The sequence below is a fragment of the Rutidosis leptorrhynchoides genome, chromosome 6, assembly GCF_046630445.1.
Source record: "Rutidosis leptorrhynchoides isolate AG116_Rl617_1_P2 chromosome 6, CSIRO_AGI_Rlap_v1, whole genome shotgun sequence".
Taxonomy (NCBI): Eukaryota; Viridiplantae; Streptophyta; class Magnoliopsida; order Asterales; family Asteraceae; genus Rutidosis; species Rutidosis leptorrhynchoides.
Genome location: NC_092338.1, coordinates 282,187,729 through 282,259,817, shown reverse-complemented (window position 1 = coordinate 282,259,817; position 72,089 = coordinate 282,187,729). Strand labels below are relative to the sequence as shown.

At 34.3% G+C, this 72,089-nt stretch overlaps 1 long non-coding RNA gene and 1 other non-coding gene across 3 annotated transcripts; one reads left to right on the top strand and one right to left on the bottom strand.

Moving 5' to 3' along the window:
* Positions 1-4,874: 4,874 nt before the first annotated feature.
* Positions 4,875-4,981, bottom strand: LOC139856247 (small nucleolar RNA R71). Its single transcript, XR_011761742.1, has one exon. It is a non-coding gene; the product is annotated as a small nucleolar RNA R71 (small nucleolar RNA).
* Positions 4,982-19,749: 14,768 nt separating this feature from the next.
* On the top strand, positions 19,750-22,577 carry LOC139853185 (uncharacterized). Of its 2 annotated transcripts, none has more exons than XR_011761299.1 (5): positions 19,750-20,023; positions 21,108-21,419; positions 21,903-22,010; positions 22,090-22,175; positions 22,379-22,577. It is a non-coding gene; the product is annotated as an uncharacterized lncRNA (long non-coding RNA). The 2 variants fall into 2 exon arrangements; XR_011761298.1 differs by having other exon boundaries at positions 21,729-22,010.
* The last annotated feature ends 49,512 nt before the right edge of the window (positions 22,578-72,089 follow it).

Sequence of the window (72,089 nt, the reverse complement as noted above, 5' to 3'; positions counted from 1 at the left end):
CAACATTCGCTAACATACCCTTATTATTAGAATTATAATTAAAATTAAAATTAAAATATAAATAAATATAAATATTACGATATAGATAGAGAGATGGATGGATTTTTGGTGATTTTTTCGATCAGAATTCGTTTGCTTTTATAGGGATTTTCAGAAATTGGGGCTCCGCGACTCGCGGCATTTTTGCCTTCATACTCCGCGAGTCGCGGAGATTGAAAATACAGCTCACATCCTTTTGGAGTCTTTCTTGCCGACGATTTATTTATAAATATAATATATATATAATTAATATAATTAATTATATATTATATTATATTTATATACATAGTTAACTTGTAATTTTTAGTCCGTTGCGTCGAGCGTTGAGAGTTGACTCATGTCCCGGTTCCGGATTTTCGAATGTCCTTGCGTACAATTTTATATTTTGTACGTTGCGTTTTGAATCTTGTACTCTTGTAATTTCGAGACGTTTCTTTATCAATAATTGGAACCTCTTTGATTGTCTTTTGTACTTTTGAGCTTTTTGGTCGTTTGCGTCTTCAATTTGTCGAATCTGTCTTTTGTCTTCACCTTTTATTATTTAAACGAATATCACTTGTAAATAGAACAATTGCAACTAAAAGCTTGTCTTTCTTGAGGAATAATGCTATGAAATATATGTTCGTTTTTAGCATTATCAATCTCTCTCCATAAATAGTCAGTGGCTCACCATCTCCTTGCGGTATACGAAGAGCTTTATCTCCACAAATAATGTCGGCCCTTATCTTGGTCAACCAATCCATACCGATGATCACGTCAAAACTTCCCAATTTGATAGGTATTAAGTCAATTTCGAATTCCGCACCAGCTATGTTGATAATAGCTCCTCGACTAATATGGTCAACTTTTTCAAGTTTTCCATTGGCGACCTCGACAAGCATACTCTCTTTTAAAGGAACTAACAACCAATTAATCTTATCGCAAAAGTGTCTACATACATAACTCCTATCGGCACCCGTATCAAAAAGGACAGAAGCTAAAAGATTGTTGATAGTGAATATACCTGTCACCAAGTCAGGATTCTCGCATGCATCCCTTGCATTAACGTTGAAAGCTCTACCACGGGGTAGTCCACCGTCTTTTCTTTTGTTAGGGCACACATTTCTGAAATGGTCCGTTTGTCCGCATTCGTAGCACTTTTTAGGTCCATTGGTGTTCGGCTTCCCATTCAAAGTGGTGACCTTGCAGTCTTTACCGATATGTCCAGTCCGTTGGCACTTTTCACAAACAACGTTACAATACCTAGTATGGTGCTTGTAGCACCGCTTGCATTGTGGTAAGGTTCCCTTGTAGTTGGGATTGGAGTTGGTGTTCGGATTGGGGTTTCCACCGTTGTTGCTTCCTCTGAAACCCTCATGTCATTTTGCCGGGTTTTGATCATAGGTCCTTCCCCTGTTATTATCCCATTTGCGCTTCTCACTACTGCCCGCTTCAGACTTAGCCTTCTCCGATTCATCAATGGTAATTTGGTTCATTAAAGTATGCGCCATGCGCATCGCTTCCGGGACATTGGGTGGCTTGAACGAGGTGATGTTTTCCTTAATGCTCTTAGGAAGCCACCAAAAGTATCTTTCCATACGCTTGAATTCCGGGGTGACCATGGTAGGACACTGATAAGGCTAAAAAGGAACATATATTTCATAGCATTATCCCTCAAGAAAGACAAGATTTTAGTTGCAATTGTTCTATTTTCAAGTAATATTTGTTTATATTAAATAAGTGCGAAGACAAAAGGCAGATTCGACGAATTGAAGACACAAAGGTCCGAAAAGCTAAAAAGTACAAGATACAATTAAAGTGGTTCAATTTATTGATGAGAAACGTCTAAAAATGACAAGAGTACAAGTTACAAAATGCAAAGTACAAGATATTAAATTATACGAAAGGACGTTCGAAAATCCGGAACCGGTACCCGAGCCAACTCTCAACGCTCGACGCAACGGTGTAAAAAGTACAAGTCAACTATGCACAAGAATATAATATAATATTTAAATAATTCATAATAAGAATAATATTAAATAATAAAAAGTTGTTAATTGAGCATAGTTCAGGGGTCATAAGTGAAAATTTCAATTTATCATTTGCCTATAAAAGGCCATCTAAATCGATGATTTAGATACACCTTTTTCCAATCTTATTTCTTTCTTATGTAATTTATATTTATATTTATAATATTAAGTTTAATTTAAGATTAATAATAATTGGGTTATTGTAAGAAATGTTTTACGGGTTTTAAAGTAGGAACTCTGTCCGTGTAACGCTACGCGATTAATCACCACTGTAAGCTATGTTCTTCCTTTTTAAATTAATGTCTAGTAGCTAAGTCATTATTATGCTTATTTAAGCCGGAGTAATCGTGATGTTTGACTAAATATTAAGACGGGGTTATTGGATTTTGTACCATAATTAAGGTTTGGGCAAAAGACCGACACTTGTGGAAATTGGACTATTGACTATTAATAGATGGGGGTATTGTCTAATTGAGTGACAACTCATTGGAGTCTGTCGAACCTATCTTCAAATTAATTATCCTAATAATTAATAATGATTATGGTTGTCCTATTTAGTGACGTTCATATGGAATCTATTATAATCATTTAATTAATTATTCGGGTTGGGTAATTGATTATTCAAACTGATCAAGTGGGTAAATTAATATTCATATCTAATCAAAACAGGGGTAGATTACATACAGTGATAACTGGTGTAATTGTTGACAGAAGTGATAACTGCGTCACAGTTTAAATCCTTAATTAGTTGGAATATTTGACTTCGGGTATAAGGGTAATTTGACGAGGACACTCGCACTTTATATTTATGACCGATGGACTATTATGGATAAAAACCAGATAGGTATCAAATAAACCATGACAAAGGACAATTAACCCGAGTAACAATTAATTAAAATCAAAACGTTAAACATCATGATTACGGAAGTTTAAATAAGCATAATTATTTTATTGTATTTTTCATCGCACTTTTATTTTCTGTCATTTTATTTTCTGTCATTTTATTTATCGTAATTTATTTTACGCACTTTAATTTTTGTCATTTATTTTTACGCTTAAAATCGACAAACCGGTCATTAAACGGTAAAACCCCCATTTTATAATAATACTACTACTTATTTATATATATATATTTTTACAAATAAACTTAATAATATAGCGTTAACTTCACCAGCTCCCTGTGGAACGAACCGGACTTACTAAAAACTACACTACTCTACGATTAGGTACACTGCCTATAAGTGTTGTAGCAAGGTTTAGGTATATCCACTCGATAAATAAATAAATAAAACTTGTGTAATATTTTGTCGCATTTTGTAGTAAAAATTAATACTATTTAGTACACCCCGCTGCACACATCAAGTTTTTGGCGCCGCTGCCGGGGAGCACTAAAACGCTATATTTTTAATTTATATTTGCAAAAATATAAAAAAAAAAAAAAAAAAAACAAAAACGTAAAAAAAAAAAAAACGTAAAAAAAAAAAAAACGTAAAAAAAAAAAACGTAAAAAAAAAAAAACGAAAAAAAAAAAAAAACGTAAAAAAAAAAATTTTAAAAATTTTTTTTTTAAAAAAATAATAAATAATAATTTTTTTTTTTAAGTTTTATTACCTTTAGATTTTTAGACTATAGTTACAATTTTTAGTATTAAGTTTAGTTTTGCATAGTTATTTTTATTTCTAGAATTTTTAGGTTTGCCGTAAAATCCCTTAAGTGCTTATTCCTTAGACTAAGATTTAGGTGCTTTAGAATTTTGCGACGCCGTTTTTCGCGCTACTTTCTTATTTTTATTTTTCGACGCCTATTTTTCGACTTTTTATTTTTCGACATTTTTCGACGCGCAATCTATTTCTTTCTTATTTCTCGCCATTCTAGTTTTTAGGACTTAGAATTTTTTCTACTTCTTCTCTAAATTTCTTAAAATTACGAAAATTTATTTTAAGTGGTTAAATTGATAGACATCAAAATTTTCTGGTTCGTAATAATAGTTGGATTTGTACGTGGACCGGGTTATTGGAGCCAAACAGTACTCAATTATATTGAGACCAAACGAATCCTGCCCCTCTGCTGCATCTTTTGGCTATTCGAAACGTGGGCAAAATCAGAAAAGTCTATTGATTGGATAACTTATTATAATTTTTCTTTCCTTTTAAAAACTAATAGGATATTCAGTGAATGCACCGAGCAAGACGTTCACCACCTTTCATACGTTCACCACCTGTAACTCGATCAAGACATTTAGCAAATATTGTCGCCGTTGATTTTTCTTTAGAATCATCATCCAGTCGAACAAATACTCCAATTCAAATTTCCGACAATCCATCTTTTGAACCCGATTTCACAACTAAGAAACTGGAGGATATTCAAGGACAATTCCAAGATCCTGAACCACAAACCGTTAAATCAGAGTCCTCTAGTGATTCGTATTCAACGAATTCAATTATGGAAGTAACGGAACCTCTAAGTATGGAAGATCGAATGAGAGCTAAACGCACGGGCCAAGGTCACGCCATTATTAAGCCAGAAGTTAATGCTCCAGATTATGAAATCAAAGGACAAATTCTACATATGGTAACTAATCAGTGCCAATATAGTGGTACGCCAAAAGAAGATCCCAACGAACATCTTCGTACGTTTAAAAGAATTTGTACACTATTCAAAATCCGAGAAGTGGAAGATGAGCAGATCTATCTCATGTTATTTCCCTGGACTTTAAAGGGAGAAGCCAAAGATTGGTTAGAATCGTTACCTGAAGGGGCGATTGACACATGGGATGTCTTAGTTGAAAAATTTCTTCAAAGATTCTTTCCGGCATCTAAAGCCGTGAGACTTGAAGGAGAAATTGTTACGTTCGCGCAAAAGCCAAATGAAACATTATATGAGGCATGGACAAGATTCGGAAGGATGTTGAGAGGATGTCCTCAACATGGTTTAGACACTTATCAAATAGTACAAATATTTTACCAAGGTGTCAATGTTGCTACAAGAAAAGACATCGACATAACAGCTGGTGGTTCCATTATGAAAAAAACCGCAACTGAAGCTTACAAAATTATTGATAACACAGCCTCCCACTCTCATGAGTGGCACCAAGAGAAAGATATATATCGTTCATCTAAAGCGGCTAGAGCCGATTCTAGCCATAACTTTGATTTCGTTTCCGCAAAAATAGATGCTTTCGAGAGACGAATGGAAAAGATGAATAAAGATATTCACGCAATACGAATCAGTTGTGAGCAATGCGGTGGACCACACTTAATGAAAGACTGTCACATTGAACAAACGATGGAACAACGTGAGAATGTTGTCTACATGAACCAAAGGCTGGAAAATAGTTATCAGAATAATTATCAACCGCCAAGGCTAAACTTCAATCGAAATCAAAACATTCTTTACAATCCAAATGGAACCAACAATAACTCGTACAACCAACAAGGTACGAATAACCAACCAACTCAAAACAACACTTTCAATCAACAAAGACCTGGCTTGTATAAACCACCACAACAAACCGAAGAGAAAAAGTCAAATCTGGGAGAAGTGGTATTTAAGCTAGTTGAATCTCAAACACAATTTATTGAAACTCAAACTCAAATGAATGAGAGGTTTGATCAGTCATTTAGAACTCAACAAGCTTCTATTTTGAATCTAGAAAAACAAGTAGGTACTCTTGTTAGATTTATGAGTGAAAGGAAACAAGGAAAGCTACCGAGTAATACTGAAGTAAATCCTCGGAATGAAAATGTTAATATGGTTTCAACAAATTCTGAAAAACCAGCATCAGAAGATGGGAAGGTTTTAGATGAGAGTAACAATGAAGAAGTTACACCACCACCACCCGAGTATGTAAATCCAGTGGTGGCACCATACAAACCACCCATCCCGTTTCCAAGAAAAGGAGTTGAGTATGAGCAAGTAATAAGTAATAAAGTTTGTGATACCTCTGGAAAGAAGACGAAGAAGAATAAAAAAGTGCAAGAAACAAAAACAGTAGAAGTAAACCCGGTGAAGACAGTTCCACCAAATCCTCCACCTAGGGTAGGTGATCCGGGTGAATTTATTGTTCCTTGTCTACTTAGTGACTGTGTCATGTATGATGCACTAGCAGATTTAGGTTCAAGTGTGAGTGTTATGCCTCTTTTATTATATAAGAGATTAGGTATAGGTGAGTTAACTCCAACGGATATGAGTGTTCGACTCTTTGATCAAACCATTAAGCACCCAGTTGGAATTGCTGACAACCTACCCATTCAAGTAGGCAATTTAACCTTTCTAGTCGAATTCATTGTCATTGACATAGAAGAGGACCCAAACATTCCTCTAATTTTAGGTCGACCATTCTTAGCGTCCACCGGGGCGTTATTTGATGTAAGAAAGGGTAGAATGACACTTAGTAATGATGAGAAATCGATCACCTTTATGATTCGAAAGTCTAAATATCCACAAACCAAAACCGTTGAACCAATAAAAACGATTGGTAAGAACCATGTTGTTTTACCAACTCCAACGGTAGTGCTTAACAATAATAAAACGCCTAAGTGTGGGGAAGATGAAGTAACACCTAATGATGACATGATAACAAAGAACCCCGTTGTTGATACGAAATTAGATAATCCCGTTATTAATAGTTCAATGAAGAAACTTATTAAACGGATTCGCGATGCTAGAACCAAGGGGAACTTTAAGTTATGTAACTGATTAGTATCCAATCTGTCGCCTAAAGAAAAGGCGAAGCTAGTTGAAATTGTGGATATAACACATGAATCCGACCAATGGCTTAAAGAAAAAGTCACGGATATGCAAGTTGATTATGGACCAAGAGAAATTGACGATGAAGCTAATCACAATTTCGACACCACAGCTACCTAAGTGTGGGGAGATTCAAATGTTCTAAAAAGAAAATGCTGTCTAGAATTAGTTGTTCTGTTCTCGTGTAGTTCCGAGAATGGAATCCGATTGGTCTTTTCCGCTAGCAGACACTAAAGAACTAGTTTTCTTCCCCCATTCTGAATTTTTTTTTTGTTTTGTAGGTTTTATATTAAATTAATATGCTTTTTAAAATTTATGTTTTGTGTGTTTTTTTTAAAAAACAAAAATGTACTTTATTTCATTAAGTTAAAAAAATGATTTCTAAAATTCGTCGTGAGTTGAAGATTAGGTCGTTGAACCAAAATTGCTTTACCCGAGGGCGGGACGAAAAATTTTGTTATCATTATTTTTAATTTTATTGATTTAAAGTATGCCAAAAAATACTATGTTTTATAAATTTTTGAACGTGGGGTTATATACCAAACTTCAAAAATATGTATATATGTTTGTATTTTATGTTATGTGCAAAACAGGGTAAAACAGCGCACTTTCAAAGACTAGCATTAAGTTCAGCAAAAGCTAATAATTTTGACGACAATATCAAATGTGAAATAACAACAATATGTTTGCAAACTCGGTATTTTTAATCACTTTTCTACGCTAATCACCCTCATGAATTTATAATTGTAGTCTGATTTCATGCAAATGAGGGCATTGCATGATCTCAAGTGTGGGGAAGGGTTATAAATTCTCTCGGGTTTACGCTTGGTTTATTTGCCAAATTTTGTAAAAATTTAAAAAATTTTCAACTAAACGAATTCAAAATCATATTTATACATATTTATGAACGATGAAAACTAGGTGTTAATATCGAAATTATCGTTACCTCGAAAAGGACATAAATTGAGAAACAACCCAAAACGCTTAAATTCATTTAAAATGGAATTGAAGAGAATAAAAAGGCAAAGAAAGAAACTAAGTGTGGGGAGAATGTACCAAGTTATTTAATTAAAAAACTATATATCACATGTTTCTGTAAAGTTATTGCAGGTGCTTTTGTTTTGGACGATACTAATCAGTTTTACCCGATTTATTATAATACTTTTGAAAGAAAAGATGGATCTACACGATGAATCAATTCCATCATTAAAAGGAAGTAAAGTCTTCCGAAAAAGACACACGCTTCTTAATTTAGGTCAAGAAGTTGTCGTCCAGACCAGCTGTAGGTTGACGAAAAATCTAGAAAAGTCATCTCTAAAATCAGCAGGAAATCCACGGACCTCAGCATCAAACAGGGTCGCCAAGTGGTCAGATTTATCCTAACCATGAGAAGGATTTATCTCGTACAATGGGGAGGCACCGTGCAAATTAGCTTGATAAGACTAATGAATCAGATCCCCAGAAAGGATAATCTCCTTAAAGATCAAAAATCAGCTTTTAAGCCTGATATTACTCAATCCTTGAGATTGACCTTAAAGATTGAGAATTCAAACTCATGGAATTCAATGATATCTAAACTCGAGCTTGAACGAGAAAATATTTTGATCAAAATTACAAACCGATTTGTTTTCTGAAAACCCATTTTCAATGCGTTCATTACCATTGAACGTAAAATCCTGGGAATTCACCTAGAATTCATTAGGTCACCTGAACCAAATCGGGTGTCAACCGTAAGAACGGTGGTTGCATAGCATGGTCGGAGACAAGACCTTGTGCCAGACCAAAAAAATTATAGGATGATCTTTACTATTGCTCCTACCAAGGATAGTTCTAGCATCCGACACGTTAATAAGACCATAATCATTTGCATGTCACGGGACATTGCCTTAACAGTTTCTTGTTCATCGCTTTCCTTTACAACCGGACGGTATTTTACCGAAAGGTAATATACGGAACAAGTAAACTGGATGTGTGCTTTCCAATACCGGGATAGTAGTGGATAACACGAACCTAAAAGTTTTTAGCCAAAATATTGATCCACAAATAAATTTTGCAACACCGATGGTGGATCAAATCAGAAAACTTATCTAGGGTAAAATCTAGATTGAATTTTCAAAAGATCAAATGTTTTCATAAAGATCCAATTTCCTTAAGGATCTACATTTTTATAGTCATGTGGGACTGTAAACCGCCTTTCAAATGTGCACTTTGCTTTGGAAACCGAAAGTAAATCGGCTATTTGATTGCAAGTGTCGTTGACCTGAACCCGAGGCAACTGTGGATGGCACAACCACCTTCAACCATGGTTCTATCGTTACTATCATTGTTTATACCGCTCTATCAAAATCACTGATGTACAAAGTGTGAAGAATAAAGAAGTGATTCGTGTGATTTGTATTATCTTATTTCAAGACTGTATTGCTTGAGGACAAGCAACGCTCAAGTGTGGGGATATTGATAAGGCTAAAAAGGAACATATATTTCATAGCATTATCCCTCAAGAAAGACAAGATTTTAGTTGCAATTGTTCTATTTTCAAGTAATATTTATTTATATTAAATAAGTGCGAAGACAAAAGGCAGATTCGACGAATTGAAGACACAAAGGTCCGAAAAGCTAAAAAGTACAAGATACAATTAAAGTGGTTCAATTTATTGATGAGAAACGTCTAAAAATGACAAGAGTACAAGTTACAAAACGCAAAGTACAAGATATTAAATTATACGAAAGGACGTTCGAAAATCCGGAACCGGTACCCGAGCCAACTCTCAACGCTCGACGCAACGGTGTAAAAAGTACAAGTCAACTATGCACAAGAATATAATATAATATTTAAATAATTCATAATAAGAATAATATTAAATAATAAAAAGTTGTTAATTGAGCATAGTTCAGGAGTCATAAGTGAAAATTTCAATTTATCATTTGCCTATAAAAGGCCATCTAAATCGATGATTTAGATACACCTTTTTCCAATCTTATTTCTTTCTTATGTAATTTATATTTATATTTATAATATTAAGTTTAATTTAAGATTAATAATAATTGGGTTATTGTAAGAAATGTTTTACGGGTTTTAAAGTAGGAACTCTGTCCGTGTAACGCTACGCGATTAATCACCACTGTAAGCTATGTTCTTCCTTTTTAAATTAATGTCTAGTAGCTAAGTCATTATTATGCTTATTTAAGCCGAAGTAATCGTGATGTTTGACTAAATATTAAGACGGGGTTATTGGATTTTGTACCATAATTAAGGTTTGGGCAAAAGACCGACACTTGTGGAAATTGGACTATTGACTATTAATAGATGGGGGGTATTGTCTAATTGAGTGACAACTCATTGGAGTCTGTCGAACCTATCTTCAAATTAATTATCCTAATAATTAATAATGATTATGGTTGTCCTATTTAGTGACGTTCATATGGAATCTATTATAATCATTTAATTAATTATTCGGGTTGGGTAATTGATTATTCAAACTGATCAAGTGGGTAAATTAATATTCATATCTAATCAAAATAGGGGTAGATTACATACAGTGATAACTGGTGTAATTGTTGACATAAGTGATAACTGCGTCACAGTTTAAATCCTTAATTAGTTGGAATATTTGACTTCGGGTATAAGGGTAATTTGACGAGGACACTCGCACTTTATATTTATGACCGATGGACTATTATGGATAAAAACCAGATAGGTATCAAATAAACCATGACAAAGGACAATTAACCCGAGTAACAATTAATTAAAATCAAAACGTTAAACATCATGATTACGGAAGTTTAAATAAGCATAATTATTTTATTGTATTTTTCATCGCACTTTTATTTTCTGTCATTTTATTTTCTGTCATTTTATTTATCGCAATTTATTTTACGCACTTTAATTTTTGTCATTTATTTTTACGCTTAAAATCGACAAACCGGTCATTAAACGGTAAAACCCCCATTTTATAATAATACTACTACTTATTTATATATATATTTTTACAAATAAACTTAATAATATAGCGTTAACTTCACCAGCTCCCTGTGGAATGAACCGGACTTACTAAAAACTACACTACTCTACGATTAGGTACACTGCCTATAAGTGTTGTAGCAAGGTTTAGGTATATCCACTCGATAAATAAATAAATAAAACTTGTGTAATATTTCGTCGCATTTTGTAGTAAAAATTAATACTATTTAGTACACCCCGCTGCACACATCAGACACATCAGGGCTAGTTCCAAAAACCTCCGGTTGTAACTATCAAGGTTGTTCCCAACAGCGTTTAACTACATAAATTCAATCTCCATCTTCTGGATCTCGGTCATAGGGTAATATTCCTCAATCAGGGCCTCTTTGAACTCCTCCCATGGGGTAGCAAATGCCTCATTGATACCCTTTGCTTGAGCCAACGTGTTCCACCACGTTAGTGCGCCGTCAGACAGCGTGCATGAAGCAAACTTGGTTTTATTCTCATCTGAACAGTTACTAACTCGAAACACAGATTCTAATTTCTCGAACCATCTAGTGAGACCAACTGGCCCCTCCGTTCCACTAAAGTTGTGGGGTTTGCAGCTTTGGAACTCTTTGTACGTGCACCCGTTACGAATGGGCTGAATAACCGATGGCGGTGGCGGTGGAGCTTGGGGTTGCATTTCCGCAATGGCTGCGGCTACCCTTTCGGAAATCATCTCCTCGATTTGGGCTGCGGTAGGGGTTGATGTTGATCGTCCGTTGGCCATGGCGTTCTAAACAAAATTTTTGACTCAAGTCAAAATCCAGTATGCAAAAAGTAATAATACAGTATATGTAACCAACAGGGAATCAACACATCACATGTTTATTAAGTAACGCATCTAGGTACAAATACCACAGAATCATATAGTAACGTAAATAGAACATCGTGCAAGAATTAAATAACACAAAATTCCATTCATTAATAATAATAAGTTGCATACATCTGTATAAGTTCGTACAATACATAAATGAAACATAAAACTACAGCTAGATTACATAATGAAATATACTACAAAAGTCCTATGGTGAAGGTGGGTGTAGGATGTCCAATACGTGGGACATCTGGTCCTCGAGCTCAGTTACCCGAGCACGGAGGATCTCCACCTCCCTCATCAGTTCCTCGACAGAGAGAGTGGGTGGGGCAGGCGGTGCAGTCTGTACGGGCGGTGCTGGTGGAGCTGATGGTACTGACGGTCTGGCTCCAGAAGTAGAGGCTGCGAGGCGGTAAGGCTTACGGATGAAGGGATCAGCAGGATATGGTACAAGCCGCTTACGGGCAGTAACCCTACGACGCCGACCAAATGCGTCAGTGAATGCTCGACCTCCGTTGATCCCCGGAATAATGGTGCTGTCGAAACGGTACCTTTTCTTCGGCGGGGTGGAGGGTGGCTCAACAGGTGCATCATCGGGGTCCTCCTCGTCGGAGTCATCGTCACTCGAGTCTTCTGTGGATGTGGCGTCGGATGACGGGTCAACTGAATCATGTGGAGGTGGCTGCACGGGTGGCTTTACTGGCTCTCCTCGAGCGGCCATCATCTGTTGGTATCTAAAAGGCGGGATCGGCATGAGTCGTCCATCAGGAGCGCGTCGGCACCAATGCCGATACTGATTACGGAATGGACCTTCCCCAAATTCTGCGGGAATCAAAACACCACCAGGATGGTGCTGTGGCTCCTGAGGTACCGGGGCTAGTGGAGCTGGAATCTCCGGGAGGTCCAGGGCTCCGTCTGCAGTACCCACTGGGGCAGGCGAATGACTGCTAGCTCTGAAGGATGAAGCGCCGGGGTCACTGGTGGGTAACGGGATCGGTGTGTCGGCAGCAGCAGTAGGTGAGGTGGCTGAAGTGTCTGAACTGCCCAAAACGATAGCAGGTGGAATATCCGACATCTGAACAAGGAAAAATAAATTTTTCATGTCAGTAAGTCATAAAGCAAGCAAGTATTAGGCCAACAGTCTAAATCATGTATAACGGTAAATAGCATGGCAATAACAGTAAATCGTACAGAAGTAGCATGCAATCGAAAGCAAGTAATATCATGCAGTAGTGAAATCATGTAGTAGCATACGGCATATAGCAGTAAAAATAAGCAGCAGCATGCAGTAAGTTCAGCGAAAACAAGTAAACTAGCAAGTTGTAGATTAGTCCTATTAGTGAATCCTACTCGGGTCGGTCCAAACTCACTAATGCAACCTAATTCCCTACAACCAATGCTCTGATACCAAATGGGATGCCCCGTACAAAACCATCGTGTACGAATCATCAACAACAGGATCATTACAAGGTCAAACACTATATGCATTTTCAAAACAAGTTGCATTCATGATAAAAGCTGACGTCATAACCAACGTCATTGTTTAACAACCAAGGTATGCTTCAATGAATAGAAGCAAGAATAATAGTATGTGACCCATAGGTCGTTACAAATCATAGTTTCAAAAGTATTAAAGTTATGAATGCAAGATAAACAGTTCATGCGATGATAACTCTAGAGCAGCGGGTGTCTACAGCAAGACTAGTACACAGCGGAAGCAACCTTAAGCACTTGAGAAAAACATGCTTAAAAACGTCAACACAAAGGTTGGTGAGCTATAGTTTAAGTATAACAGTATGTAAGGTAGGCCACGAGATATCAGTGCTACAAAGAGCGTTTCAAAACAGTATGATAAAGTATATGTTTAACCGTGGGCACTTGGTAACTAACTTAACGTTTATACCCCCTAAAAGTACACTTGGCAAGTGCGTATGTATTACGAAGTATTAAACACTCATTAAATGCTAGCACGACTAGCCCGAGTGGGGATGTCAAACCCTATGGATCCATATCTAAGATTCGCGTTCACTGGTTCAAAAACCAATGACTAAACGTTACCGAGCTAAAGGGAATGTTTATGCCGTTGTATAACCCACACGTATATAAGTTTAAGTACTCATGCCTAGTACGTAAAACATAAAATGCGCATGTAGTCTCAGTTCCCAAAATATTTAAAGTAAAAAAGGATGCTATAACTCACAGTGGTAAAGTAGTGGTAAAGTCGAGTCGGGAAATAAGCAAGTACGTAGGTCCGGAAAGTCCTCAACCTAAGTCAAATAGTACTAAGTCAGTAAGTCGTCTCAATAGGTTTAAATGTATGTATTTAAATTAGGTCTTAAGGGCCATCATCATTCATCATCAAACATAAAGTATAAAGTAAGTTTCGTTCATGAAAAGAGTTAAAAAAAAAGGCTGACTTCGGTCAGTCACCACGGCCTCTATACCTACTGAAATACGGTGAGACCAGTGGCCATGGCTCCATATATGAGTCCTCTAGTTGTGGTAAAAATTCCAGAAGTAAACTCGTCTCTATTTGACCGTGGCGACGGTCTAAGTGCGAGTAGGTCAGAATTTTCAGCACAACGTTAAAAGGACATAGTGACGATCGGAGGGCCATATATCCTAAACCGTAACTCGGATTAAGAAGAGTCCTAAATGAAAAGTTATCTAATATAACAGAGCTAACTGAAAATCATCTTTACAGTAGCCTAGGTCTTACTGATCAGACCCAGAAATAGTAAAACAGTAGGTTCCGGTGGGTTCTTGGTGCTCGATGCTTATCTCGGTTCTCATCCTTGATGCGTATAGCTTCAAGTGTACAACTCGTTGATGTGCTTGCATCATCTTTACCAAGTTTTGACCATCATAACCCAAGTGTAAGTCTAAGACATGTAGCACAACTCACTTAAGTGTTGTATGTAGTTTGATGAACCAAAGTTACATCAAAGTCTTAGATTTAACACATACATGAACTATAAAAGTAATATTTGAACAACAAACTTGATAGTAAACTAACTAATCAAGATCTTAAGATGTAGAACATAGTTCTTAGTTAGATCTTGAAGATCCAAGACCCAAAGGTCTAGATCTAAAGTTATTAAGTTAAATCTAACACAAGTGTATGAAGTTATAACTAAAGAGTTACACTTCCATGTTCTTGAACTTTCAAGTTAACTTTTGTTCAAGAAAAATGAGATCAAGATTAACTAGTAATACTTGACCAAATCACAACTTTAAAGTACATAAAATGAAGTAATAATCTAAATAAACAAGTAACTAGATTCCTTATGTATAAATCTAACTAGTTAAGCCATAAGTAATACTTACATGATAAGTTGGGCTAATGAGTCCATTAAGTATGTAGGGTGGGCTTCTAAGCCCACTAATTACTAATAAAAGCCCAAGTTCCATTAATTAACAAGTAAATCCAATTAAAGCCCAAGTAATTAACTAATAACTTTAGTTAATTAAAATGATTAATAAAATTAATCATGAATGTAAATAATATCTGAAAATATTATTCGTATAATGTACGTGTGTCACAAAGACGTTTCGGGCATTTAAAGTCAAGTATGATAACATGTAAATGTATATAAACAATACATCCATTAAACACAAGTATTAATAATAGACATTATTAATAAATAAATGTTGGAAAATCCAGGGTCGTTACACATGTGCCCTAACTACTAGGCTATTGTCACGGGGATAACGTGTAAGGTTTAAGAATTAGGGTTCTGGTTTAGGTTATATGGTTTAGGGTTTAGTGTGAATGGTTTATCTCCCGAGGTTTATGTTTAGTGTTTGGGGTTATATGGTTAAAGACTGAGAAATAAACGTAAGTTTAAGAATATAAATTAGATAATGTACAGTTGCGAGCGATGGTAAGTAATGAGATATAGATGTTAAATATTAATATTAATATTAATTTTGGTCCTCTTAAATATATCGTTCAAACAGTGTATAACTTTCATCGTCATGTGCAGTGTTGCAAAAAACGGTCGAGACGGTCGTCGTATCGGATTTAATAGTGTACCGTCGCTACGAATCTGAAAACGTGTAAAAAGACCAATGATCACACAATTAAAAATGCCGTCAAAATCCTATAAAAACGGTCGAGACGGATGTTGAAATGTCCCGTTCATATTGATTATAAACGTTCCATATTAATTGATTTCGTTGCGAGGTTTTGACCTCTATATGAGATGTTTTTCAAAGACTGCATTCGATTTTAGAACAAACCATAACCTTTAAAATATTACGATGATTATCAAATAATGATAATCTAAAATATAACGTTTTTCACACAATCATTACATAATGGTTTACAATAATATTACACATCAACATAAGTATTCGAATGCAGTTTTTAAACAATATTATACAAGCATGGACTCCAAATCTTGTCCTTAATTTAGTATGCAACAGCGGAAGCTCTTAATAATCACCTGAGAATAAACATGCTTAAAACGCCAACAAAAATGTTGGTGAGTTATAGGTTTAACCTACATATTATCAAATCATAATAATAGACCACAAGATTTCATTTTAATAACACATCTCATATCAGGCATTTCGCAAACGGCATAGAGATAAAAATCATTCATATGTTGAACACCTGGTAACCGACCTTAACAAGATGCATATAGCATATCCCCATCATTCCGGGATTCTAATCGGATATGATAAATCGAAGTACTAAAGCATCCGTAACTCGGATGAGGCTTGTTGGGCCAAATAGATCTATCTTTAGAATTCGCGTCAATTAGGGGTCATTTCCCTAATTCTTAGGCTACCAAGCTAAAAAGGGGCATATTCGGTTCGATAATCCAACATAGAAAGTTTTCGATTACTTGTGTCTATTTTGTAAAACATTTATAAAATCGCATGTATTCTCATCCAAAAAAAATAATAGATTTTAAAAGTGGGACTATAACTCACTTTCACAGATTTTTACTTCGTCGGGAAGCAAGACTTGGCCACTGGTTGATTCACGAACCTATAACAAATATGTACATATATATCAAAGTATGTTCAAAATATATTTACAATATTTTTAATACATTTTAATGTTTTAAGTTTATTAAGTCAGTTGTCCTCGTTAGTAACCTACAACTAGTTGTCCACAATTAGATGTACAGAAATAAATCGATATATATTATCTTGAATCAATCCACGACTCAGTGTATACACGTCTCAGGCTAGATCACAACTCAATATATATATATTTTTGGAATCAACCTCAACCCTGTATTGCTAACTCCAACATTACTGCATATAGAGTGTCTATGGTTGTTCCAAATAATATATATACATGGGTCGATATGATATGTCAAAACATTTGCATACGTGTCTATGGTATCCCAAGATTACATAATATATTAGAATACATGTATAATACAATATAAGTTAGCTAGGATATGATTTGTATAGAATTGTTACAATATTTCCCGTAGCTACAACAATAAAAAAATATCCAATCTTGTTTTACCCATAACTTCTTCGTTTTAAATCCGTTTTGAGTGAATCAAATTGCTATGGTTTTATATTGAACTCTATTTTATGAATCTAAACAGAAAAAGTATAGGTTTATAGTCGGAAATATAAGTTACAAGTCGTTTTTGTAAGAGGTAGTCATTTCAGTCGAAAGAACGACGTCTTGATGACCATTTTGAAAAATATACTTTCACTTTGAGTTTAACCATGATTTTTGGATATAGTTTCATGTTCATAAGAAAAATCATTTTCCCAGAAGAACAACTTTTAAATCAAAGTTTATCATAGTTTTTTAATTATCAAACCCAAAACAGCCCGCGGTGTTACTACGACGGCGTATGTCCGATTTTACGGTGTTTTTCGTGTTTCCAGGTTTTAAATCATTAAGTTAGCATATCATATAGATATATGACATGTGTTTAGTTGATTTTAAAAGTAAAGTTAGAAGGATTAACTTTTGTTTGCGAACAAGTTTAGAATTAACTAAACTATGTTCTAGTGATTTCAAGTTTAAACCTTCGAATACGATAGCTTTATATGTATGAATCGAATGATGTTATGAACATCATTACTACCTCAAGTTTTGTGAATAAACCTACTAGAAAAGAGACAAATGGATCTAGCTTCAAAGGATCCTTGGATGGCTTGAAAGTTCTTGAAGCAGAATCATGACACGAAAACAAGTTCAAGTAAGATTTCCACTCGAAATAAGATTGTTATAGTTATAGAAATTGAATCAAAGTTTGAATATGAGTATTACCTTGTATTAGAAAGATATCTTACTGTAAATAAGAAAGATTTCTTGAGGTTGAATGATCACTTTACAAGATTGGAAGTAAGCTAGCAAACTTGGAAGTATTCTTGATTTTATGAAACTAGAACTTATAGAATTTATGAAGAACACTTAGAACTTGAAGATAGAACTTGAGAGAGATCAATTAGATGAAGAAAATTGAAGAATGCAAGTGTTTGTAGGTGTTTTTGGTCATTGGTATATGGATTAGATAGAAAGGATGTGTAATTTTGTTTACATGTAAATAAGTCATTAATGATTACTAATATTTTTGTAATTTTATGAGATATTTCATGCTAGTTGTCAAATGATGGTTCCCACATGTGTTAGGTGACTCACATGGGCTGCTAAGAGCTGATCATTGGAGTGTATATACCAATAGTGCATACATCTAAAAGCTGTGTATTGTACGAGTACGAATACGGGTGCATACGAGTAGAATTGTTGATGAAACTGAATGAGGATGTAATTGTAAGCATTTTTGTTAAGTAGAAATATTTTGATAAGTGTCTTGAAGTCTTTCAAAAGTGTATGAATACATATTAAAACACTACATGTATATACATTTTAACTAAATCGTTAAGTCATCGTTAGTCGTTACATGTAAATGTGGTTTTGAAACCTTTAGGTTAACGATCTTGTTAAATGTTGTTAACCCATTGTTTATTATATCTAAAGAGATGTTAAATTATTACATTATCATGATATTATGATATATTAATATATCTTAGTATGATATATATACAGTTAAATGTTGTTACAACGATAATCGTTACATATATGCCTCGTTTCGAAATTCTTAATTTAGTAGTCTTGTTTTATATATGTAGTTCATTGTTAACACACTTAATGATATACTTAATTATCATTTTATCTTGTTAAACATAGTGTATCAATATCTTAATATGATTCATATGTATTTAGTAAGGCGTTGTTATAACGATAATCGTTATATATATCGTTTAAAGTTTCTTAATTCAATAAACTCAATTTTATGTATATAACTCGTTGTTAAAATACCTAATGAGATACTTACTTATCATAATATCATGTTAACTATATATATAATCATATATATGTCATCATATAGTTTTTACAAGTTTTAACGTTCGTGAATCACCGGCCAACTTGGGTGGTCAATTGTCTACATGAAACTCATTTCAAATAATCAAGTCTTAACAAGTTTGATTGATTAACATGTTAGAAATATTTAATCATGCAAATATAGTTTTCAATTAATATATAATCGTGAAAAAGTTCGGGTCACTACAGATGTTAATCAACGTTTGACTTTAATTATATATTTGAAATGTTTATGTTTAAAATATAGAAAAAGTAAACATTTGTCAACATCCGTCTCGACTCCGTCATGACCGTTGCAATGCTCCAGTACTAACTGTTTCGACCCCGCCTTACGCTTTTTCAACCTTAGTTATGTGTACTCAAATTTTTTGTATCAGATATTTTAACCCTTCCAATATGTGTCCTTCATTAAAAATAGTATATTTATATTTATTATATTTATGGTATAAAAAATATTAAGCAAATCAAATATGAAAGAAAAAATAGCGCCTAGACTATTTTGATGTTTCCATTCAATAATTTTGAATATTTTCATTTTTCAAATCCCTTCATTGCAAAATTAACTGGTTATCATTGTGCTGAATTGTCTTTGTACAATTCATTTTTATTTTTTAATATCTTTTCAACCAATCATAGGCGTACAACAATGCTCTAGAGTTAATGATTGACAGAATTACCCTCACCAAACTTTCAGCTCATAAAAACAAAATTACATTCTCTCACTTTCAATTTTTCCCCACAGCTCTTCTGTTACGTTTGAATACTTAGGGTTTTGCTTTTCTGAAATCGATTTTTTTGGGTGATGATTTGTCCATCAGATTTTAGGGTAGACTTACTCACTCCTTTCTGCGATTCGTTTTTATATTTCTTTTATTTGATTCATTGGAATTGGATTTGCGCATCGAAATTAGGGTTTTTTCCTCATTCATTACAATCGATTCAAGATTTGGAAATTGATTAGAGTTAAAAGAGATTAAATGATCACCATCGTTTTTGTAGTCACTGTCGATGACTTTACTGTTATCGTCGTCGAGGTAATTTTCTATTTTTTGTTGTTGTTATTTTTTGGATTCTGCCTTGAGAATCGATGTTGATGTATGTGTTGAGATTGCTATATTCGTTTCTGCCATTGTGTCAATTGATGATGTGTGTTAGGTTAATCAGTTTTTGATTTAATATTTTATTAGTTTTGTAGGTCACTTTTGTTAATTGTTTTGGGCAATTTGAATCGGTATGTCAAGTTGAATGGGTTTGATGGTTTAGTGGGACAATAAACGTGTGGTTACTGATTTCATAGTGATGTAAATGGGTGGTTTTTATTTACACACGTACTACTTGTAATTTGTAGGAGTATATATATTGCTTTTTTGGTATCAATAAAATCAACGCAGAGAGTTTTTTTTTTTACTCCATTCTTTCTGTCGTTCCCTTTTGTTTCTCACAGGTTAGTTATTTACATGAATTAATTTTGTTGTCAAATGTGAGTTATTAAGGGACCTGGTTCCAACAATGTGATGCAGATGTGTTATTAAATGTGTACCAACATGTCGTTTAATTGTTTCGTTATGTACAATTATTACTCTATTTTTCTCTCAAAGGACTAAAATCAAGTTTGGGTTTGTTTGACCTTCAAACACTGTTTAAACCCTTTTTAGGTGAGTACCTAACTGATGATTTTTTTAACGATTGCACAACTGTTGTCTGAAACTAAACGTTACTTGAATTGTATTGTTGTGTAGTCATTATGTTCTTGGGATGTATGCAAGAGGCCAGCAGCCTTAGACCATTTGTAACGGTCAATCATGTTGAAGCTGTTTAGAGTGTATTTATAATGCTTAAAGCATCATAGTATTTAAGATATTTAATAACTTACAAAACATGAAGGTAGTTGTAATCGTATTTTTGACTAATTTGCATTTTATATATTTTGCACAAGAAGTGTTTCCAATCAACCTGGTCCGTAAATTTGTCAATTTGGTTTGAACTTGTTTTGGAGGTGTGGCCCAGCCTCTTATTATGTTGCCATCTCTACTTGTCATGTATCTTCTGATTTTAATTTAATGCACATAATATGTCTTTTTTTTATTCTAATAATATTCTGCTTCTATTTTGTTACAGGTGTGTAACGCAGGTTGAAAATGAATCGACAGATGTGTGGAATTAATAGTTGATACACCTGTATGTGCACTTTATTGTATCAGTACTAGATAAAGTCTGCCTGTTTCAGATTCATGTAAACGTTTTGTTACGAATTTACATAAACGATTTTTATTCTAATGCGTTGATTCTGTTGTCATTGTTACTATGATCTTAAAACATTAATACAAAGTGCCGAAAAACAGTTGTCCCGGCTGCTGCAAAACTTAATTGTATAGACCACGGAGAGCAAAGAGATTGAAGTTTCAGTCAATGTCTTTCATGATGTTCGAGGTATGATTTTTAGTTCATAGAACGTATAATGCATTTAGTTGAACTGCTTTCCATTTCTAACAAACTAAGATTCATGTGGAGAGATAATAAATGTTTTTCTAGATTAACTTAACAAAGACTTATTATAGAGTTATACATATCTGTTATTCGTTATGTATATAGAATTTCTTCTTTTGTGATGGTCCGGTTTGAGATATGTTCTTGCCATATTTTTGTTTTTGCTTATTGAGGTTTGATACAAAGATGCATGATAAATAAGAGATGAATATGAATGCAAAGTAAAAGTTTTATGTTGTTTTGCACTTGCAGGTAACTAAATAGTTGTTCATTTGACTTCTTTCCTTTTTTTTTTTGCAAGTTTAAGGCCGGTAAATAGTACTTTGATGTATGAGATTTATTTGATAGATTTCTCTTTTGTATGCAAGTTAAACTGGAATGTTATATAATTTGTGTTAGTTCTTTGTTTTTGGCCATGCTATATAGTTTGATAGCGGGAAAGCGTCTAAGATGGCTTCAAATTGCGAGGCGGTGAACCGGCAAAGGAAGGACTTTAAAATTCTGATGACTTTTGTGTGAAAATACATATCGATCGTAAGTATTGATTATGTAATTAAAGTATCGTCTACATTGCATTTACCATATTCATTGTGTGGACTAATACGGCATTCAGTAGCAGGAAACATCATAAAGGAAGTAGAGGAGACAGTTAAAAAGCACCAGCCTTAGTTTCTTCTGAACATCTCATCTAACATAAAGGTGCACCAATCTCTAGTTTCATATAGTTAATGCCATAACAAGTCTAGCCATCTATCTAATACCAGATTTTCATTTACTATTTATGTTCAAACTTTGACACCACCACAGTACCCATTGTTGCTCAACGTTTAAGTTATGTAATAATTAAGATTATTTTTTATAACGTGTACCTTTATGCTTATACATGATTTGTTTATTTGTAGGTGGTACGTGATGATTGATGAAGATGCATGTTGATCCAAGACGTTCTTCATTGCTTTTCATTGTCTTTAGCTTTGTCAAATGTTATTCGAAGTTTTCATATGTTAGATTATTTGTGATTTTTTCATGTTTAGTATTTTTCATGTTATGAGAATAATTTATTGAAACATAATTATGTTATATTTCATATTTAATTTTTAGTACAAATTATTAATTGGGTGTTCATAATCATGTTAAATAAAAATCAAAACAGATAAAACTGCCCAAAATCCTAAAATCAAACCGGATTGGAATATCCGAACTGGACCTAATTAACTGAATTGAACCTGATTATCCGATCTGAATCCGATTATCCGAGTCAAGCTCGAATATCCGAACCGGATCCGAATACATAAATTCGAACCGAATCTGAACCGGAACCGAATACCCGAACCGGATCCGAATGTCGATTCGAAACCGATCCGGAACTACTATGACTTGATAGGACGCCGTATAATTACGTCGTAATAAACTTGATATAATATCATTATATAAGGACCATTTTTCATGATACTAAAGTAACATATCATTATATATTAGGACCTATTTTGTGGTTTTAAGGTTTAAAATATTTATTTTAGGACTTTTTTTAGTAGTACTAACCTTAAAATTCATTATATCATGACCATATTATGTGGTACTAAAGTAACAGTTGTGTATATTAGGACCTTTTTTCTTGGTACTAAACAAGAATATCTATACATTAGGACCTTTTTTTATTGGTACTAATATAGTATTTTTTTTATAATAGGACTCTTATTTGGGTACTAACATAATAATGGGACCATTTTTGTTATTCCTTAAGAAATATAAAATTTAAATAGGACCCCTTTGTTGGTACTAACGTAATTTTTTTTTACTTTTGGGACCCTTTTATATGTCTCAACCTAATAAAAGTCACTCGATATCTACTTGTAAGGACTTTTCTGTGTGGTCGTTAATTATATTATAGGACCCGATAATTGGTTTCATAATCTTATTACCTTTTAGGACACTTTTTTGCGTCTATACTTTATACGACCGCCTTAGTTGGTACACACCTCCCGTTGGTCCTATCAGGCCAAAAGGTCCTATAAAGTGACATTATAGGACCAATTTGGGTGTCCTATATGTACACTTTTGTTGTAGTGAAACCCCTTCGCCACCGCCAAAAGCTTTGCAAAAGTCTCAACATGACCAATACTAATCTTACCCTTCAAATCATCTATAAGGGTCGCATGAAAGTCTTCCATTAACAATTGATCGTTCCCCACATACTCGGGGCAAAAACGCGCTTTGGCGAGAAAGTTGGTTTTGAGAGTGTTTAGGTCCAAAGACCCTTGATGCATGTTCCTTAACTCGTTACACAATTTGGAAAGATCCGCTTGCATACGATATTCGAGGAAAAACTCCTTCTTGAACTCCGCCCAAGACAACCCCACAAAAGCCGCATCACCTACCATATCAATTTTATCATCGAGCCAATATTTAGCATGGCCCCTCAACAAACTATTAGCAAGCCTTGTCTTCTTCTCGGGTGGGCACTCGGTCGTGCGAAAACAACCTTCAACATCGAAGATCCAAGCCGCACTTTTCATGGGGTCGGGATCCCCATGAAAGTGATGAGGCTTAGTCACCAAAAAGTTCTTATAGCTAAACTCTAACTCGCCCCCATTTTGAGGTCTAGGAAACCTCCTTTCAACTTCTTCTTTGACGGCATTGGTCATTCGTTCTTGAATCATATCGAAAATTCGTTCCGAAACTGACTCTTCGAATATTTGTTTAACCCTTCGTGAGAAAACCGAAACATAGTTTTCTAAAGCGGTCTCAATCTTGGTAGTCATCTCATCTTCCTCCACATGAGAGGGACCACCATTGCCATTCGTATCCGTTCCGTTCCTCGTCTTCATTCTAAAGATTAAAAATGGATTAGACATCACCAATAATTTAATACACATATATACCTATGCATATGACTGCACACACACCACATCTAGCTCGATACTTGTCGCACATCCTTGCTTGACTTGACTTGCAACCGTAATAGTGGTCGCGACTCACTATTACGCTCACATGCCGTGTCATGCTCAAACGTATCACAACCATCTTGCTCGATGTTCAAAACAATAACACATGATTAGTATGTCATAACATAAGCATAGTTAGTCCACCTATGCACCACCCGTAGTCCTACAAGTCCCGCATATAATTCAACAACACAAAAGTCTAAGTCTAGGTGCCTATCTCAAGTCACCTAAATCCCTTAGACCATGCTCTGATACCACTTGTAACATCCCAACTCGTTAACCAACCAAAACTGCAAAATAAAAAAAAAATTCGAAGCAGGCCTGACCAGGCAGGGTGAAAGGCGTGCAACCCTTCCTGTGCGCTGCGCGCACAGGGCCTGGCAGCCCGCTGTTCAATTTGTTCCATTTTCGTAAAAAGATCTAACACTTCCCATCATTTTTAGACGAAATGCTTTTCACATCATATTAGTATAAGTAAAACTAGCACGAATCAATGATAAAATGAGTTTTACATCGCGGGGCCCACATATGCCCAAAATACCATTAAGTACGAAATACGAGTTTCGACTACAAAAAGTTTAATTGCCAAACATCACTAGAGCATGGTGTTTGGGGTTAAACTACCCAAATCTTGGTCGAACTTCCAAAAAGCTAAAACCCCGGAGAGCCGCTAATCCAAGCGAATACCTTTGCCCTTATCCAAGCCGGATCCTAAAAAGGTAAACAACGAGAGGGTAAGCTAACGCTTAGTGAATGCAATAATTATACACATACATATATAACCTACTTACTTGCAATCACATACACAATTACCTCATACACGCTAGCAATTTAAATGACATACTAACGCAAGGTATAACGCTAAATCTCCAAGACCACAAGCTAGCACAAACAATAGCATATATAACTCGAATAATATAAAGTGCCACACTACAAAACATAACCATGGTTAACCAATAGTACAAGAGAATGGTACTTCGAATTTCCCATCGGTGTTCCCAACAACCGTTAGTGCACAACGAATTATAACACTAACCCCGGAGTGGTATCGATCGCCCGAACTTTAAACCCACCCGTCACGTGTAATGTGGTATCGAACGCCCAAACTTTAAACCCACACTACACGCCCACACACATACATGACATGGCATCGAACGCTCGAACTTAAACCCATATCATATATTGACCCGATGTGGTATCGACCGCCCGAACTTAAACCCACATCGAATCTCGTACAAGTAAATACATTATATACACACATGTATAATCATTCCACTCACCTTGTCGACTTGGCGAGATTTCCAACAATAACTTGTAACCTTCAAAGCGAGTCACCTAACACAATTAATTCCCAATTAATTCACATAATAAGTTGGACTACCCACCAACTAACCTCACTAGTGCAATTATGACCCATTTGCACTAGAATCGCTCATTAAAGGTCGAGACCCACAACTAATCACTAAAAGCTAGTGACTAAGGTTCTAAGACTTCCATCAATACATAACTAGGGTGTTTTCATACTCAATTTATCCCGCTAGATCAAACCCACCCATTTGACCCATTTCAAGTCAACCATAAATCCTAAAACCAATTTTACTAGCAACACAAGTGAGCTAGTGAATAACTAACCTTTTTAGACTCAATAACACCAATTATTACTTTGAAACCCTAGGTTAGTCATTCTTGAGTCCTCTTGACTCAATCTTACCCAAAACCCCCAAAATCACCAATAAAAGGTTTTATGTTCATCACTAACCCAAGTTCTGACCCTTAAACAAATTAGATTAAGGAAATCAAAATTAGAACTTACCACCACAACCAAAACATAGCTAGAGAGGAGATGCACAACTTTATAACTCGAGCTAAGACCCGAAACTAGCTCCTTCTTCCTTTACTTGAGCTTTCTCTCACTCAAATGGGTTTCTCTCACTAAAATTGAATTAGAAAGATGAAGGTGGTTGAGAATGGAGTTATGACTCCCAATCCACTGATCTGGTGACCTTATCTTGTCCCTAAGTGAAATTACCACAATGCCCTTCCAAAATATCTAATTAAAAAGGCAGAATTCGGCTACAGTAGGAGTGCGCCACGCGCACCCTTAAGTGTGCGCTGAGCGCACCTAGGCCTGAACAGAATCTGACTTCTGTTTAAATCCAGAATTATTCCCACGCTTTATGTACTATAATTACACGTCTGTACAATAATTATTAGGGTGTTACATTAGAACTCTTTAGGTGATGGTTGAGGCGTATAATCTTCTAAGTCCTAAAACTTGAGCTTACTAGGATGGTTAAGGATGTCGGAAACTCGGTATGAGTTTGGTAAGTGAGGGAAGTTATCTACTAGTGGAATCGTGGAGACGATTATGCGACGTTGTTCTCCAATGTTCTCAAGATTAATGTGATGATTTCAGATAACACTAGAACTTCAAATACTTGTTTTACTCTCCAATGGAAAAGTAATTTGCGACTAACCAGTGGTATGAACCAAGTTTCTTCTCAAGAATCTGTGGTTTATTTCTTACTCGTATAGCGGGAGCGTGTGTGGGAGAGAAGATAAGGTTTGTCAAATTTATAGCGCAATGAAGAGGTAGTGTACCAACTAGGAAGCAGAAAGTTGAAAAAGGTGGTAGATATTCAAGTTGGTGATTGCGTTCTCACTAGGGTACCTTGATGAATGGTCTACAAAGACGTCTGTTGGGGGTTTTTTTGTGAAAGAAATCATAGATAGACGAGGATAATATGTATGAGTGATCGTTGACATGTGGGTTCGGGATTGGACGTGTCTACATCGATGGTTGAGGTGTTGTTGTCTCATGAAAGAATCATATAATTAAAATTCACATACTTCAATTAGTCATCTTGTGTAAGAAGAGGATCTCTCAAGTTTATGATGATAGCGGCGAAAGAAACCGAGATGGCCCAAACCAGTAACTATGAGATTGAATTATCGCTCGACGGTGTTTTTTGGTGACGAAAGACTTCACTTACTAGTAGGTTAATGACTGAAGTGTGGCGTGATTCGGGTGCCTCATTCGGCGATATTCAATAGAGTTGGTAATCGGCTAGTCTAGAGTTATTGTGGGGTTGTATAAACATAGTTGACAGGTGTGATGGATTTTCAGTTGAAGATTGGTATGAAGTTCGTTTAACATCTCATTTGAGTGGGAGATTTATGATTTCAAAGAAGCTTGAAACAAAAGTGAAAAGATCTCGCGGCCGGAGTAATTTAGCTTGCGATCGTGAAGTTGGAAATTTAAAAATGGGAAACAGATGAGTTGAAGCTCGCGACCATAATCAAAGAAGTCGCGGTCGCGAAATTTGTATCCAGCCACCCATTGGAATTTGTTTAGGACTTCGATTTGCGTTTGGTTTCATCTTAGTTTGGCACTATAAATATATCTCTTGTAACCTATAACCATGTACACGAAATTTATAGTAGAAAATCTCTAGTTTGCACTCGTGAAATAAACCTTTTTCCGCGTTTTGAAGTTGAGAAAAAACCATGTTAAATCTCGTGTCATTTATGCATTAATTTATCATTCCTATGCTTTATATTGTTCGTTTATTTATTCTGGGTGACTGATTGGTTTAAATCATTTGTCTTGTTGGATAGGGATGACAATGACCACCCGATGTAATGGATATCCATCCGATCCACCCGCTTCGTGATCGATATGAATGAACCTAAATGGATATGGATACGGATATGGATGAACCTAAATGGATATGGATGAAAATTTTCATCATGCATCTATTCATTAAAACCCGAAATACATATACAAATACGTAAATATAAATATATGATTACATTACATATTTACTATTAAAAATGCACTTTTCTCGTTAAATTTACATTTTCATTTCAAAGTTATATTGAAATAACTATGATATATTACAAAAACACGTATATCTAACAAAATAAACATACAAATTACATATTTAATTTTTAATAATACATTTAGTAGTAAAATCAAGAAATAGTGTTATATCTTCAATAAATATTAGTATACTTGTTAGAAATGGTATCCCTAATTCTTGTCGATGAATATTAATTAAATATGATATATTTTAAGATCCATTTCGGTTGTTGAATATTAATGCATAATCCAAACATATTCTTACACACACTTAAAACATACGGATGTTGATTTTAGTGTCAAAACAGAATCAATTCATTGGGTTTTATTCCGACATGAATTTCGTGAACTCGGACATTAATTAGAGTCGATATATTGATTTTGGGATGATGTTATATCAACATCGCAGAAATTATCTGGTATAGAATCATATAACTTGTTGATCAGTTTTTCTCTCACTCTGAAGTAACAGTACACAGTTTGGAAGAAAGAAAAAAAAGTTAATTTGTACGAACTCATATTCAGCCAAGTGGTAGGAATTAATGATTCGGATCGAGAAGGATTTCAAACTGAAACCAGAATCGAAGAACATTGTGGCCCACACACCAATTTGTGGTGCACAACTTCTTAAGGTTGATAATGAGTGGACTTTGCATTTCAAACATCCTTTGGTTTCTTTTTTAACATCATTCATGAAAAGTTAAAAATTTGAATATATACGCGCGTACGGCAAGTTCATAGTCTGCAACAATTTTGGTAATTAGTGTAACTGGTTACGGAGGTTGTAGCAGTGCTTGTAGATTTTGTGAAGATATAAAATAATTATGCGATACATTCAAATGCAAGAAGCCTATTAGACCGCTAGTATCTGTTCCGTCCTTACTCCGCCGTTGCATCCGTACTTGGAGGACCCCAATATTAGCAACCCGTCATTGTTGTGTGCTTGAAAGACCCGTGCTGCTCTTTTTCATAGGATGACATTATGGATCACGGAACAAATGTATTCATTTATTGTCATTTTGCCTTACTACTTGTATCCGTAAATAATTAATTAATTTAGTGGGTGTGAGGAAGTGTGTGATGGGTACGTCATGATTGTTAGCAGTTAGTCTTTGGATAGTGATGAGAAGAAGTTGCTGATATTGCGCTGATGTGGCAGTCCGTGATACCATAACATAACGTCATGGTTAAGAGTGGTCTTAGAGATGAACTTTTTAAATTCTAAGGATGAATTATAATAGTGGCAAGACAGATAAATGCTGCTATTTTAATTGCTTTTAACGACCCGCAATTTTTTTTAGAAAAGTTTTAACAACCCACATTTTATTGATTTTACTACTAAATGTGGGCTATTGTGTTAGTACTAATGACCCACATTTTCTTGACACAACATTTGAAATTTTAGGTAATTGAGGGTCAATTTTGACACTGCTATATCATAGACAAATTGTATTTTTGGTTTAAAAGTGCAAACTTTTTGGCCAATTATCTTTCTTTATTTAGCGGAAAAACAAACTCTATTATGAACTAAAAAATTGTAAACAAAGGATGAAAACAACTCGCAAAAAACATACAAACACGCACAAAACCGAACACAATAGAAGTGACACAACAAACTAAACCTAAACAAAAGAGAAACTAAGCCTACGGGACTAAACACATACAAAACACCACCTCACCATGGGCCTATCTATGTTGTAACGGGTGGGTCCTGTGACACCGCTAGTTTGATTTTTTTTTTATACAAATTACTCTTCCTATTGTTTAGATTACCATTAAATTTGTCAACGCGGCCCCATATATTTTAAAGATTTGTAGTTTTTGAAGTTAAACAACCACTAAAATACCCTTTAAATATAATTAGTTTCGGGGAAAAAAATTCGAGACCCCATTGTGTATTCATCTTAGATTCGCCACTGCACCCCACCGAGGTCGACGACTCCTTGTATGCACCGGGAGAGTCGATCCCATATGTCACCAAACAAGCTATCAAAACGCTTACAAAATCTTTCCACTTCAACGCTTACATTCTTATCCTCAAAAATCAACTTTAGAAGTTTACCATTTACTTCCAAAAACACGAATAGGAAACACCCGCGCTATTTGAGAAAGAAAATTCCATGTCATTCGGATCACCTACCTCATCGTTATCAACCGCCTACCTCATCTTTTTCTTGTTTAGCGTTGAGCTGATCAAAACCGATCTGACACCCTTTGAAATAATATCCATATAATGGCGACCGTACATGCATTGGTGAGGGGTTTTATGACCTTGATATGGCTCAAATCGGACATTTATGCTTTCGCTATATCAAACATTATTAGTAAGACTGCCGATGAAGCGCACACGCTAATTGATAAGCTAGCTGCTCATTTACATGAATGGCACCAAGATCTCGGAGTTTCTCGTTCTGTTAGTGCTATAGGCTATGATTTTTGTGACAACCCAGAAATTTTCGACAAAATTTAAACTTCAATCGTTATATTATTCCGACACGATAAGCAAAGTTTGTTAAGTTAAATCTCAAGGATTTTAAAACTGTGTTCATACATTCATTTAACCTCGACCAAATTTCGACGATTCACGAACCATTATATAAATAAATATGATTATATATATATATATATATTATAACTTGAAAACGTTAACAAAGTATTAGGCATAATACTTTACAGGAACGTATTTGGTTCAATATGTTTATCGATGGAATTAGAAGATAATATCAAATGATTAATTATCAGATACATTGTATGATTACGAGTCTTTGTTGAGAGGCCCACTTAGATTTAGAAAACCTTTCTTTTTAACGGTATTCGGAAATTTAGTAAAGTGAATTTCATGTAAGAACAAAAGTGTTATTATTGAGGATTAGACAAAAGTTAGTGGAAGACTAAATTTCATAATAATCGATTGATTTAGTTACAAGTGTACGAAAACGTTTTTCGAAATAATAGAACTTGATTATTTAAAATGTCTTTGTTTAAATAACGTGAGTTGGAATATTAATTGTTAGATATATAAATAACTTGCAACGCGTATTTAAAACGTATTTAGGTATATTGAATTCAAATTAACTAAGTGAACGATTGTAACAATTGGTTATTGATTCGATTGATACTTAGTCATGTTAATTAGAACGTTTGAGAAGTTAAAATAAATATTGGCGCATAAATGAATTATATCAAATTAAGTTTTAAAGTATAAACGATACGCGTTATAATATTTTCTAGACAAAATTTAAAAATGAACTTTGAAATATAATTAGTTTTGAAAAACTAAATATTATATCATTATATAAATACTTCCATTACTTGCGATATGTACAAGTGTATATTTAAAAATATATATATATATATATATATATATATATATATATATATATATATATATATATATATATATATATATATATATTACAATGTAATATTAATTTATCTATAAGACGTGTCGATTTAAAAATAATACTTTTATATATATAATGAGACGATAGTTTATATAAGCAAATGACCATAACACTCAAATGTATAAGTTACATTTCTTGAAATATTATTTATTGGCAAATAAGTCTAGTTAATAATAAAGGTACGTGTCGCGTAATGTAAAGTACTGGTTTTCTAAGCGTACGAAAATGCGTTCGAGAAACCAAAACTGGATCATAAGTCGAGTGCCAACGAACGAGTCATCGGAACTAAAATTACATTTTTACATTGCACGTAAATATAATATAATATATAATTAATTATATAGATTATTAATTAATTAATTATATTTATTATTTAAACGAGTGTCGGCAAGTTTTATTGGTCGAAGAGTAGCTGCCAAGAGGAACCATGCGATCGCATGGCCTCAAGGCACACTTACCATGCGATCGTACGGCTAAGTAAATGTGGCCAACTCTTTAAAGTTCGAACGAATTCAGTTTTTTCACACACACATAAATCATAATCTATCTCTCCCTCTGATCTCTCTATACTCTGTAATATTTATTTAATTTATTATTATTATTTTATTATTATTATTTTATTATTATTATTATTATTATTATTAAAGATTAATATTATTATTAATTTTATGGTTAAGAGTATTAATATTATTAGTATTGCACATAAAATACTACGACGGAGTGCTGCTCGAGTTTTCTAAAACGAGTTTTCAAAACTGGTTTTCGAATAGGATATAGCTATGAAAATTATGGGTTATAGCTATGGAGGTTATGGGTATGGTTCAGGGTATGCTCGTGAGGTCAATCTAGTGTTTATCATCTCCGTTGCGTCTAGTACTTTCCTGCAATATTGAATCTCAATATTGACACGTGAGCACTCATAACTTAACTTTTATATATTAATAGTGTATCCCTGATTAGTGCTCGAGTATATAGGATTATGCATGCTTGTACGTTTAATATTGTCGTTAGATAGTTTATGTTGAATCCTGAATTAGATACATATGCTACTGAGATAGGGTATATGATATGCATGTCGTTGGAAAGCAAGCGAAAAATTAAGAACTTTTCATTTAGAACTCGAATGTTTTCGATGAACAGATTAGAAGTTATAGTCAACTGAAATTTTGTATTATTGTTAAAATGATTATTATTACTATCGTCGCCGTTATTATTATTATTATCTAATTATTATTATTATTATTATTATTATTATTATTATTATTATTATTATTATTATTATTATTATTATTATTATTATTATTATTATTATTATTATTATTATTATTATTATTATTATTAATATTATCATTATTAATATATGTATCATTATCTAAAAATCGTTATTATTATTATTATTATTATTATTATTATTATTATTATTATTATTATTATTATTATTATTATTATTATTATTATTATTATTATTATTATTATTATTATTATTATTATTATTATTATTATTATTGTTACTATCATCAAAAATTATTATTAATATTATCATCATTATTATTATAATTACTAGTATTATTATAATACTTATTAGTATCGTCATCTTTAAAACTAATATTAGTATTATCTAATTATTATGATTGCGATTATTATAATTATTATGAATGTGATATAAAAGAGTACTAAAAGCTATTAAATGAACCAATTAGGAAATAATGGGTATAGGTATCATGATAAAATAAAAACATTGTAAGTTATTAACTTAGATAAAAATATTAATTTTCATTATTTTTATCATTATTATTAATATTAAAAGTTTTATTAATATTAAAACTATCATTTTTACTAAGGTCATTATTAATAGAAATATCACTGTTATTATAAACTATCATTATCATTTTGATATTATCATTAATAAAAATTATCATTTTATCATAATTAATATTATTTTTAGTAAATATAAATACTGTTATTTTTATTAGTAGAATAATAATAATTATTATTACAAAATAATATAACTTTTAATTATTATTGTCAATATCAATATTATTTTATAAATATGTAATACAAAGATATTTTACTACATGTAATATAATTACATTAACAATACCTATCATTATATTTTTATGATAATAAATGAACTTTATAAATTTTATTACTTAAGATATATAAAAGTATATTTTTATCAGATATATATATTTTAATATAAAAATTTTTATTAATAAATGACTTTTATTATTTACTCTAATAAAATCTGCTAAATATATTAAATATATAAAACGACTATATTTAAGTTATAATCATGTATAGGTTTTGGAAGTCATTTTGGTCAAGTTGACTTTTGTTGACTTTTGCATATTAGTCTCGAGCATTAGGATTGTGGTACACTATGACTTGACCTTAATTGTTAGACAAATTTTGATCAACATATAAATATATATAATTAATATAGGTTCGTGAATCTAAGGCCAACCTTGCACTTGTTCAATGCCATCATATGCTTAATTACTACGAAATACAATATTGTAAGTTCATTTGATTCCCTTTTACTCTTTACATTTTTGGGACTGAGAATATACATGCGCTGTTTTTATAAATGTTTTATTAAATGTTTTTGAGATATATTTTTGAACTGAGAATACATGAACTGCTTTTATAAATGATTGACGAAATAGACACAAGTATTCAAAACTACATTCTATGATAGGATTATTTGGATTCAGAGGTTCGATTTCTATAAAGATTGTATTATCGACCATCGGTGAGAAGATTTTGCATTACACTACGCACTAGCTACCGAAATGGTTCGATTTAGTAGTTAGTAACGGTGAGATGATTTTGCATTGCACTACGCACTAGCTACCGTTTTAGCTACCCTCGGTGAGATGATTTCGCATTGCACTACGCGTTAGCTACCGTTGTATTGCATTGTATCGTATTCGATTTTGTAGTTAGTAATGGTGAGATGATTTTGCATTGCACTACGCACTAGCTACCGTTTTAGCTACCCTCGGTGAGATGATTTTGCAATGCACTACGCATTAGCTACCGTTGTAAAATTATATTGTATTAACTACCACGGTGAGATGATATTGCATTGCACTACGCACTAGCTACCGTTGGTGAGTTGTTTTGAAAGGTTCCGGTGTTCTTCATATGAATGATTTTACAGCAGGAGTAGACCTGCACAGATTGTTTTCTAAATATGAGTATCTTGTGGTCTATTATACTATCGGAAATGATTATTTATGATAAACTAATGAACTCACTAACCTTTTGGTTGACACTTTAAAGCATGTTTATTCTCAGGTATTAAGGAAATCTTCCGCTGTGCATTAGCTCATTTTAAGGATATTACTTGGAGTCATTCATGGCATATTTTGAAAGACGTTGCATTTGAGTCGTTGAGTACATCAAACTTATTATTAAGTCAATTATAGTTGGATGTATTATGAAATTGTATGCATGCTATCAACTTTCGATGTAAAGAAAACTTGTCTTTTAAAAATGAATGCAATGTTTGTAAAATGTTTCACATAGAGGTCAAATACCTCGCGATGTAATCAACTATTGTGAATCATTTATAATGTATATGAACGGGTTATTTCAGTTGGTATCAGAGCGGTGGTCTTAGCGAACCAGGTCTTGCATTAGTGTGTTTAACTGATAGTTGATAAGATGCATTAGTGAGTCTGGACTTCGACCGTGTCTGCATGTCAAAAGTTTTGCTTATCATTTCTTGTCATAAATTACATACTTATCATTCTTAGTCTAGACACATCTTATTGCATTGATTGCATGAATAGTGTATAGAAAAAATTCATATCTTAGCGTATCTGCTAATTCATATCTTAGCGTATCTGATACTGTAAACTTTGCCTGACATATTCCGTAAATTTCTCCGTAATCTACGAAATCTTTTGCTCTATATATATAGATATTCTATGTAATTAGAATACCACCTGATAGTCATAAAATCATTTCATATCGAAAAATCCTTTATTAAATCGTACGAAATGGAATTCGTCATTAGTTCAAATCCCTCGGATTCCGAAATGGAATCCCACTCAAGCTCCGAAAGCAGTGTGACTGGAATGGATCAACCAATCAGCCATCATCTATTCTGGATGAATTGGGGATGGGTTCGTAGCCTCCTCAATCATTGGAGACAAGAAGAAGGTGATCTCTTCCGTCCACCACATTGCCCCCTTGGTGAAGAACCTGAAGCACTTACCGGCGAACCTGTTCGAGACACCATTTTCTCTCTCATTTTCAGAGTGTCTCGTCATGATTGTATATTATCTCAAATTCTAGATCTTATTTATCCACTTGTCCGAACCGACAATCATCCCGGAGTAATAGAAGAAGTCAACAAGGTTCGCGCTCGGGTAGTGGCTTTAGAGAATATGGTGTAAAGGTTACAAGCACCAGCAGCAGCACCGACAGTTACAGTACCACCATCAGCAACACCAACAGTATCACCACCAACACCAACAACATTCGCATCTCGCACCTCAACATCACAATCTGTACCTCGAGCATCAACGTCACACGCACCATAGATACCAAGGAGTACCAACAACAATAACCGATGAAGTATTAATCTATAACTTAATTAAAGAAACATTCTGTGGTGATTATGTAATCTCCAAAGTCTTAGAGGTTATCTATTCTAGCCCTAACCATAAATTAGGTGAATGAACTAAAATGATAGAAGGAAGAATAGAAACCCTAACGAGAATAATGCATGATTTACAAGCTAGAATTGTTTTATAAATAGCATCAATAGTACCGTTAGCATCACCAGCACAGTCAGTACTGTCAGCATCATCAGAATCAGCAACACCTATAACATCACAAACTCCGACAGTTCAAGAATCACCGTGGACATCATTACAAATCAACAATAAGTATGTCATGTCAACGAGTTATGAAATATTAACTCATTTCCACTGAAGGATTTATATGTATATCTATATATATATATATATATATATATATATATATATATATATATATATATATATATATAAATTTTTAAACCATAATAAATCTTTCCGTACTAAACTATTATGTGTGAATCTTAACTACTCGGTTAATTCATATTACTAATACGCAATAATGTACGTCCTTCTTCCGCAACTTAACCATCGTTAACTCCAATCTCTGTCTCAATTCAATAAATTCCAATTCATAATAAATCAAGTGTATTATTCAAATATATATTTGATTTTACAATTTCATCATCGATGTACTCGAAACTTTTCAAATAAAATCATTCGTACCTTGCGAATTTCACAAGAATTTCACAAGAATTTCACGAAAACCAACGTCATGCATCAACAAATAACGAAGTATTTATTCATAATTTCAATATCATTGAAGAAATACTTATGTAATTTCTAAAGTTTTAGGGATTACTAAATTCTAGTTTCAACTGTAAATCAAATGAGTTTAGTTTAATATTAACTCATTAAATCTATGTTACATCTAAAGAAAATATATACATATATATTTTCATAAAGACTGTAATAAAAAAAATTCTTTTGTACAAAATATTAATTGTGAATTTTTTTAACGGGTAGGTAATACCCGAGAGATATATAGATTCATAATTAATATGTTACATTCTTCGAATCTAATTCAGCAAATCATCCTCGATACTCCCTATTTTCACAACAATATACATTCTTTCATAGAAATCAAAACAACTATACTCATTCAAATTCAAGTACATATTCTGATTTTGAAATCACAGAATTCAATTCAAGATATAACCGGTATCATCACTCTTAGATTCCTACATCTTTTAAAGCTATACTTTGACTTCAAAACTATGCTAGAACATCATTTCTATACATGGAAACCAGAAAAATATTCGTATCATTCAAAATTCTAGAACATCATATGTATATTAACGATTACAATCTATGATCAAACCATCCGAAATTCCTGAAGACACTTCAAATAATGAACAATTGAGATGATGATCCAACCACATGTTACCCACAGTTATGTACTTGAAAAACTCTTGAAACCAAAGTCATAGTTCAACCCTTATCCTTGTCAGAACCTTTGGCATTTATTAGCTAAAATTACCTTTCAATTTCCTTCCAAAGTAGACAGTTTTGTCACAGCTCCAGCAAGTCAACTTCGACTTCTCAGTCGAAATAGTCTTATAATAACCTCGATATAAATGTTTCCCTTTTGCCATCGTTACCGGGGAACCATTTATGTGCCACAACATTAGCACAAACTTACCAACAACTTCATTAATCTTTGACTTTCCGAAAAATCTTTATATTTATCGAAACCCCATCATTTATTCATCTGCAACTTGTAACAAGAATTGCCATACCAATTATTGAGAATCAGCAATCAGTATTTTAAAATCTCGCAGCATGTCTACATCAACAGTTATATATACATATAACATCTATCTCCTAGACTTACATACTTCAAATGTGAAGTTTCTGAAAAACACCCTAACTGCGAACTAGTTCTTCGAATTTTTGGAAAATGCTGATAAAGCTGCAAAAACTATAAACGACCTTAACAGTAAAAAGTTTGATGATAAAGATTAGTGTATTGGCAAAGCTCAGAAAAAGAGAAGTTTTGGAACTGGAAAACGGATTGAGCAAAGTATGAAGGAGGCTGTGGATAAATCACAGAAACTGAACCTGCCTTCAAAGAATCCAAATGATTTCGTATCTACTGAAGTCATTAACGAATACCTTGCTCCTGATTCTAAACCCTTGCGGACAATATTCTTCGTCATCGCCTGATATTAGAAATTCTAAGATATCATCGTATCTTTCATTATAAATATCCTCCATATTTCTGAAGATATTTTCATAATTATTCCTATCTGAAATCATTTACCTCTTCGTGCTATCTGCATTACATCATAAAAGAAATTATTTTAATTTCTAAATTCTAAAACCTTCGAGTTTAAAATAAGAATGTTTTAAAGTAGTGTTGGGAACTGAAGCATGAATTAGTATAATATAATGACACTTGATTAACGTGATTATATTACAGTAAGTCATGTTGAGTTTCTAAATGGGACATGACGATTCACAGACCATACCGTCATCATGTGCCATGTTACATGACTCTAGTATTCTATTTAACCTCTAAGAATATCAAGAAAATATTTTCTTGATGATTCGGTCTTTTTCGAAGTGTTCTGGTAATTTGACAAATCAAGATCGTGCCATTACAATTTTCTTCTTAGAATATTAACTATGTTCATTCTGAAATTCATATCTGCGAATTCTGGACCATTACAAGCGGTGCTTGATCGCAAGAAGAGGAAATGAAAGAACGAAGCCCCAAAATAGAAATGGTAGTATAAATCGCAGAAAATCGAAGAAAACATTAACTGTGGATGACAATGATTATAGAAGACAGAAGCAGGGATTTTGAAATATAAGGGAAGATATAAAACCCAACAACAACCCAGAAATTACAAACCATATATATCGATGCATATAGCAATATAAAGACACGGGAGAACTGAAAACACTATAAAACCAAGTGTATAGTAGAAGTAAATAGATTCTTCTGGTGGTAGATGAAAAAGAAGAATGACAGATATGAAAGTGAGGAATATATCAAGAAGCAGAACTGGATGAAGCATATTGATTAATGCTTTAAAGTATGAATTGAGGAGAAAGAATAGAAGGTGTGAGTTGTAAGGAAACGAAGGGGGTGGATTTATAGTAAAATATCTTACAAAGCAATCAAAACAGATGATCGCATTTAAAGCGAAACCTAATTTCCCTAATTACCGAAGAATTAGATCTTATTACGAAAATTTTCTCCAAATCCCTTGAACTCTGGAAATCAATTCTATCTACGTCAAAAGATATGACGAATCTACACTTACTCATTTCACTCTTTTGAGATAACTTCACTCATACTCTTCATATAAATGGATTGTTTATTCCATATTACTCAACGATGATAAAATTCTATTTATCAACTCACATTTGTCATGAAAACATTCTTATTGTTACCCATAACGACCTCAATCAAATTTTGGGGACGAAATTTCTTTAACAGGTAGATACTGTAACAACCTATAAATTTCCGACCAAATTTAAACTTCAATCAATATATTATTCCGACACGATAAGTAAAGTTTGTTAAGTTAAATCTCAAGGATTTTAAAACTGTGTTCATACATTCATTTAACCTCGACCAAATTTCGACGATTCACGAACCATTATATAAATAAATATGATTATATATATATATATATATATATATTATAACTTGAAAACGTTAACAAAGTATTAGCCATAATACTTTACCGGAACGTATTTTTGGTTCAATATGTTTATCGATGGAATTAGAAGATAATATTAAATGATTGACTTATCAGATACATTGTATGATTACGAGTCTCTGTTGAGAGGCCCACTTAGATTTAGAAAACCTTTCTTTTTAACGGCATTCGGAAATTTAGCAAAGTGAATTTCATGTAAGAACAAAAGTGTTATTATTGAGGATTAGACAAACGTTAGTGGAAGACAAAATTTCATAATAATCAATTGATTTAGTTACAAGTGTACGAAAATGTTTTTCGAAATAATAGAACTTGATTATTTAAAATGTCTTTGTTTAAATAACGTGAGTTGGAATATTAATTGTTAGATATATAAATAACTTGCAACGCGTATTTAAAACGTATTTAGGTATATTGAATTCAAATTAACTAAGTGAATGATTGTAACAATTGGTTATTGATTCGATTGATACTTAGTCATGTTAATTAGAACGTTTGAGAAGTTAAAATAAATATTGGCGCATAAATGAATTATATCAAATTAAGTTCTAAAGTATAAACGATACGCGTTATAATATTTTCTAGACAAAATTTAAAAATGAACTTTGAAATATAATTAGTTTTGAAAAACTAAATATTATATCATTACATAAATAATTCCATTACTTACGATATGTACAAGTGTATATTTAAAAAAATATATATATTACAATGTAATATTAATTTAGCTATAAGATGTGTCGATTTAAAAATAATACTTTTATATATATAATGAGACGATAGTTTATAAAAGCAAATGACCATAACACTCAAATGTATAAGTTACATTTCTTGAAATATTATTTATTGGAAAATAAGTCTAGTTAATAATAAAGGTACGTGTCGCGTAATGTAAAGTACATGTTTTCGAAGCGTACGAAAATGCGTTCGAGAAACCAAAACCGGATCATAAGTCGAGTGCCAACGAACGAGTCATCGGAACGAAAATTACATTTTTACCATGCACGTAAATGTAATATAATAAATAATTAATTATATTGATTATTAATTAATTAATTATATTTATTATTTAAACGAGTGTCGGCAAGTTTTATTGGTCGAAGAGTAGCTGCCAAGAGGAACCATGCGATCGCATGGCCTCAAGGCACACTTACCATGTGATCGCATGGCTAAGTAAATGTGGCCAAGTCTTTAAAGTTCGAACGAATTCAGTTTTTGCACACACACATAAATCATAATCTATCTCTCCCTCTGATCTCTCTATACTCCGTAATATTTATTTAATTTATTATTATTATTATTATTATTAAAGATTAATATTATTATCGAGGTTCGAAATAGACACAAGTATTCAAAACTACATTCTATGATAGGATCATTTGGATTCAGAGGTCGATTTCTATAAAGATTGTATTATCGACCATCGGTGAGATGATTTTGCGTTGCACTACGCACTAGCTACCGAAATGGTTCGATTTAGTAGTTAGTAACGGTGAGATGATTTTGCATTGCACTACGCACTAGCTACCGTTTTAGCTACCCTCGGTGAGATGATTTTGCATTGCACTACGCGTTAGCTACCGCTGTATTGTATTGTATTGTATTCGATTTTGTAGTTAGTAACGGTGAGATGATTTTGCATTGTACTACGCATTAGCTACCGTTTTAGCTACCCTCGGTAAGATGATTTTGCATTGCACTACGCATTAGCTACCGTTGTAAAATTATATTGTATTAACTACCACGGTGAGATGATATTGCATTGCACTACGCATGAGCTACCGTTGGTGAGTTGTTTTGAAAGGTTCCGGTGTTCTTCATATGAATGATTTTATAGCAGGAGTAGACCTACATAGATTGTTTTCTAAATATGAGTACCTTGTGGTCTATTATACTATCGGAAATGATTATTTATGATAAACTAATGAACTCACCAACGTTTTGGTTGACACTTTAAAGCATGTTTATTCTCAGGTATTAAGGAAATCTTCCGCTGTGTATTAGCTCATTTTAAAGATATTACTTGGAGTCATTAATGGCATATTTCGAAAGACGTTGCATTCGAGTCGTTGAGTACATAAAAATTATTATTAAGTCAATTATAGTTGGATGTATTATGAAATGGTATGCATGCTGTCAACTTTCGATGTAAAGAAAGGTTGTCTTTTAAAAACGAATGCAATGTTTGGTAAATGTTTCATATAGAGGTCAAATATCTCGCGATGTAATCAACTATTGTGAATCGTTTATAATGTATATGAACGGGTCCTTTCAATTTTGAAGATATGTTGAAGGCGATGAATGCTGAGTTAGGGAACTCAAGTAGGCAAATGGAGAAGCTTAACAAGGAAATGCATGTGATGAAAGTGGGATGTGCAAAATGCAAAGGTCCACATTTAACCAAAGATTGTATTCATAGTTTGACTACGGAACATGTTGACAAGGTGTCTTATGCGAGTCAAAACTTTTAAAATGTGAACCCCAGCTTTCGTCAAATTAATAATTATCAAGATCCTTTTTTGAATACCTTTAAGAATCCACCTGGTTTCTATCAAACTATAGCACCCTTCATTCCAAACCATCCATCCACCAATCAACAAGAAAAGCGGTCACCGATATCGGCCAAAAAGTCACGTTTTCACCCCGGTAATAAGACCCAAAAACAATAAAGTTCAAAGCTTTATCACCAAAATACTCGCTTTGTAGGTTAAAATTGAAGATCAAGTATTTACAAAGACGATGCAAAAAGAATCCAGTGAAACGGAGCTAAAACGAAGATTCTAGAACGAAAACGGTGAAAGACAAGGTACGACCCCAGAAACCAAGTTACGATCCCGGGAACGAGCAAGACGATCCAAGCAAACAGCAAGACCAGAAGCAAAACTGGCCTGCCACACTGGCCTGCCAGTGTCGAGCCGGTTTACCATATGACTCGAGCACCGGCCACAGGAAACGGCTTAGGCAAACGACTTGCCTGACACCGGCCACCTACGCCGGCCTGTGGCGCCGGCTTGCCAGGCCAGCCTGCCAGCCGTTTGCCAGCCAAAATCCATCTATTTAAGGGCAATTTGTCATCCATTTACAAACACTTCAATTTACTTCTTTCTCTCTCTTTCTACAATAATTAGTCATACTTTCAAGGTCTTCGACTCCGAGTAGGAAAATTAGTACCCAGAGAAGAACGCCGAAGATTGTATTAGGAGCAGTCTAGAGTTTGAAGTTGTCACTTTTGTATTTTCGAAACTCGTTTAATCTACTGGTACTTCTATCCTTTGTCTTTATATAATGTCTTCCATTATTATGATTTATGATATTGTTACCATGATTAGCGAGTAGTTATCTTTAGTGTATGCTATGACGTAGTTAGTTATAAAGCTGAAATAATATAATGGTTTGTGTAAGTTGTTAAGATGCTTTCCAATTATGTTTTCAACTCAATCGCTTTTCTAACTAATAGAACGTAGTTATTGGCTCTGTTATTGGAAAGTCGCGAACCCCAATTCAGAGTACACTATCTATGTTACCCCTTGGTAAGGGAATTCTACCAGATACAACGCAAGTTTGACTGAGCCACACCAGTTGTGAAACATCTAACTAGGTCTATAGTACATTGTCGGTTCTAAACCATGCTAGTGTAGTCCCCAAGCATATAAACTTCGTACGTGAAATGTCCCGTTCTTATTGATTAAGAACGTTCCATATTAATTGATTTCGTTGCGAGGTTTTGACCTCTATATGAGACGTTTTTCAAAGACTGCATTCATTTTAAAACAAACCATAACCTTTATTTCATCAATAAAGGTTTAAAAAGCTTTACGTAGATTATCAAATAATGATAATCTAAAATATCCTGTTTACACACGACCATTACATAATGGTTTACAATACAAATATGTTACAACAAAATAAGTTTCTTGAATGCAGTTTTTACACAATATCATACAAGCATGGACTCCAAATCTCGTCCTTATTTAAGTATGCGATAGCGGAAGCTCTTAATAATCACCTGAGAATGAACATGCTTAAAACGTCAACAAAAATGTTGGTGAGTTATAGGTTTAACCTATATATATCAAATCATAATAATAGACCACAAGATTTCATATTTCAATACACATCCCATACATAGAGATAAAAATTATTCATATGGTGAACACCTGGTAACCGACATTAACAAGATGCATATATAAGAATATCCCCATCATTCCGGGACACCCTTCGGATATGATATAAATTTCGAAGTACTAAAGCATCCGGTACTTTGGATGGGGCTTGTTGGGCCCGATAGATCTATCTTTAGGATTCGCGTCAATTAGGGTGTCTGTTCCCTAATTCTTAGATTACCAGACTTAATAAAAAGGGGCATATTCGATTTCGATAATTCAACCATAGAATGTAGTTTCACGTACTTGTGTCTATTCTGTAAATCATTTATAAAACCTGCATGTATTCTCATCCCAAAAATATTAGATTTTAAAAGTGGGACTATAACTCACTTTCACAGATTTTTACTTCGTCGGGAAGTAAGACTTGGCCACTGTTGATTCACGAACCTATAACAATATATACATATATATTAAAGTATGTTCAAAATATATTTACAACACTTTTAATATATTTTGATGTTTTAAGTTTATTAAGTCAGCTGTCCTCGTTAGTAACCTACAACTAGTTGTCCACAGTTAGATGTACAGAAATAAATCGATAAATATTATCTTGAATCAATCCACGACCCAGTGTATACGTATCTCAGTATTGATCACAACTCAAACTATATATATTTTGGAATCAACCTCAACCCTGTATAGCTAACTCCAACATTCACATATAGAGTGTCTATGGTTGTTCCGAAATATATATAGATGTGTCGACATGATAGGTCGAAACATTGTATACGTGTCTATGGTATCTCAAGATTACATAATATACAATACAAGTTGATTAAGTTATGGTTGGAATAGATTTGTTACCAATTTTCACGTAGCTAAAATGAGAAAAATTATCCAATCTTGTTTTACCCATAACTTCTTCATTTTAAATCCGTTTTGAGTGAATCAAATTGCTATGGTTTCATATTGAACTCTATTTTATGAATCTAAACAGAAAAAGTATAGGTTTATAGTCAGAAAAATAAGTTACAAGTCGTTTTTGTAAAGGTAGTCATTTCAGTCGAAAGAACGACGTCTAGATGACCATTTTAGAAAACATACTTCCACTTTGAGTTTAACCATAATTTTTGGATATAGTTTCATGTTCATAATAAAAATCATTTTCTCAGAATAACAACTTTTAAATCAAAGTTTATCATAGTTTTTAATTAACTAACCCAAAACAGCCCGCGGTGTTACTACGACGGCGTAAATCCGGTTTTACGGTGTTTTTCGTGTTTCCAGGTTTTAAATCATTAAGTTAGCATATCATATAGATATAGAACATGTGTTTAGTTGATTTTAAAAGTCAAGTTAGAAGGATTAACTTTTGTTTGCGAACAAGTTTAGAATTAACTAAACTATGTTCTAGTGATTACAAGTTTAAACCTTCGAATAAGATAGCTTTATATGTATGAATCGAATGATGTTATGAACATCATTACTACCTTAATTTCCTTGGATAAACCTACTGGAAAAGAGAAAAATTGATCTAGCTTCAATGGATCCTTGGGTGGCTCGAAGTTCTTGAAGCAGAATCATGACACGAAAACAAGTTCAAGTAAGATCATCACTTGAAATAAGATTGTTATAGTTATAGAAATTGAACCAAAGTTTGAATATGATTATTACCTTGTATTAGAATGATAACCTACTGTAAGAAACAAAGATTTCTTGAGGTTGGATGATCACCTTACAAGATTGGAAGTGAGCTAGCAAACTTGAAAGTATTCTTGATTTTATGAAACTAGAACTTTTGGAATTTATGAAGAACACTTAGAACTTGAAGATAGAACTTGAGAGAGATCAATTAGATGAAGAAAACTGAAGAATGAAAGTGTTTGTAGGTGTTTTTGGTCGTTGGTGTATGGATTAGATATAAAGGATATGTAATTTTGTTTTCATGTAAATAAGTCATGAATGATTACTCATATTTTTGTAATTTTATGAGATATTTCATGCTAGTTGCCAAATGATGGTTCCCACATGTGTTAGGTGACTCACATGGGCTGCTAAGAGCTGATCATTGGAGTGTATATACCAATAGTACATACATCTAAAAGCTGTGTATTGTACGAGTACGAATACGGGTGCATACGAGTAGAATTGTTGATGAAACTGAACGAGGATGTAATTGTAAGCATTTTTGTTAAGTAGAAGTATTTTGATAAGTGTATTGAAGTCTTTCAAAAGTGTATAAATACATATTAAAACACTACATGTATATACATTTTAACTGAGTCGTTAAGTCATCGTTAGTCGTTACATGTAAATGTTATTTTGAAACCTTTAGGTTAACGATCTTGTTAAATGTTGTTAACCCAATGTTTATAATATCAAATGAGATTTTAAATTATTATTTTATCATGATATTATCATGTATGAATATCTCTTAATATGATATATATACATTAAATGTCTTTACAACGATAATCGTTACATATATGTCTCGTTTAAAAATCATTAAGTTAATAGTCTTGTTTTTACATATGTAGTTCATTGTTAATATACTTAATGATATGTTTACTTATCATAATATCATGTTAACTATATATATATATCCATATATATGTCATCATATAGTTTTTACAAGTTTTAACGTTCGTGAATCACCGGTCAACTTGGGTGGTCAATTGTCTATATGAAACATATTTCAATTAATCAAGTCTTAACAAGTTTGATTGCTTAACATGTTGGAAACATTTAATCATGTAAATATCAATCTCAATTAATATATATAAACATGGAAAAGTTCGGGTCACTACAGTACCTACCCGTTAAATAAATTTCGTCCCGAAATTTTAAGCTGTTGAAGGTGTTGACGAATCTTCTGGAAATAGATGCGGGTATTTCTTCTTCATCTGATCTTCACGCTCCCAGGTGAACTCGGGTCCTCTACGAGCATTCCATCGAACCTTAACAATTGGTATCTTGTTTTGCTTAAGTCTTTTAACCTCACGATCCATTATTTCGACGGGTTCTTCGATGAATTGAAGTTTTTCGTTGATTTGGATTTCATCTAACGGAATAGTGAGATCTTCTTTAGCAAAACATTTCTTTAAATACGAGACGTGGAAAGTGTTATGTACAGCCGCGAGTTGTTGAGGTAACTCTAGTCGGTAAGCTACTGGTCCGACACGATCAATAATCTTGAATGGTCCAATATACCTTGGATTTAATTTCCCTCGTTTACCAAATCGAACAACGCCTTTCCAAGGTGCAACTTTAAGCATGACCATCTCTCCAATTTCAAATTCTATATCTTTTCTTTTAATGTCAGCGTAGCTCTTTTGTCGACTTTGGGCGGTTTTCAACCGTTGTTGAATTTGAATGATCTTCTCGGTAGTTTCTTGTATAATCTCCGGACCCGTAATCTGTCTATCCCCCACTTCACTCCAACAAATCGGAGACCTGCACTTTCTACCATAAAGTGCTTCAAACGGCGCCATCTCAATGCTTGAATGGTAGCTGTTGTTGTAGGAAAATTCTGCTAACGGTAGATGTCGATCCCAACTGTTTCCGAAATCAATAACACATGCTCGTAGCATGTCTTCAAGCGTTTGTATCGTCCTTTCGCTCTGCCCATCAGTTTGTGGATGATAGGCAGTACTCATGTCTAGACGAGTTCCTAATGCTTGCTGTAATGTCTGCCAGAATCTTGAAATAAATCTGCCATCCCTATCAGAGATAATAGAGATTGGTATTCCATGTCTGGAGACGACTTCCTTCAAATACAGTCGTGCTAACTTCTCCATCTTGTCATCTTCTCTTATTGGTAGGAAGTGTGCTGATTTGGTGAGACGATCAACTATTACCCAAATAGTATCAAAACCACTTGCAGTCCTTGGCAATTTAGTGATGAAATCCATGGTAATGTTTTCCCATTTCCATTCCGGGATTTCGGGTTGTTGAAGTAGACCTGATGGTTTCTGATGCTCAGCTTTGACCTTAGAACACGTCAAACATTCTCCTACGTATTTAGCAACATCGGCTTTCATACCCGGCCACCAAAAATGTTTCTTGAGATCCTTGTACATCTTCCCCGTTCCAGGATGTATTGAGTATCTGGTTTTATGAGCTTCTCTAAGTACCATTTCTCTCATATCTCCAAATTTTGGTACCAAAATCCTTTCAGCCCTATACCGGGTTCCGTCTTCCCGAATATTAAGATGCTTCTCCGATCCTTTGGGTATTTCATCCTTTAAATTTCCCTCTTTTAAAACTCCTTGTTGCGCCTCCTTTATTTGAGTAGTAATGTTATTATGAATCATTATATTCATAGATTTTACTCGAATGGGTTCTCTGTCCTTCCTGCTCAAGGCATCGGCTACCACATTTGCCTTCCCCGGGTGGTAACGAATCTCAAAGTCATAATCATTCAATAATTCAATCCACCTACGCTGCCTCATATTCAGTTGTTTCTGATTAAATATGTGTTGAAGACTTTTGTGGTCGGTATATATAATACTTTTGACCCCATATAAGTAGTGCCTCCAAGTCTTTAATGCAAAAACAACCGCGCCTAATTCCAAATCATGCGTCGTATAATTTTGTTCGTGAATCTTCAATTGTCTAGACGCATAAGCAATCACCTTCGTTCGTTGCATTAATACACAACCGAGACCTTGCTTTGATGCGTCACAATAAATCACAAAATCATCATTCCCTTCAGGCAATGACAATATAGGTGCCGTAGTTAGCTTTTTCTTCAATAACTGAAACGCTTTCTCTTGTTCATCATTCCATTCAAATTTCTTCCCTTTATGCGTTAATGCAGTCAAGGGTTTTGCTATTCTGGAAAAGTCTTGGATGAACCTTCTATAGTAACCAGCTAGTCCTAAAAACTGGCGTATGTGTTTCGGAGTTTTCGGGGTTTCCCTCTTTTCAACAGTTTCTATCTTTTCCGGATCCACCTTAATACCTTCTTTGTTCACTATGTGACCGAGGAATTGAACTTCTTCCAACCAAAATGCACACTTTGAAAACTTAGCGTACAATTCTTCCTTCCTCAATACTTCTAACACCTTTCTCAAATGTTCACCGTGTTCTTGGTCATTCTTTGAGTAAATAAGTATGTCATCAATGAAAACGATGACAAACTTGTCAAGGTATGGTCCACACACTCGGTTCATAAGGTCCATGAACACAGCTGGTGCATTAGTTAAACCAAACGGCATAACCATAAACTCGTAATGACCGTAACGTGTTCTGAAAGCAGTCTTTGGAATATCATCTTCTTTCACCCGCATTTGATGATACCCGGAACGTAAGTCAATCTTTGAATAAACAGACGAGCCTTGTAGTTGATCAAATAAGTCGTCGATTCTCGGTAGTGGGTAGCAGTTCTTGATGGTAAGTTTGTTCAACTCTCGGTAGTCGATACACAACCTGAATGTACCATCTTTCTTCTTGACAAACAAAACAGGAGCTCCCCACGGTGATGTGCTTGGTCGAATGAAACCACGCTCTAAAAGTTCTTGTAATTGGCTTTGCAGTTCTTTCATCTCGCTGGGTGCTAGTCTGTAAGGAGCACGAGCTATTGGTGCAGCTCCTGGTACAAGATCTATTTGAAATTCAACGGATCGATGTGGGGGTAATCCCGGTAATTCTTTCGGAAATACATCGGGAAATTTTTTTGCGATGGGAACATCATTGATGCTCTTTTCTTCAGTTTGTACTTTCTCGACGTGTGCTAGAACAGCATAGCAACCTTTTCTTATTAGTTTTTGTGCCTTCAAATTACTAATAAGATGTAGCTTCGTGTTGCCCTTTTCTCCGTACACCATTAAGGGTTTTCCTTTTTCTCGTATAATGCGAATTGCATTTTTGTAACAAACGATCTCTGCTTTCACTTCTTTCAACCAGTCCATACCGATTATCACATCAAAACTCCCTAACTCTACTGGTATCAAATCAATCTTAAATGTTTCGCTAACCAGTTTAATTTCTCGATTCCGACATATATTATCTGCTGAAATTAATTTACCATTTGCTAATTCGAGTAAAAATTTACTATCCAAAGGCGTCAATGGATAACTTAATTTAGCACAAAAATCTCTACTCATATAGCTTCTATCCGCACCCGAATCAAATAAAACGTAAGCAGATTTATTGTCAATAAGAAACGTACCCGTAACAAGCTCCGGGTCTTCCTGTGCCTCTACCGCATTAATATTGAAAACTCTTCCACGGCCTTGTCCATTCGTGTTCTCCTGGTTCGGGCAATTTCTAATAATGTGGCCTGGTTTTCCACATTTATAACAAACTACATTGGCATAACTTGCTCCGACACTACTTGCTCCGCCATTACTCGTTCCGACACCATTTGTTCCTTTCGTTCTATTAACCCCTGGTCCGTAGACCTCACACTTCGCCGCGCTATGACCATTTCTTTTACACTTGTTGCAAAATTTGGTGCAGAACCCCGAGTGATTCTTTTCACACCTTTGGCATAGCTGCTTCTGATTATTGTTGTTGTTGCGGTTATTATTGTTGTTGGGATGATTGTTGTAGTTGCTGTTGTTGTTGTTGTTGTTGTTGTTGTTGGGCCGTTTGTTGTAGTTGCGATTAATGTTGCGATTGTTGGGATAATTGTTGCGATTATTGTTGTAATTGCTGTTGTTGTTGTATTGGTGATTCTTATCACCGTTTTCCTCCCACTTTCTTTTGACTTGCTTCACATTGGCCTCTTCAGCAGTCTGTTCTTTAATTCTTTCTTCAATCTGGTTCACTAGTTTGTGAGCCATTCTACATGCCTGTTGTATGGAGGCGGGCTCGTGTGAACTTATATCTTCTTGGATTCTTTCCGGTAATCCTTTCACAAACGCGTCGATCTTCTCTTCCTCATCTTCGAATGCTCCCGGACACAATAGGCACAATTCTGTGAATCGTCTTTCGTACGTGGTAATATCAAATCCTTGGGTTCGTAACCCTCTAAGTTCTGTCTTGAGCTTATTGACCTCGGTTCTGGGACGGTACTTCTCGTTCATCAAGTGCTTGAATGCTGACCACGGTAGTGCGTACGCATCGTCTTGTCCCACTTGCTCTAGATAGGTATTCCACCATGTTAACGCAGAACCTGTGAAGGTATGCGTAGCGTACTTTACTTTGTCCTCTTCAGTACACTTACTTATGGCAAACACCGATTCGACCTTCTCGGTCCACCGTTTCAATCCGATCGGTCCTTCGGTTCCATCAAATTCCAAAGGTTTGCAGGCAGTGAATTCTTTGTAGGTGCATCCTACACGATTTCCTGTACTGCTAGATCCAAGGTTATTGTTGGTATGTAGCGCAGCCTGTACTGCGGCTATGTTTGAAGCTAGAAAAGTACGGAATTCCTCTTCATTCATATTCACGGTGTGTCGAGTAGTCGGTGCCATTTCCTTCAAAATAGTTAAATGGAACAAGTTAATCATACAGAATATTAAGAGTAGTTAATAGTATTTCGTAGCATAATATGAACTCATTTATAAAAGCTTTTTCTTCATATTAGCGTTTTATAAGTTTAAATTCGGGTAGTACCTACCCGTTAAGTTCATACTTAGTAGCTAATATACAATTCAACTACTACAATTCTATATGAAAAACTGATTATAATAATATTTCGCGTTCAAACTTTTATACAATATTTTACAAACTTACAATACCGCTTATTTTACATAAAGCATGAAATATAGCACACAATAACTTTGATACAAGATAGTTGTGAAGATAATTCTAGCTAGTACACAAGTCGTTCAGCAAAGGCAATAAAGACACGTAATTCATACGTCCAGAAACAAGTCATGCATTCTGGTTTTACTAGGACGACTTCCCATCCTTGGTCTTGTGCAACATAACCGTTATGGCCGTTGATAAGACAGCGTGTTGTAACGTCGTCAAAGGGACGAGGGTTACGTAATGTCCAACAGTCCCGTAACAATCTAAAAACCTCATTTCTTACCCCAATTACCGACTCCGTCACTTGTGGGAACGTTTTGTTTAATAGCTGTAGCCCGATGTTCTTGTTCTCACTTTGGTGAGAAGCGAACATTACTAATCCGTAAGCATAACATGCTTCTTTATGTTGCATGTTAGCCGCTTTTTCTAAATCACGAAGTCCAATATTCGGATATATTGAGTCAAAATAATTTCTTAACCCGTTGCGTAAAATAGCATTTGGGTTCCCTGCAATATATGCGTCAAAGTAAACATATCGTAACTTATGGGTTTCCCAATGTGATATCCCCCATCTTTCAAACGAAAGTCTCTTATAAACCAAGACATTCTTGGAACGTTCTTCGAATATCTTACAAACTGATCTCGCCTTAAATAGTTGTGCCGAAGAATTCTGGCCGACTCTAGACAAGATTTCATCAATCATGTCTCCGGGTAGGTCTCTTAAAATATTGGGTTGTCTATCCATTTTGTGTTTTTAAACTGTAAAATAGACAAGAGTTAGATTCATAAAAAAATACTTATTAATACAAGCAATTTTTACATATATCATAAAGCATAAGAACACTATATTACATATATTACACCACACGAATACAACTATCTTATTCCGACTCGCTCGTTTCTTCTTCTTCGGTTTTGGTTCGTTTTGCCAAGTTTCTAGGGATATATGATGTTCCCCTAATACGAGCCGTCGTTGTCCACATTGGTTTAGAAAAACCTGGTGGTTTAGAGGTTCCCGGGTCATTGTTACAACTTAAGGACTTCGGGGGTTGACGATACATATAAAGTTCATCGGGGTTAGAATTAGATTTCTCTATTTTTATGCCCTTTCCCTTATTATTTTCTTTTGCCTTTTTAAATTCAGTTGGGGTAATTTCTATAACATCATCGGAATTCTCGTCGGAATCCGATTCATCGGAGAATTGGTAATCCTCCCAATATTTTGCTTCCTTGGCGGAAACACCATTGACCATAATTAACTTTGGTCGGTTGGTTGAGGATTTTCTTTTACTTAACCGTTTTATTATTTCCCCCACCGGTTCTATTTCTTCATCCGGTTCCGATTCTTCTTCCGGTTCCGATTCTTCTTCCGGTTCCGACTCTTCTTCCGGTTCCTCTTCGGGAACTTGTGAATCAGTCCACAAATCATTCCAATTTACATTTGACTCTTCATTATTATTAGGTGAGTCAATGGGACTTGTTCTAGAGGTAGACATCTATCACATAATATCAAACACGTTAAGAGATTAATATATCACATAATATTCATATGTTAAAAATATATAGTTTCCAACAAAAACGTTAAGCAATCATTTTTAAAGAAAACACGGTCGAAGTCCAGACTCACTAATGCATCCTGTAGTGACCCGAACTTTTCCATGTTTATATATATTAATTGAGATTGATATTTACATGATTAAATGTTTCCAACATGTTAAGCAATCAAACTTGTTAAGATTTGATTAATTGAAATATGTTTCATATAGACAATTGACCACCCAAGTTGACCGGTGATTCACGAACGTTAAAACTTGTAAAAACTATATGATGACATATATATGGATATATATATAGTTAACATGATACTATGATAAGTAAACATATCATTAAGTATATTAACAATGAACTACATATGTAAAAACAAGACTACTAACTTAATGATTTTTAAACGAGACATATATGTAACGATTATCGTTGTAAAGACATTTAATGTATATATATCATATTAAGAGATATTCATACATGATAATATCATGATAATATAATAATTTAAAATCTCTTTTGTTATTATAAACATTGGGTTAACAACATTTAACAAGTAACCTAAAGGTTTCAAAACAACACTTACATGTAACGACTAACGATGACTTAACGACTCAGTTAAAATGTATATACATGTAGTGTTTTAATATGTATTTATACACTTTTGAAAGACTTCAATACACTTATCAAAATACTTCTACTTAACAAAAATTCTTACAATTACATTCTCGTTCAGTTTCATCAACAATTCTACTCGTATGCACCCGTATTCGTACTCGTACAATACACAGCTTTTAGATGTATGTACTATTGGTATATACACTCCAATGATCAGCTCTTAGCAGCCCATGTGAGTCACCTAACACATGTGGGAACCATCATTTGGCAACTAGCATGAAATATCTCATAAGATTACAAAAATATGAGTAATCATTCATGACTTATTTACATGAAAACAAAATTACATATCCTTTATATCTAATCCATACACCAACGACCAAAAACACCTACAAACACTTTCATTCTTCAATTTTCTTCATCTAATTGAACTCTCTCAAGTTCTATCTTCAAGTTCTAAGTGTTCTTCATAAATTCCAAAAGTTCTAGTTTCATAAAATCAAGAATACTTTCAAGTTTGCTAGCTCACTTCCAATCTTGTAAGGTGATCATCCAACCTCAAGAAATCTTTGTTTCTTACAGTAGGTTATCATTCTAATACAAAGTAATAATCATATTCAAACTTTGGTTCAATTTCTATAACTATAACAATCTTATTTCAAGTGATGATCTTACTTGAACTTGTTTTCGTGTCATGATTCTGCTTCAAGAACTTCGAGCCATCCAAGGATCCGTTGAAGCTATATCCATTTTTCTCTTTTCCAGTAGGTTTATCCAAGGAACTTAAGGTAGTAATGATGTTCATAACATCATTCGATTCATACATATAAAGCTATCTTATTCGAAGGTTTAAACTTGTAATCACTAGAACATAGTTTAGTTAATTCTAAACTTGTTCGCAAATAAAAGTTAATCCTTCTAACTTGACTTTTAAAATCAACTAAACACATGTTCTATATCTATATGATATGCTAACTTAATGATTTAAAACCTGGAAACACGAAAAACACCGTAAAACCAGATTTACGCCGTCGTAGTAACACCGCGGGCTGTTTTGGGTTAGTTAATTAAAAACTATGATAAACTTTGATTTAAAAGTTGTTATTCTGAGAAAATGATTTTTATTATGAACATGAAACTATATCCAAAAATTATGGTTAAACTCAAAGTGGAAGTATGTTTTCTAAAATGGTCATCTAGACGTCGTTCTTTCGACTGAAATGACTACCTTTACAAAAACGACTTGTAACTTATTTTTCCGACTATAAACCTATACTTTTTCTGTTTAGATTCATAAAATAGAGTTCAATATGAAACCATAGCAATTTGATTCACTCAAAACGGATTTAAAATGAAGAAGTTATGGGTAAAACAAGATTGGATAATTTTTCTCATTTTAGCTACGTGAAAATTGGTAACAAATCTATTCCAACCATAACTTAATCAACTTGTATTGTATATTATGTAATCTTAAGATACCATAGACACGTATACAATGTTTCGACCTATCATTTCGACACATCTATATATATTTCGGAACAACCATAGACACTCTATATGTGAATGTTGGAGTTAGCTATACAGGGTTGAGGTTGATTCCAAAATATATATAGTTTGAGTTGTGATCAATACTGAGATACGTATACACTGGGTCGTGGATTGATTCAAGATAATATTTATCGATTTATTTCTGTACATCTAACTGTGGACAACTAGTTGTAGGTTACTAACGAGGACAGCTGACTTAATAAACTTAAAACATCAAAATATATTAAAAGTGTTGTAAATATATTTTGAACATACTTTGATATATATGTATATATTGTTATAGGTTCGTGAATCAACCAGTGGCCAAGTCTTACTTCCCGACGAAGTAAAAATCTGTGAAAGTGAGTTATAGTCCCACTTTTAAAATCTAATATTTTTGGGATGAGAATACATGCAGGTTTTATAAATGATTTACAAAATAGACACAAGTACGTGAAACTACATTCTATGGTTGAATTATCGAAATCGAATATGCCCCTTTTTATTAAGTCTGGTAATCTAAGAATTAGGGAACAGACACCCTAATTGACGCGAATCCTAAAGATAGATCTATTGGGCCTAACAAACCCCATCCAAAGTACCGGATGCTTTAGTACTTCGAAATTTATATCATATCCGAAGGGTGTCCCGGAATGATGGGGATATTCTTATATATGCATCTTGTTATTGTCGGTTACCAGGTGTTCATCATATGAATAATTTTTATCTCTATGTATGGGATGTGTATTGAAATATGAAATCTTGTGGTCTATTGTTACGATTTGATATATATAGGTTAAACCTATAACTCACCAACATTTTTGTTGACGTTTTAAGCATGTTTATTCTCAGGTGATTATTAAGAGCTTCCGCTATCGCATACTTAAATAAGGACGAGATTTGGAGTCCATGCTTGTATGATATTGTGTAAAAACTGCATTCAAGAAACTTATTTTGTTGTAACATATTTGTATTGTAAACCATTATGTAATGGTCGTGTGTAAACAGGATATTTTAGATTATCATTATTTGATAATCTACGTAAAGCTTTTTAAACCTTTATTGATGAAATAAAGGTTATGGTTTGTTTCAAAATGAATGCAGTCTTTGAAAAACGTCTCATATAGAGGTCAAAACCTCGCAACGAAATCAATTAATATGGAACGTTTTTAATCAATAAGAACGGGACATTTCAGTTGGTATCCGAGCGTTGGTCTTAGAGAACCAGAATTTTGCATTAGTGTGTCTTATCGAGTTTGTTAGGATGCATTAGTGAGTCTGGACTTCGACCGTGTTTACTTGAAAAATGATTGCTTAACAAATTTTGTTGGAAACTATATATTTTTTAACATGTGAATATTATGTGATATATTAATCTCTTAACGCGTTTGATATTATGTGATAGATGTCTACCTCTAGAACAAGTCCCATTGACTCACCTAATAATAATGAAGAGTCAAATGTAAATTGGAATGATTCGTGGACTGATTCACAAGTTCCCGAAGAGGAACCGGAAGAAGAGTCGGAACCGGAAGAAGAATCGGAACCGGAAGAAGAATCGGAACCGGATGAAGAAATAGAACCGGTGGGGGAAATAATAAAACGGTTAAGTAAAAGAAAATCCTCAACCAACCGACCAAGGTTAATTATGGTCAATGGTGTTTCCGCCAAGGAAGCAAAATATTGGGAGGATTACCAATTCTCCGATGAATCGGATTCCGACGAGAATTCCGATGATGTTATAGAAATTACCCCAACTGAATTTAAAAAGGCAAAAGAAAATAATAAGGGAAAGGGCATAAAAATAGAGAAATCTAATTCCAACCCCGATGAACTTTATATGTATCGTCAACCCCCGAAGTCCTTAAGTTGTAACAATGACCCGGGAACCTCTAAACCACCAGGTTTTTCTAAACCAATGTGGATAACGACGGCTCGTATTAGGGGAACATCATATATCCCTAGAAACTTGGCAAAACGAACCAAAACCGAAGAAGAAGAAACGAGCGAGTCGGAATAAGATAATTATATTCGTGTGGTGTAATATATGTAATATAGTGTGCTTATGCTTTATGATATATGTAAAAATTGCTTGTATTAATAAGTATTTTTTTTATGAATCTAACTCTTGTCTATTTTACAGTATAAAAACACAAAATGGATAGACAACCCAATATTTTAAGAGACCTACCCGGAGACATGATTGATGAAATCTTGTCTAGAGTCGGTCAGAATTCCTCGGCACAACTATTTAAGGCGAGATCAGTTTGTAAGACATTCGAAGAACGTTCCAAGAATGTCTTGGTTTATAAGAGACTTTCGTTTGAAAGATGGGGGATATCACATTGGGAAACCCATAAGTTACGATGTGTTTACTTTGACGCATATATTGCGGGGAACCCAAATGCTATTTTACGCAACGGGTTAAGAAATTATTTTGACTCAATATATCCGAATATTGGACTTCGTGATTTAGAAAAAGCGGCTAACATGCAACATAAAGAAGCATGTTATGCTTACGGATTAGTAATGTTCGCTTCTCACCAAAGTGAGAACAAGAACATCGGGCTACAACTATTAAACAAAACGTTCCCACAAGTGACGGAGTCTGTAATTAGGGTAAGAAATGAGGTTTTTAGATTGTTACGGGACTGTTGGACATTACGTAACCCTCGTCCCTTTGACGACGTTACAACACGCTGTCTTATCAATGGCCATAACGGTTATGTTCCACAAGACCAAGGATGGGAAGTAATCCTAGTAAAACCAGAATGCATGACTTGTTTCTGGACGTATGAATTACGTGTCTTTATTGCCTTTGCTGAACGACTTGTGTACTAGCTAGAATTATCTTCACAACCATCTTGTATCAAATTTATTGTGTGCTATATTTCATGCTATATGTAAAATAAGCGGTATTGTAAGTTTGTAAAATATTGTGTAAAAGTTTGAACGCGAAATATTATTATAATCAGTTTTTCATATAGAATTGTAGTAGTTGAATTGTATATTAGCTACTAAGTATGAACTTAACGGGTAGGTACTACCCGAATTTAAACTTATAAAACGCTAATATGAAGAAAAAGCTTTTATAAATGAGTTCATATTATGCTACGAAATACTATTAACTACTCTTAATATTCTGTATGATTAACTTGTTCCATTTAACTATTTTGAAGGAAATGGCACCGACTACTTGACACACCGTGAATATGAATGAAGAGGAATTCCGTACTTTTCTAGCTTCAAACATAGCCGCAGTACAGGCTGCGCTACATACCAACAATAACCTTGGATCTAGCAGTACAGGAAATCGTGTAGGATGCACCTACAAAGAATTCACTGCCTGCAAACCTTTGGAATTTGATGGAACCGAAGGACCGATCGGGTTGAAACGGTGGACCGAGAAGGTTGAATCGGTGTTTGCCATAAGTAAGTGTACTGAAGAGGACAAAGTGAAGTACGCTACGCATACCTTCACAGGTTCTGCGTTAACATGGTGGAATACCTATCTAGAGCAAGTGGGACAAGATGATGCGTACGCACTACCGTGGTCAGCATTCAAGCACTTGATGAACGAGAAGTACCGTCCCAGAACCGAGGTCAATAAGCTCAAGACAGAACTTAGAGGGTTACGAACCCAAGGATTTGATATTACCACGTACGAAAGACGATTCACAGAATTGTGCCTATTGTGTCCGGGAGCATTCGAAGATGAGGAAGAGAAGATCGACGCGTTTGTGAAAGGATTACCGGAAAGAATCCAAGAAGATATAAGTTCACACGAGCCCGCCTCCATACAACAGGCATGTAGAATGGCTCACAAACTAGTGAACCAGATTGAAGAAAGAATTAAAGAACAGACTGCTGAAGAGGCCAATGTGAAGCAAGTCAAAAGAAAGTGGGAGGAAAACGGTGATAAGAATCACCAATACAACAACAACAGTAATTACAACAATAATCGCAACAATTATCCCAACAATCGCAACATCAATCGCAACTACAACAAACGGCCCAACAACAACAACAACAACAACAACAGCAGCTACAACAATCATCCCAACAACAATAATAACCGCAACAACAACAACAATCAGAAGCAGCTATGCCAAAGGTGTGAAAAGCATCACTCGGGGTTCTGCACCAAATTTTGCAACAAGTGTAAAAGAAATGGTCATAGCGCGGCGAAGTGTGATGTCTACGGACCAGGGGTTAACAGAACGAAAGGAACAAATGGTGCCGGAACGAGTAATGGCGGAGCAAGTAGTGTCGGAGCAAGTTATGCCAATGTAGTTTGTTATAAATGTGGAAAACCGGGCCACATTATTAGAAATTGCCCGAACCAGGAGAACACGAATGGACAAGGCCGCGGAAGAGTTTTCAATATTAATGCGGCAGAGGCACAGGAAGACCCAGAGCTTGTTACGGGTACGTTTCTTATTGACAATAAATCTGCTTACGTTTTATTTGATTCGGGTGCGGATAGAAGCTATATGAGTAGAGATTTTTGTGCTAAATTAAGTTGTCCATTGACGCCTTTGGATAGTAAATTTTTACTCGAATTAGCAAATGGTAAATTAATTTCAGCAGATAATATATGTCGGAATCGAGAAATTAAACTGGTTAGCGAAACATTTAAGATTGATTTGATACCAGTAGAGTTAGGGAGTTTTGATGTGATAATCGGTATGGACTGGTTGAAAGAAGTGAAAGCAGAGATCGTTTGTTACAAAAATGCAATTCGCATTATACGAGAAAAAGGAAAACCCTTAATGGTGTACGGAGAAAAGGGCAACACGAAGCTACATCTTATTAGTAATTTGAAGGCACAAAAACTAATAAGAAAAGGTTGCTATGCTGTTCTAGCACACGTCGAGAAAGTACAAACTGAAGAAAAGAGCATCAATGATGTTCCCATTGCAAAAGAATTTCCCGATGTATTTCTGAAAGAATTACCGGGATTACCCCCACATCGATCCGTTGAATTTCAAATAGATCTTGTACCAGGAGCTACACCAATAGCTCGTGCTCCTTACAGACTCGCACCCAGCGAGATGAAAGAACTGCAAAGCCAATTACAAGAACTTTTAGAGCGTGGTTTCATTCGACCAAGCACATCACCGTGGGGAGCTCCTGTTTTGTTTGTCAAGAAGAAAGATGGTACATTCAGGTTGTGTATCGACTACCGAGAGTTGAACAAACTTACCATCAAGAACCGCTACCCACTACCGAGAATCGACGACTTATTTGATCAACTACAAGGCTCGTCTGTTTATTCAAAGATTGACTTACGTTCCGGGTATCATCAAATGCGGGTGAAAGAAGATGATATTCCAAAGACTGCTTTCAGAACACGTTACGGTCATTACGAGTTTATGGTCATGCCATTTGGTTTAACTAATGCACCAGCTGTGTTCATGGACCTTATGAACCGAGTGTGTGGACCATACCTTGACAAGTTTGTCATTGTTTTCATTGATGACATACTTATTTACTCAAAGAATGACCAAGAACACGGTGAACATTTGAGAAAGGTGTTAGAAGTATTGAGGAAGGAAGAATTGTACGCTAAGTTTTCAAAGTGTGCATTTTGGTTGGAAGAAGTTCAATTCCTCGGTCACATAGTGAACAAAGAAGGTATTAAGGTGGATCCGGCAAAGATAGAAACTGTTGAAAAGTGGGAAACCCCGAAAACTCCGAAACACATACGCCAGTTTTTAGGACTAGCTGGTTACTACAGAAGGTTCATCCAAGACTTTTCCAGAATAGCAAAACCCTTGACTGCATTAACGCATAAAGGGAAGAAATTTGAATGGAATGATGAACAAGAGAAAGCGTTTCAGTTATTGAAGAAAAAGCTAACTACGGCACCTATATTTTCATTGCCTGAAGGGAATGATGATTTTGTGATTTATTGTGACGCATCAAAGAAAGGTCTCGGTTGTGTATTAATGCAACGAACGAAGGTGATTGCTTATGCGTCTAGACAATTGAAGATTCACGAACAAAATTATACGACGCATGATTTGGAATTAGGCGCGGTTGATTTTGCATTAAAGACTTGGAGGCACTACTTATATGGGGTCAAAAGTATTATATATACCGACCACAAAAGTCTTCAACACATATTTAATCAGAAACAACTGAATATGAGGCAGCGTAGGTGGATTGAATTGTTGAATGATTACGACTTTGAGATTCGTTACCACCCGGGGAAGGCAAATGTGGTAGCCGATGCCTTGAGCAGGAAGGACAGAGAACCCATTCGAGTAAAATCTATGAATATAATGATTCATAATAACCTTACTACTCAAATAAAGGAGGCGCAACAAGGAGTTTTAAAAGAGGGAAATTTGAAGGATGAAATACCCAAAGGATCGGAGAAGCATCTTAATATTCGGGAAGATGGAACCCGGTATAGGGCTGAAAGGATTTGGGTACCAAAATTTGGAGATATGAGAGAAATGGTACTTAGAGAAGCTCATAAAACCAGATACTCAATACATCCTGGAACGGGGAAGATGTACAAGGATCTCAAGAAACATTTTTGGTGGCCGGGTATGAAAGCCGATGTTGCTAAATACGTAGGAGAATGTTTGACGTGTTCTAAGGTCAAAGCTGAGCATCAGAAACCATCAGGTCTACTTCAACAACCCGAAATCCCGGAATGGAAATGGGAAAACATTACCATGGATTTCATCACTAAATTGCCAAGGACTGCAAGTGGTTTTGATACTATTTGGGTAATAGTTGATCGTCTCACCAAATCAGCACACTTCCTGCCAATAAGAGAAGATGACAAGATGGAGAAGTTAGCACGGCTGTATTTGAAGGAAGTCGTCTCCAGACATGGAATACCAATCTCTATTATCTCTGATAGGGATGGCAGATTTATTTCAAGATTCTGGCAGACATTACAGCAAGCATTAGGAACTCGTCTAGATATGAGTACTGCCTATCATCCACAAACTGATGGGCAGAGCGAAAGGACGATACAAACGCTTGAAGACATGCTACGAGCATGTGTTATTGATTTCGGAAACAGTTGGGATCGACATCTACCGTTAGCAGAATTTTCCTACAACAACAGCTACCATTCAAGCATTGAGATGGCACCGTTTGAAGCACTTTATGGTAGAAAGTGCAGGTCTCCGATTTGTTGGAGTGAAGTGGGGGATAGACAGATTACGGGTCCGGAGATTATACAAGAAACTACCGAGAAGATCATCCAAATTCAACAACGGTTGAAAACTGCCCAAAGTCGACAAAAGAGCTACGCTAACATTAAAAGAAAAGATATAGAATTTGAAATTGGAGAGATGGTTATGCTTAAAGTTGCACCTTGGAAAGGCGTTGTTCGATTTGGTAAACGAGGGAAATTAAATCCAAGGTATATTGGACCATTCAAGATTATTGATCGTGTCGGACCAGTAGCTTACCGACTTGAGTTACCTCAACAACTCGCGGCTGTACATAACACTTTCCACGTCTCGAATTTGAAGAAATGTTTTGCTAAAGAAGATCTCACTATTCCGTTAGATGAAATCCAAATCAACGAAAAACTTCAATTCATCGAAGAACCCGTCGAAATAATGGATCGTGAGGTTAAAAGACTTAAGCAAAACAAGATACCAATTGTTAAGGTTCGATGGAATGCTCGTAGAGGACCCGAGTTCACCTGGGAGCGTGAAGATCAGATGAAGAAGAAATACCCGCATCTATTTCCAGAAGATTCATCAACACCTTCAACAGCTTAAAATTTCGGGACGAAATTTATTTAACGGGTAGGTACTGTAGTGACCCGAACTTTTCCATGTTTATATATATTAATTGAGATTGATATTTACATGATTAAATGTTTCCAACATGTTAAGCAATCAAACTTGTTAAGATTTGATTAATTGAAATATGTTTCATATAGACAATTGACCACCCAAGTTGACCGGTGATTCACGAACGTTAAAACTTGTAAAAACTATATGATGACATATATATGGATATATATATAGTTAACATGATACTATGATAAGTAAACATATCATTAAGTATATTAACAATGAACTACATATGTAAAAACAAGACTACTAACTTAATGATTTTTAAACGAGACATATATGTAACGATTATCGTTGTAAAGACATTTAATGTATATATATCATATTAAGAGATATTCATACATGATAATATCATGATAATATAATAATTTAAAATCTCTTTTGTTATTATAAACATTGGGTTAACAACATTTAACAAGTAACCTAAAGGTTTCAAAACAACACTTACATGTAACGACTAACGATGACTTAACGACTCAGTTAAAATGTATATACATGTAGTGTTTTAATATGTATTTATACACTTTTGAAAGACTTCAATACACTTATCAAAATACTTCTACTTAACAAAAATGCTTACAATTACATTCTCGTTCAGTTTCATCAACAATTCTACTCGTATGCACCCGTATTCGTACTCGTACAATACACAGCTTTTAGATGTATGTACTATTGGTATATACACTCCAATGATCAGCTCTTAGCAGCCCATGTGAGTCACCTAACACATGTGGGAACCATCATTTGGCAACTAGCATGAAATATCTCATAAGATTACAAAAATATGAGTAATCATTCATGACTTATTTACATGAAAACAAAATTACATATCCTTTATATCTAATCCATACACCAACGACCAAAAACACCTACAAACACTTTCATTCTTCAATTTTCTTCATCTAATTGAACTCTCTCAAGTTCTATCTTCAAGTTCTAAGTGTTCTTCATAAATTCCAAAAGTTCTAGTTTCATAAAATCAAGAATACTTTCAAGTTTGCTAGCTCACTTCCAATCTTGTAAGGTGATCATCCAACCTCAAGAAATCTTTGTTTCTTACAGTAGGTTATCATTCTAATACAAAGTAATAATCATATTCAAACTTTGGTTCAATTTCTATAACTATAACAATCTTATTTCAAGTGATGATCTTACTTGAACTTGTTTTCGTGTCATGATTCTGCTTCAAGAACTTCGAGCCATCCAAGGATCCGTTGAAGCTATATCCATTTTTCTCTTTTCCAGTAGGTTTATCCAAGGAACTTAAGGTAGTAATGATGTTCATAACATCATTCGATTCATACATATAAAGCTATCTTATTCGAAGGTTTAAACTTGTAATCACTAGAACATAGTTTAGTTAATTCTAAACTTGTTCGCAAATAAAAGTTAATCCTTCTAACTTGACTTTTAAAATCAACTAAACACATGTTCTATATCTATATGATATGCTAACTTAATGATTTAAAACCTGGAAACACGAAAAACACCGTAAAACCAGATTTACGCCGTCGTAGTAACACCGCGGGCTGTTTTGGGTTAGTTAATTAAAAACTATGATAAACTTTGATTTAAAAGTTGTTATTCTGAGAAAATGATTTTTATTATGAACATGAAACTATATCCAAAAATTATGGTTAAACTCAAAGTGGAAGTATGTTTTCTAAAATGGTCATCTAGACGTCGTTCTTTCGACTGAAATGACTACCTTTACAAAAACGACTTGTAACTTATTTTTCCGACTATAAACCTATACTTTTTCTGTTTAGATTCATAAAATAGAGTTCAATATGAAACCATAGCAATTTGATTCACTCAAAACGGATTTAAAATGAAGAAGTTATGGGTAAAACAAGATTGGATAATTTTTCTCATTTTAGCTACGTGAAAATTGGTAACAAATCTATTCCAACCATAACTTAATCAACTTGTATTGTATATTATGTAATCTTAAGATACCATAGACACGTATACAATGTTTCGACCTATCATTTCGACACATCTATATATATTTCGGAACAACCATAGACACTCTATATGTGAATGTTGGAGTTAGCTATACAGGGTTGAGGTTGATTCCAAAATATATATAGTTTGAGTTGTGATCAATACTGAGATACGTATACACTGGGTCGTGGATTGATTCAAGATAATATTTATCGATTTATTTCTGTACATCTAACTGTGGACAACTAGTTGTAGGTTACTAACGAGGACAGCTGACTTAATAAACTTAAAACATCAAAATATATTAAAAGTGTTGTAAATATATTTTGAACATACTTTGATATATATGTATATATTGTTATAGGTTCGTGAATCAACCAGTGGCCAAGTCTTACTTCCCGACGAAGTAAAAATCTGTGAAAGTGAGTTATAGTCCCACTTTTAAAATCTAATATTTTTGGGATGAGAATACATGCAGGTTTTATAAATGATTTACAAAATAGACACAAGTACGTGAAACTACATTCTATGGTTGAATTATCGAAATCGAATATGCCCCTTTTTATTAAGTCTGGTAATCTAAGAATTAGGGAACAGACACCCTAATTGACGCGAATCCTAAAGATAGATCTATTGGGCCTAACAAACCCCATCCAAAGTACCGGATGCTTTAGTACTTCGAAATTTATATCATATCCGAAGGGTGTCCCGGAATGATGGGGATATTCTTATATATGCATCTTGTTATTGTCGGTTACCAGGTGTTCATCATATGAATAATTTTTATCTCTATGTATGGGATGTGTATTGAAATATGAAATCTTGTGGTCTATTGTTACGATTTGATATATATAGGTTAAACCTATAACTCACCAACATTTTTGTTGACGTTTTAAGCATGTTTATTCTCAGGTGATTATTAAGAGCTTCCGCTATCGCATACTTAAATAAGGACGAGATTTGGAGTCCATGCTTGTATGATATTGTGTAAAAACTGCATTCAAGAAACTTATTTTGTTGTAACATATTTGTATTGTAAACCATTATGTAATGGTCGTGTGTAAACAGGATATTTTAGATTATCATTATTTGATAATCTACGTAAAGCTTTTTAAACCTTTATTGATGAAATAAAGGTTATGGTTTGTTTCAAAATGAATGCAGTCTTTGAAAAACGTCTCATATAGAGGTCAAAACCTCGCAACGAAATCAATTAATATGGAACGTTTTTAATCAATAAGAACGGGACATTTCACATCCTAACAAACTCGATAAGACACACTAATGCAAATTTTCTGGTTCTCTAAGACCAACGCTCTGATACCAACTGAAATGTCCCGTTCTTATTGATTAAGAACGTTCCATATTAATTGATTTCGTTGCGAGGTTTTGACCTCTATATGAGACGTTTTTCAAAGACTGCATTCATTTTAAAACAAACCATAACCTTTATTTCATCAATAAAGGTTTAAAAAGCTTTACGTAGATTATCAAATAATGATAATCTAAAATATCCTGTTTACACACGACCATTACATAATGGTTTACAATACAAATATGTTACAACAAAATAAGTTTCTTGAATGCAGTTTTTACACAATATCATACAAGCATGGACTCCAAATCTCGTCCTTATTTAAGTATGCGATAGCGGAAGCTCTTAATAATCACCTGAGAATAAACATGCTTAAAACGTCAACAAAAATGTTGGTGAGTTATAGGTTTAACCTATATATATCAAATCATAATAATAGACCACAAGATTTCATATTTCAATACACATCCCATACATAGAGATAAAAATTATTCATATGGTGAACACCTGGTAACCGACATTAACAAGATGCATATATAAGAATATCCCCATCATTCCGGGACACCCTTCGGATATGATATAAATTTCGAAGTACTAAAGCATCCGGTACTTTGGATGGGGCTTGTTGGGCCCGATAGATCTATCTTTAGGATTCGCGTCAATTAGGGTGTCTGTTCCCTAATTCTTAGATTACCAGACTTAATAAAAGGGGCATATTCGATTTCGATAATTCAACCGTAGAATGTAGTTTCACGTACTTGTGTCTATTCTGTAAATCATTTATAAAACCTGCATGTATTCTCATCCCAAAAATATTAGATTTTAAAAGTGGGACTATAACTCACTTTCACAGATTTTTACTTCGTCGGGAAGTAAGACTTGGCCACTGTTGATTCACGAACCTATAACAATATATACATATATATTAAAGTATGTTCAAAATATATTTACAACACTTTTAATATATTTTGATGTTTTAAGTTTATTAAGTCAGCTGTCCTCGTTAGTAACCTACAACTAGTTGTCCACAGTTAGATGTACAGAAATAAATCGATAAATATTATCTTGAATCAATCCACGACCCAGTGTATACGTATCTCAGTATTGATCACAACTCAAACTATATATATTTTGGAATCAACCTCAACCCTGTATAGCTAACTCCAACATTCACATATAGAGTGTCTATGGTTGTTCCGAAATATATATAGATGTGTCGACATGATAGGTCGAAACATTGTATACGTGTCTATGGTATCTCAAGATTACATAATATACAATACAAGTTGATTAAGTTATGGTTGGAATAGATTTGTTACCAATTTTCACGTAGCTAAAATGAGAAAAATTCTCCAATCTTGTTTTACCCATAACTTCTTCATTTTAAATCCGTTTTGAGTGAATCAAATTGCTATGGTTTCATATTGAACTCTATTTTATGAATCTAAACAGAAAAAGTATAGGTTTATAGTCAGAAAAATAAGTTACAAGTCGTTTTTGTAAAGGTAGTCATTTCAGTCGAAAGAACGACGTCTAGATGACCATTTTAGAAAACATACTTCCACTTTGAGTTTAACCATAATTTTTGGATATAGTTTCATGTTCATAATAAAAATCATTTTCTCAGAATAACAACTTTTAAATCAAAGTTTATCATAGTTTTTAATTAACTAACCCAAAACAGCCCGCGGTGTTACTACGACGGCGTAAATCCGGTTTTACGGTGTTTTTCGTGTTTCCAGGTTTTAAATCATTAAGTTAGCATATCATATAGATATAGAACATGTGTTTAGTTGATTTTAAAAGTCAAGTTAGAAGGATTAACTTTTGTTTGCGAACAAGTTTAGAATTAACTAAACTATGTTCTAGTGATTACAAGTTTAAACCTTCGAATAAGATAGCTTTATATGTATGAATCGAATGATGTTATGAACATCATTACTACCTTAATTTCCTTGGATAAACCTACTGGAAAAGAGAAAAATGGATCTAGCTTCAATGGATCCTTGGGTGGCTCGAAGTTCTTGAAGCAGAATCATGACACGAAAACAAGTTCAAGTAAGATCATCACTTGAAATAAGATTGTTATAGTTATAGAAATTGAACCAAAGTTTGAATATGATTATTACCTTGTATTAGAATGATAACCTACTGTAAGAAACAAAGATTTCTTGAGGTTGGATGATCACCTTACAAGATTGGAAGTGAGCTAGCAAACTTTAAAGTATTCTTGATTTTATGAAACTAGAACTTTTGGAATTTATGAAGAACACTTAGAACTTGAAGATAGAACTTGAGAGAGATCAATTAGATGAAGAAAACTGAAGAATGAAAGTGTTTGTAGGTGTTTTTGGTCGTTGGTGTATGGATTAGATATAAAGGATATGTAATTTTGTTTTCATGTAAATAAGTCATGAATGATTACTCATATTTTTGTAATTTTATGAGATATTTCATGCTAGTTGCCAAATGATGGTTCCCACATGTGTTAGGTGACTCACATGGGCTGCTAAGAGCTGATCATTGGAGTGTATATACCAATAGTACATACATCTAAAAGCTGTGTATTGTACGAGTACGAATACGGGTGCATACGAGTAGAATTGTTGATGAAACTGAACGAGGATGTAATTTTAAGCATTTTTGTTAAGTAGAAGTATTTTGATAAGTGTATTGAAGTCTTTCAAAAGTGTATAAATACATATTAAAACACTACATGTATATACATTTTAACTGAGTCGTTAAGTCATCGTTAGTCGTTACATGTAAATGTTATTTTGAAACCTTTAGGTTAACGATCTTGTTAAATGTTGTTAACCCAATGTTTATAATATCAAATGAGATTTTAAATTATTATTTTATCATGATATTATCATGTATGAATATCTCTTAATATGATATATATACATTAAATGTCTTTACAACGATAATCGTTACATATATGTCTCGTTTAAAAATCATTAAGTTAATAGTCTTGTTTTTACATATGTAGTTCATTGTTAATATACTTAATGATATGTTTACTTATCATAATATCATGTTAACTATATATATATCCATATATATGTCATCATATAGTTTTTACAAGTTTTAACGTTCGTGAATCACCGGTCAACTTGGGTGGTCAATTGTCTATATGAAACATATTTCAATTAATCAAGTCTTAACAAGTTTGATTGCTTAACATGTTGGAAACATTTAATCATGTAAATATCAATCTCAATTAATATATATAAACATGGAAAAGTTCGGGTCACTACAGTACGTGCATGCTGAAACACAACGGTTGTTGTAATCTATACCTCTGCTAAGTAAGGACATGGAACCCGGTTAGTGCTGATTAGTACACTTCACCATAAGGCGGTCTCAAGCATTGCACCCCGCTTGAGAGATTCATAGTTAATTAAGTAACTGTTTGTTTAAACTCATTAAGGATTGGACCATTAGGATAACCGAACGTGTTCATGGAAGTCACACCGACTTGGCCATGGTGTTCTTTATGGTTAAACTCTTTTTAAGGACCTAACTATCGTATAAACCCAATCATTAATGAAAACATCAAAACACATCACGTCTCTAGGATATGGAACACCTTTTACTTCATTATGCTTAAGAACGTTTAGACCTTTGTGGAATGTTAATATGTCACCTAACCGAGTCGCTCAATTGGATGTGCTGTCTGAACGTGTATGCCTGTAGACAAGCTGCACGGGCGTCGGGGGTATGGGACGTTGCTGTCTATTCAAAATCTTAAAGCCTAACGCACTACCTAATGACATGTCATATGACAGGGGCGGTGGGACCAGTGTAATAAATATAAGGTCACTACATATTATGAGCCAGCATTCTATAATCTTGGCAAAGTAAATAACGAAATCATAGTATGCACTTGCTTTAACCTTAGCTGAATAACAAATTTTATCGCATTTACTTTATTTTATCTTATAAACTAGAAAACCCAAAATTAGGTAATTTACAACTACTCCTATACTTTTGGATTATCTTAAGTTATATAGGTTCGATTCTACTAAATTCTTAAAAATTCGATCCTAGGTCATACTTCCCTTACTCACCATAATAAGGAGTAGTACGATTTAGGCCCCGCTAAATATAAATTTAACACTATTGCCCCTCTCCTGATAGCTGATTATGACGTCTTGCTACCTAACGACACCGCATAAATAAAACCGTCCGTTTTGGTCATATCAAGAGGGAGACAAGTTTTTGGCGCCGCCGCCGGGGAACTGGTATCAGACAATACTGCTTCTATCAAACCTATTTGCAAGCAAAGATTGGTGTCTAATAAAGACAATTATACACGAACTTGGTTGTTGGATTTTCCGAACAGTCGCCAATTATATAGGGACCAAAAGGATCCTGCCTCTCCGTAGTCGGTCTGCTACTTGGTTTATTGAATAGTTCGTGTGAAGCTCTGTTATCAAAATACCAGGGAATCAGTAGGAAGAACCAAAAACATATTAAAACTTAGGATAATCACCCTAGATTACACTACATTACCCTAGATTACCTTATATTACATTAGATTACCTTAGATTAGGATTACTTCAGCTTACCTTAGGCTAAATTAGGAACTTAGTATACCTACCTAAAATAAAAAGGGCATACTTAGTGTATGACCCATACCCGATCTAGACCAGGGCTGATGTTATTCGTACCTGATCCAGACGCAATAATCTCTAAAGCACGCACGGAAGAATGAATCAGAAATCAAATGGCGTTACGCGTGACTCTAGCAGAAAACACCAAGCCCTCGATTGAAGGTCGAGGAGGACCAATCAGATTCCCAGAGATCCAAGGATACTTGTTCAATTTAAAACATCATATTATACAGCTCATTCAAAATAGTTGTCAGATTCATCCTAATTCTTACCTTGATAAATTCATATCTCTTTCGAACTCCTACAAACAACCATGGATAGTACAAGTTATAGTCCGGCTATACTTGTTCCCATATTCTCTCACTCATCATGCACATACATGGTTTGAAGGATTGGAAAAAGATACCATCATGTCATGGACGGAGATCTCTACTAAATTCCTAACCAAATATTTCCCTCCTTCTAAACAAACCAAGCTCAAGAATGACATCATTAACTTTAAGCAAAATTATGATAAATCTCTTTTCACCGCATGGGAGCGATTCAAAACCCTGCTGAAGAAATGCCCTAATCACCAGCTAAAACGTTTAGCTCAAATTTGTACCTTCTACAATGGTCTTACGATAAATCATAAGATGACGATCGACGCAGCAGCTCAAGAAAATCTAATGAACCAAACTGGAGATGAAGCATTTGAGTTGCTTGAAAACATGACAATACATCATCATGACTGGAACAGTGATGATACAACTTCATCATCTACTCCACTCTCCGCACTTAATAATCAAACTAAGGCCATCAAATCCTTCACAGACAAGATGGAGTCTCTTGCCAAACAACTCGGAGAATTAAAGACGCAATCACAGCAGGTTAACTAGGCTTAGTCCTGTACTAACTGTACCAACCCG